This window comes from Triticum aestivum, chromosome 2B, assembly GCF_018294505.1.
Source record: "Triticum aestivum cultivar Chinese Spring chromosome 2B, IWGSC CS RefSeq v2.1, whole genome shotgun sequence".
Lineage (NCBI taxonomy): Eukaryota > Viridiplantae > Streptophyta > Magnoliopsida > Poales > Poaceae > Triticum > Triticum aestivum.
Window position 1 is genome coordinate 581,965,263 of NC_057798.1, and position 72,089 is coordinate 582,037,351.

General features: G+C 46.2%; 1 protein-coding gene across 4 annotated transcripts; it reads right to left on the reverse strand.

The window, feature by feature from the left end:
* Positions 1-8,287: 8,287 nt before the first annotated feature.
* Positions 8,288-17,143, reverse strand: LOC123046161 (uncharacterized). Of its 4 annotated transcripts, none has more exons than XR_006421987.1 (8): positions 16,396-17,138; positions 16,162-16,305; positions 15,921-16,064; positions 15,677-15,832; positions 12,318-12,549; positions 9,478-9,763; positions 9,273-9,355; positions 8,288-8,666 (listed from the first exon to the last, which is right to left on the reverse strand). XR_006421987.1 is itself a non-coding variant. In XM_044469456.1 (7 exons), exons 1-7 carry the CDS (start codon positions 17,071-17,073, stop codon positions 8,589-8,591), a joined length of 1,515 nt encoding a protein of 504 aa, XP_044325391.1. In that variant the 5' UTR covers positions 17,074-17,137; the 3' UTR covers positions 8,288-8,588. The 4 variants fall into 4 exon arrangements, 1 of the variants encoding a protein (XP_044325391.1); XR_006421988.1 differs by having other exon boundaries at positions 8,582-8,666; positions 9,452-9,763; XM_044469456.1 differs by lacking the exon at positions 9,478-9,763 and having other exon boundaries at positions 16,396-17,137.
* Positions 17,144-72,089: the final 54,946 nt, after the last annotated feature.

Genomic DNA, 72,089 nt, shown 5'->3' on the forward strand with positions numbered 1-72,089 from the left:
GAAAATCTACATTAGACGTTGGTCATGTATGAGCTGTTTTGGATGGGTGTTCAGAGTACAAAAGCCGATACTTACAGATATCAGCTTTGATGGATTATTGAAGTTGCCTTACAGATGTTGACCTTAAGTACATTAAATATCTTCAATGTGACTGATATAAGGGAACAGTGTTTCAATTTGTCAGAAGATAGGAAAGTCAATCTTTATGGCAATGATTTGCAAAAAGTGTTTGGCATCCCTTGTGAACAAACATAGATCAATGTAGATGATGATTAGACATGGGTCGGTTCTTTCGAGGATAATATCAGTATGATTGGAAATTATAGTCATAGTCTTGAATAAGTTGAGAATTTTTTGGGAATGGAGTTAACAATAAAATCGAGTCAAGCTAAAAAGACATTGTTAGAGGCAACACGTGTTATATTTATTACAAGACATTTGATAGCCCCATCATCAGAACCGTCTACACAACTGTTGACTATTGGTCAGCTCTTTATAGGAGTGAATACATAGCTTATTATAATTGGTGTGGGTGTGCAATGAACTTTCGTGTTGGTGCTATTAGCGACCCAAAGCAACAGATGAAGTCAAATAGTCATGTTATTTTTTTTCATGGTTGTCATTAGTTTTTGCAAGTAAGTTATCTTGTGATTCATAATATTTGAAATGACATATTGCTAGTATAAGTTTATCTTTGTGCCAATCGTTTTCATTGACAATCAAGTTCTTACTAGTCGGAGGACATATAATGAACTTCTAAGAATTACAAATTATGATAATCCGCAGAAAAAAGATATAATTTGTAGTTCACAAGAGACACCTAATAGTTTAACAAAAACGACACCCAAGCACCAAAACTGCACCATGTAGCGTCCGGTTCCCCCTATGTGTGTTAGCGCCACAACGAGCAAGTAGAGCGAGGGAACCGCTGCCATGGCAGCAAAGGGCCAGAACACTACCATGGCAGCGAGACCGGTCCAAGATGGCTACCTGACAAGGAGAATCTCCAGCAGGCCCAAGCGAATCGTCCAACCCAACAGAAGGTTCGTTGGGCCAGAGTGGGCCCACTGGCTGCATCGCCACTGGCTACTTATTCCACGGGTGTCGATTGACTCGGCATCCAGAAGGATCAGACAAAGGAACGGCGGCTCTACTCTCTCACCTACTTTCCCCTTTCATTTCTTCATTAGCAAGAACACCCATGGTGATGTATGAACTGAGTTGAATCCTTGTGAGTGTAATAGATCGATCCGATACCCTAACATCCTGGTATTAGAGACCACCACCACCACCTCCCTCCATAGCGGCACCCTGGAAACTCGTCAACGCTTCCACCCGCAGCAAGTCCTCCTCACCACCATGGATCCGGCACTCAAGGAGTACCTCGACAAGCTTCATCAGGACGCGAAGAGCGACTCCGCAAGCGTCCTCAAGCAGTTGCAGGCGCAGTCATCGCAGATCGAAGATCTCCTTCACTGGTAACCCGATCTAGAAGCCCGCTTCGCCAAGCTGGAGTCCAAGGTTGCCCTGGTACAGTCGACTCCTCCCCAGCCGGCTGCATCGCCTTCGTCGAGTGGAGCGACGACCCAAGTCCCTCCACCATCGTTGCTTTAAGCACGAGGACTGCTCAACGGGTCTAACAGCCACGGCGATGCCAATCTCACCGGAGGGGCCCCCGTTGGTGACCATTGAGTCACCGGCGGCACTCCCGGTCACGGATATGTCTCACCACCTGTCGCTCGCTCCGCCGGACCCCATATCATCATCCTTCCTCGCCAATTTGGGCCAGACCCCTTCCCCCATGAGTTTTCCTCTGTTCAACAGCGAGAACCCACAACTATGGAAAACGCTTTGTGAGCAGTATTTTCAGATGTTTGCCGTTCACGATACCTATCACGTTCATATGGCAATTCTGAATTTCTCCGGTCCTGCGGGCATCTGGCTCCAGTCAGTTCGGAAGAAACTAATCTGACTTGATTGGGAGTCATTCACGTCCTTGCTCTGCACCCTATTTGGACATGATAAACATTAGATGCTTATCCGTCAGTTTTATGCCATCAAGAAGCATACTACTGTCGTTGATTTTATTGAGCGATTTGAATCACTGATGAATCACCTCATTTCCTACTCTGAAAGTACTCACCTGTAAGGGAATATTTATCCCTAAGGTGTTTTGGTGATTGATGACAATGCTTTTGCGGACTAATCGTGTGCGTTGAGTTTTTCAGAGATTCATTCTTTGGCACGAGACGATTCCCTCCCCTCGGAGTGTTATTCAAGATGGTGTAGCTCTTTTGGTTCTATTTTGGTGGACTAGTTTCGTAGGAGTCACCGTATTATCAAGAGGGAGTCCGCTTTGGTAAGGCTAGGGTGGCATCAACACGTACACATCCTTGTCACACCCTTTGAGCCTTTCCGCTTCAATGGAGAGCTCGTTCCCCTTCACATGTGCATCATTTGGTCCCAGCGGTAGTACCGCAGACCACAGCGGTAGTACCACCCGAGTGCTACAAGCGGCAGTACCACTCCATAGTGGTAGTACCGCTTGAAGCCCTCCACCGTAGTACCGCTGCGGCTCCGTGCTCCTGCTGCCTCAACTCGAGGGCTCTTTTCTCGTGTCAGGTTTTGCGGCACTAGTTGCGGCAGTAGAGGCGGTAGTACCGCTCTTAAGCGGTAGTACCGCCCTTACCACCACGGTAGTACCGCTATGGGTCCAGGTCCTCCCTTTGATCCTCGCTCCCCTCTTCTGTGCGGCAGTACCGCGAGTTGGGATGGTAGTACCGCTGGCCACAGCGGTAGTACCGCCCACCCCTGTGGTAGTACCGCTCTCTGCGGGACTGCTTTGGGGGGTAACGGTTGGATTGTTCCCCCCACTATATAAGGGGGTCTTCTTCCCCAAATTGACCTACCTCTTCCCCCAAAAGCTCCATTGTTGCTCCAAGCTCCATTTTCGCCCGATCTCTCTCCCTAGCCAATCAAACTTGTTGATTTGCTCGGGATTGGTTGAGAAGGCCCCGATCTACACTTCCATCAAGAGAAATTTGATTCCCCCCACTAATACCTAGCGGATCTTGTTACTCTTGGGTGTTTGAGCACCCTAGACAGTTGAGGTCATCGAGGAGGCATAGTCCATTGTGGTGAAGCTTTGTGGTGTCGTTGGGAGCCTCCAATTAAGTTGTGGAGATTGCCCCAACCTTGTTTGTAAAGGGTCAGTCGCCGCCTTCAAGGGCACCAATAGTGGAATCACGGCATCTCGCATTGTGTGAGGGCGTGAGGAGAATACGGTGGCCCTAGTGGCTTCTTGGGGAGCATTGTGCCTCCACACCGCTCTAATGGAGACGTACTTCCCCTCAAAAGGAAGGAACTTTGGTAACACATCCTCGTCTCCATCGGCTCCACTCTTGGTTATCTCGTGCCTTTACTTGTGCAAGCTTTTTTGTGTTGTATCCCTTGCTTGCTTGTGTACTTGTTGTTGTTGCATCATATAGGTTGCTCACCTAGTTGCATATCTAGACAACCTACTTTGATGCAAAGTTTAATTTGGTAAAGAAAAGCTAAAAATTGTTAGTTGCCTATTCACCCCCCCCTCTAGTCAACTATATCGATCCTTTCATCACCCATATTTTTCCTGACCCGTTTTGTCGAGGGATTACGACCGGACATTTGTGCGGTAGTGCTTGTGCAGCGACCACCTGACCTGGACACGGCATGTTCGCTGGCCCTACTTCAGGAGGAAGTGGCCGACGGCGACCTGCCCTACAAGCGCTTCTCCAATGCCAACCAGGGGCCAAGCCACATTGCCAGGTTAACTCCACCCTCCTTCTTCAGTAGACCAGCAACTGGCTCTGAAGACAGGCACAGGACTGACGCAGCTCGGGCTATGTCTGAAGCAAGCAAAATCGCAGTGCTCCGTCAATTTTGCCGAGCAAAGGGCTCTCTTTCAAATGCGGCGAATGTTGGGGCAAGGACCACGTATGCCTACCAACGGTACAGATGCACATCGTGGACGAATTGCTCGCCATGTTCAGCCTGGATGATCCAACTAGTGACTCCCCACCCGACTCGCCTATTTCTAAAGAAGAGAACCTATGCACCCTCTCACGTCAGGCTGAAGACGGTTCATCAGATCCCGGTGTCCTGCAACTGCAAGCATGGATACAAGGGCATGAGATACTGCTGTTGGTGGACTCTGGCAGTTCAACATCATTTGTTGACAGCTCTCTAGCAGCCAAACTTACTGGAGCCACTCCCCTGCCGAGACCGTGCCGTGTGCGAGTTGCAGATGGAGCCACCATTCCATGCACTCGTTACATACCTGCATGTCAGTGGATCACACAAGGGCACAAGTTTCAAACAGATTTCTAAATTCTCAAGCTGGGATCGTATGATGCTATCCTTAGTATGGACAAGCTCCGCAAGCACAGCCCTATGAACATCAATTGGCTTGAACAATACCTGACAGTTACTACACCAGGAAGGCAACTAAAATTGACTGCAGTTTCTTCAGATCAAACTCAATGTTCAGTCATCTCAGCTCCGGAACTGCTCAAAGCTTGTAAGGAAGGCTCAATAGCTCATGTCCTCCTCCTGAACTCGCTGGATGGGAGCAGCAAAACTGACACACCAATTCCAACTGAAGTTCTTCGTTTTCTGGAGCACTTCACCGATGTTTTTGAAGACCAAAGATGCCTCCCTCCATGACGCGAATGTGATCATAGAATCCCTCTGATGGTGGGTGCACAACCAGTCAACTCGCGACTTTACAGATACAAGCCTGAACTCAAGACAGAAATCGAGCATCAGGTGCAAGAGTTGCTCGATGCCGGCGTCATTCAAAAGAGCTCCAGCCCGTTCTCATCCCCAGCACTCCTTGTCAAAAAGAAAGACGACACCTGGTGTCTCTGTGTTGATTATCGACGACTCAACTCCATGACAGTGGTCAGCAAGTACCCCATTCCCCTCATCGATGAACTGTTGGACGAACTTGCGGCCGCCAAGTGGTTCTCCAAACTGGACCTATGCGCGGGGTTTCATTAGATCAGAATGGCCAAGGGCGAAGAATACAAGACGTCCTTCCAAACCCATTCCAGCCACTGGGAGTACCGCGTCATGCCTTTTGGGGTCGCCGGAGGACCAGCCACATTCAACGGCGCCATAAACACTACTCTCCGCCCAGTAAACCGTGTTTGCGCCATCTCATTCTTCGATGATATTCTCATCTTCAGCAAAACTCTGAAAGAGCACATCCAGCACATCTCGCAAGTGCTACAGTTGTGCCAACCCCAGCAAGATTCAGACGATCGAGAACTGGCCAACACCCACTTGTACCAAGGAGTTACGTGGTTTCCTCGGGCTGGCAGGATACTACAAGAAGTTTGTTCAACATTTTGGGATCATTGCACGACCGCTCTTCACTCTGCTTAAGAAGAACCATCAGTTTGTGTGGACCAGTGATACACAGCAAGCCTTCGACGCTTTGAAGCAGAAGCTGATCACAGCCCCTCTACTGCAGTTGCCTGATTTCAAGAAAACGTTCACCATTGACACGGATGCTTGCGCCTACGGGGTGGGTGTAGTTCTCCAGCAAGAAGGCCACCCTATAGCCTACATGAGCAAACCTCTCGGTCCCAGGAACAGAGGGATGTCCACTTATGGAAAAGGAATGCATGGCAATTCTTATGGCTATTGAATAGTGGCGTCCCTACCTGCAGAATGAAGAGTTCATCATCCGCACAGATCAGCGCAGTCTGATCCACCTCGACGACCAACACCTATCCACCTCTGGCAACAAAAAGCTTTCACTAAGCTTCTTGGTCTATGTACAAAATTTGTTACCGCCCAGGCGCCACTAACACAGTTGCAGATGCCCTGTCACAGCGAGCACCAGATGCAACAGCAACAGCAATCTCAGTCTGCAAACCGGTGTGGCTGGATGACATTCTTGCAAGCTATGAAAACAACCCCCAAGTTCAGAAGATCATCAGCGACCTCACTCGACGACCGGACCCCAATCAACGTTTCTCCATGCGCGATGGTCTGCTATACTTAAGAGAAAGACTCTGGTTGGGTGGTTCCCCTGCTCTCCAACAACGCATGCTCCATGCCTTCCACGACAGCATGGTGGGCGACCACTCCGGCGTGCCAGTCACATATCGCCGCCTCCGCCATCTCTTCGCTTGGCCCAAGATGAAAGAGCACACCAAGAGGTATGTCCAGTCCTGCCCCACTTGTCAGCAGGCCAAACCAGAGCGTGTGTGCTACCCCGGCCTGCTCAAACCTCTCCTAATTCCAGACGGCGCGTGGAAGGTAGTCACCATGGATTTCATCGACGGGCTGCCATCCTCAGGCAAGTTCTACTGCATTCTTGTCGTGGTTGATAAGTTCACGCGCTACGCGCATTTCTTGGCCCTTAGTCGCCCCTTCACAGCAGCAAAAGTAGCTCATTCCTACCTGGAGAACGTCTACAAACTGCACGGACTCCCCGAAGCTATCGTCTCCGACAGAGACCCAATTTTCACCAGTAGTTTTTGGCGCAAGCTCTTCAAGACAATTGGCACTGAACTCAACATGAGCACACCGTACCATCCGCAAACTGACGGACAAACGAAGCGCTACAACCAGTGCTTGGAAATTTTCTTCGATGCTTCACCCATGCCAACCCCAACAAGTGGCATCAGTACTTGGCCCTTGCGGAGTTCCGGTACAACTCCAGCTTCCACTCTGCTCTTAACACTTCCCCCTTCGTCGCCCTCTACAGTCACGAGCCTCGCCATTGGGGAATTGAAGCTGCTTCAACAAGCAAGATCCCACAACTCAAAGACTGGCTCGAAGAGCGGAAGCACATGCAGCAGGTCATCCTAGAGCACCTCCACCGTGCTCGCAATATCATGAAGAACCAAGCGGACAAGAAGTGCACTGATCGCTCATTCCAAGTGGGCGGCTCCGTCTTCGTCAAGCTGCAACCATACATCCAGACAACGGTGGTATGCCGCTCCAACCACAAGCTCTCCTTCTGCTATTTCGGTCCCTACAAGATCGTCCGCGTCGTCAACACCGTTGCCTACGAGCTCGAGCTACCTTCCGGCCGCCAAGGTCCACCCCGTCTTCCACTTGTCACAACTCCGCCGGGCTCTCTCTCCCACCACCCAAGTCGAGACGGCGCTGCCAATTCCCACCGACGAGCCATTGAAGCCGGTGGAGATCATCAACACAAGATGGCGCCAAACCCCGCAAGGCAGGCGTGAACAACTGCTCGTGAGCTGGTCCGATCCATCGATCCTGGACGCCAAGGCCATGCGCGAACGCTACCCCATGCTGCCGGCTTGGGGACAAGCCGGCTCTCAAGAAGGAGGGGATGTCAGCGCCACGACGAGCAAGCAGAGCGAGGGAACCGCTGCCATGGCAGCAAAGGGCCAGAACGCTACCATGGTAGCGAGACCGGCCCAAGATGGCTACATGGCAAGGAGGATCTCCAGCAGGCCCAAGCGAATCGTCCAGCCCAACAGAAGGTTTGTCGGGCCAGAGTGGGCCCACTGACCGCATGGCCACTGGTTACTTATTCCACTGGCGTCGATTGACTCGGTATCCAGAAGGATCAGGCAAAGGAACGGCGGCTCTCCTCTCTCACCTACTTCCCCCTTTCCTTTCTTCCTTAGCAAGAACACCCATGGTGATGTATGAACTGAGTTGAATCCTTGTGAGTGTAATAGATCGATCCGATACCCTAACAGTGCGAGCCCAGCAGGAGGTGAAAGAGGAGGAGCCCGCGGCGACGGTGCGGCCGCTGCAGGAGGAGCAGGACCTCGTCGACCACGAGGTAAACAAACTAACCATACCACCATTCGTGCATTACGTGGCAAAATGGACATTTCCATGTTCATCTACTTCTGATACATTAAAATTACCAAAAATTTGGAAACCAGCTTCATGTAGCAGAATTTTCTAGCATGGTAGCAAGAAATGCTGGAGTATATACTAGTCATGCCATGTTGACTTTAAAAAAAATAGTGGGAGTGCCGGCCTGTACTGAGTTGAATTCTGCTGTTGTCACACCGCAGGGAGCTCCACTGTCGGAGTACACGCTTCGTCTGATCGGCTCTGATCTTGAGCACTACATCCGCAAGCTGCTCGACGACGGGGAGATTAAGTACAACATGAGGTACAGGGTGCTCAATTTCAGCATGGGCAAACCCCGCGTCAAATTCAACAGCAGCCAGATCCCAGATGTAAAATAGATACATACAACTATGCTAGCTGACGAGTTGTCGAGTTGTATCTACGCACTTGCTGTTCCATAAAAAAGAAGCATTACTAGAGCATTCCAAAGTCATGACCGCAGTTGCACATATACAAAACAATACATTGGCTGTCGACAGCATCTTGTCCATAAACCTTCCACCTGAAAGAGAGGCTGAGCAAACTAGGGTCTAAAGATAATTCATTTGGGGGGTCGTGAGTACCAAGATAGGCTACTAGTTTCTCTTAAAATCACTACAACGAGTTGTGCTGACAAATAACAATACCACGGGAAACCCCCTCAGTTTTGCTAGTTGAGAAAGGAGAGGTCTTCTGTAATTCTGTAGATAATCTCATTCCATGGAAGGAATAATCTTGTAAAGTTTGAAATCATCACTCCATGGCCTGAATTGGTCCTCATTCGTAATATTCTACAGAGGAAGAGAGTAAATTGTTAGGGAGTCGGATATTTCATAGGGAAGCCCATCTATATAAGAAGAAAAAGACGATGCCACATGCTGATAAAAATTAAGCAATATGAAGGAATCAGTTTTGTGTCTCCCCAAAGTTCTTCCTTCCAGCACATCGTTTCCTAATCCTCCTAAGTCCTCATTCACAATGTCGTGCCTTCCTGGCCATCCTAATCACGTAGTTATCCTCTTGTAAACTAGGTTTGTACCATAACTTTTCAAAATTAGCAACAAGAAAAACTCATACTGATGCACCATGGCTGCTAGTTCTTTGTAACTCCATGCCAGTAAGAACATATGGCAAACTAATGCTTCAAATAAACTCATTAACAATGATTTATACCATACCGGCATGATATTTAACAGGTTAATATTGTGCTGTCTCCGTTAAAAAATAACCTAAACACAAAATAAATAGATTGTTCTAACTGGGAGTAGGTAAAAGATATTACAATTCAGTTAACAACAGGTTGAGCCATTATTGTTAGAGGTTTCATACTATGCAGGCATGCAAAAAGGGTTATTACGAAAAAAAAATTCAAAGAAATGGGGTATGAATGAGGTTACCTCCATCCAGAAGAAAAATCCACGCAACAGAGCTAATTGATTGGGTTTGCTGGTGCTTTCTACACGTACTTGTTTCGCAAGATCTGGAGTTAAATATTAAACAACGGGTTAATTAATACTACAACATGTAATCCATCACGTTAGAGAACATAAGCAGTGTTTATTAAACAGCCACATACCACATTACTTCAAACCAGGTACGTACCAATATGATTTGCTACTACTTTCTCGTCTTAGGCTGGTCATAGTGGGGAGTAACTTAGACTAGTGTCATGCATATGACACTAGTGTAAGTTACTATCTCCATAGTGCAAAGTAACATAGTAGTAGTATCATAGATTGCTTCATTTATTATCTCATAGACTCATTTTGCAGCCTTATTGGGAAAGGCAACTTCTCAAGCAAAACAGCCATTTATTATACTGTAGCAACTATAATAAATATGTTGGGAATTTATCTTTGCACTCCCATCGTGTCGCAGACCTTTGGACCTGTGCTGAAAGTTAATTAAGTTACTCAATTGTTAAGTCTACACAGCGCATTCGTTATCAGTATATATTACTCCACAGCAAACTATTTCAGGCATTTGTTTGTTTTAGTGGGCCCTGGAAGAACTTGATTCATCATTAAAAAAGAAGAACCGAGTTGTCCGGTTAACATACGTAAAACTCAGCTAAAAACGTCATAACAGCCCACACACGAAACAGCGGCCCACCGACCTGGCCACCCACACGAAGCCACACACGGCACTGAGAAGAAAAACATTGTCGAGGTTGTCACCGAGTGCCATCTGTCATCACTCCTCCACGATCCATTTGTCACCACATTCCACGCATATCTTAGGCATAAACAAATACAGAGGACACTCAGCATTGGAATGCTAACATTACAGGATAACGGTTGGTGGCTTTGGTCCTGACACCTTCAGTGGCCACTGGTCAGCGGGGATTTCGGCGACTGCCCAAAGAAAATGGTCAGGAGGACACCTTCACTTCAGCAGACGGGGTTCTCCTCGCAGATCCAGCTTGCCCTATGGCGAGCACAGAAGCAACGGAATATGTGCACAATCTAGGGATAGAGGCCAGAAATCAGGCATCTTTTCTCAACCATCGTGTCTAAGGCAAAGTCATAGGTGTCTGCCAGGGCACCGGCAGCTGGACTTCTGATGATGTTACCGCCGACATAACAAAATTGTGTTGCTAAGCTGTGGCCTCTCTAAAGCTAGTACACAGACTTCTCTTCTATAAATTCATCGAGATGCAAGCTTTGCATTTTCTCAAAGAAGAAAATAAGCATTACATGACAATTTGTGTAATAAAATTATGAAAATGCCACAGCCCTTGTTGTTTTAAGGTCCTGCTAAACTAAGCTTACAGGGGTTTACATTGTATCATGGAAAGCGTATGTCCACCATAGATTCAAGAAACGTCAGCAAGCTATTCTGGGCATAGATTTAACAACCGTGTAAACCAATATATCACCGAAAAAACACAATATTTTGCAAGCTGTAAGGTTCAAAAGGAAATTGATAATTGCAATCCAAGACAACCACAAGTGTGTCATAAATAACAAGACAGACTGTTCAGTAAGCATGGAAAAACGATTCTGATCCTATGCAACGCATAAAGTTACTTCAACCAGGTGATTGAAATAATTGTCAGAAAATACTTCAACAAAGAAAGAGTGAATTGCAAAAAACCACCACATTTGGGGCATCGTTTGCAGAAAACCACTAGGTCACTAATCTTTTGCAAAACTCACCGCGGATTCGGTAAACATTTTACAAATAGCACTGATCAGGTGATTTGGCTCATTTGATCACTTTCTGACAAGTGGGACCAAGTTGTAAGGAGCTGACTTGGCAAAGTTTTGACAGACACACCCCTAAATTGTAAAAAGAAAAAGCAATCAGACCCTGGAGGTGCCGCCGCTGTTCCCCTGCCCGGTTAGCCGCCAGACGGCGCGCCGTTCCCCCCTGCCCAGATCCTCCGCCCTTCTGCCCCTCCGCCCCTCTGCTCCGAAATCGACGCCGACCTCCACCGCCCGCCCGCCCATCTGCTCCCTCCGGCACCTCCTCCTCCGTGCAGCCCGGCGCGGCCAGATTGAGGCGGCGGCCGCAAGGGGCCTGGACCTGGCCGGCCCGCTCCGCGACCTCCTCCCGCCGGTGGACTTCTGCTGCGCGTACAGCTCCACCCTCACCCACGCCCGCCCCGACGGCACCTCCATGGTCGAGTACATCCTCGGCGTCGCCGACCCCCTCCAGTGGCACTCCGAGGTAGGCTAGCTACACCCGGACAGCGTCCCTTCCTTTCTGCATCACGCTCTGCGCTGGATAAGCGGTACACCTCCAGCGCGCATTGGGTCACGACCGTGCTGCGGGTTCCTCGAGGACGAGTTCCACGGCGGGGAACCGGTGCTCGGGCGCGCGACGGTAGTTGACGGAAACGATCACGGCGGCCGGCTCATTGCAGAAGCGGCGGCACATCGCGTCCGGGGGCATGGATGCTGCAGAGAGTAGGAGACGGGAGAAGGAGGGGATGTGCGGCTCGGTCTACAGCAGGCGGCGAGCGCGGCGTGGTGGTGGAGATGAAAGGTGGCGGCGCGGTGGCTCGCTGGTGAGGCAGCATGCCGCCGGCTGAGCAGGCGGAGCGGAGCGGCCACGGAGGCGTCCTGCAGGCAGCGAACGGAGGGAGGGGTTGATTGCTTTTTCTTTTTAGATCTAAGGGTGTGTGTAAATGTTATGCCAAGTCAGCTCCTTACAATCTGGTCCCACTTGTTAGAAAGTGATCAAATGAGCCAAATCACCTCATCAGTGCTATTTGCAAAATGTTTACCGAATCCGCGGTGAGTTTTGCTGCAAAATGTTTACCGAATCCGCGGTGAGTTTTGCAAAAGATTAGTGACCTGGTGGTTTTCCGCAAACGATGCCCCAAATGTGGTGGTTTTTTGCAATTCACTCACAAAGAAAACAAGCAGGGAAATATTACGTAACACAAATCCAAAGAACCAAAAAAAAGTATGCACATAGTATGAAAGCAAGCATACCTGGGTGACAATCAAAATATGATTGCACCCTTTCATGTGTAGAGTCGTAGTACTTCACACCGCTGCGCGTCTGCCTTTTCTTTGTTGCCGGAAGGCGAATTGTAGCATTACCAAGCAGCATATCGTATTCTCCCTGGCTAAATGGTTTGCGGAGAACACGCATCAACCTTTCCTTGAATTCTGAATCTGGCCTCTCCATGATATGTTTAGGCCATACAAAACCATCTAATCCCTGTGAAACAATGAACTTATCACGATTCACGAGTATGTAGAATATGGGAAATATACTTCAAAAAAACTTTCATAATAAGAAAAAATCAAACAAACTATTTGAATGATCGGTTTAAACCTAAGGAAATTTAACTGGATCATATAGGCTTTCTGAGCAAACCTGACATGCATAATATTGTATGTGGATAATTTTCCTTTATTTCGTCAATCTTAATGTTAGTGTGCTCATCTTTGCCATTGTCAAAACTTCTTTCCTTTTTGCTATCCCCAAATTCACCTGGGCTAGGCCAACCCAGACTTGAGCTGAAGCCTAACATGAGTGAAATGTTGTTGGTATCTGGTGGTGGTATATGTCCAGATTTCCGTATTCAACGGATAACTGTCCTGTCTTTAATATGTACATCCGCTCACAAATAGATGAGTCGCCAAACATTGTGTCATAATGTATCCGAAGATAGGTAATCAGATCGTCAAACAAGAGTCTATCATCAGGATATGCAAGTTCATTTTTAATGCATTCTATGTGGTTTCATATCACCAGCAGGCCCCTCCATGTCTGCATGCCAAGAACCCATGTTATGACTGCATGTCAGAATGTTTTGCAGTTTCAAGATTATGAAACTAGCACATGCAATAGACTACCAGATAGTTTGGCTAGGTGATTGTAAAATTAGAGAACCAGCATATTCATGTAATATATCCGAAGAATTCCAGACAACAACAAAAAGCAAAATATTTTGAATAAAGCAATCTGTTTCTGTTCTCCCAAAGCAGACATTACTATAGAGTCTAATCATGATCATTTTAGGCAAACAGGGCATAAGTCGAGCAGATCTTCGAAGTTGTGGCTTTCTGTTCTCAAGCAGGAATTGCGTCAGACAGCAGGATCACATATTTATTCATTGCTTAAACTTTGAGAAAAGAAAAAGGAAACCACACACACAACTATGTTATAAAAATACAGATTGGTCAGAAACAGACATGTAACATGTTTTAGAAATCCATAAGAAATGCAACTCTTTCTAGATTGTGCGCTAGCTAAGATTCTTTGGCGTTCGATTCATATTGCCTTTAATATTGCTCCACCTACCTCCATCAACATGTTATTTGGAACGTAGCTTGATGGGGTGGACTCGGATATAGCGAGGCACATTCGTGTTGGAGTTTGTGCCTTATTATGGGCAGTCTGGAACTGCAGAAATGATTTGATTTTTAACAGAACAACGAACATTCACTTTTTGCAGGTTATCTTCAGGGCCACAGCATTGATCCGTATGTGGTCGCTACTCACTCCGACGGAGGCCAGGAGGCATTTGGCTACTGCGTCTACCCGATGGGAGATGGTAGCTCGGGTTATTTTCAACCGGTTTGGATGGCGGTCATGTAATAGGGTAAGCATGTAGTGCTCCTATTTTATTTGCCAGCCGGTTGTGGCTTTTTATTTAGGCTCTTATGAGCGTTTTGTGTTATTTCGTACTTCGAGACTTTGGAGACTTTGCTACTGGTTTCTTTTTAATAATATGAGCCGTATGCATCTTTCTGATGCAGAGGCTAGGGTAACACCCCTTTTCGAAAAAAATAAATAAGAAATGCAACTCTATATTTTGATTTGTCTCAAAATTTGATTTGCCGTATGCATTTGTGTAGTCAAAGTGTGCTGGAAGAAGCGAAGCACCATGAACTCAGTATGTTCACTTCGATACTAGAGCGATCCCCTGTTGGATCACTAAACAGCAAAAGGTGATGAAACCGAGCATCCAGTCTTCCTTGGACTTGGTTGCATGCTATTTTGCTCCATCCAAATTAACACAGATGTGCTTGCATGATATTTATTTGAGGCAGATCAAAGCATGGCATGGCATGGCTTATGCCAGTCCTCCTTCCCTAGGCCACTTGCTTGAGGTATAACAACCGGACGTAATTGCACCAAAGGCAGCAAACAAAAACATTATTGAACAGATCATTCATGCCGTTTTCTTTACTTTTTTTACATTAGGAGAGCGTTGTAATGTGTGTATACAATATGCAAGAGAAAAAAAAATACAAGTGGAGCCAAAGGAGACAAACAAAAATAATTAGATTCTAGTTAGCAAAATCTTATAGTTTAAATTTGAAATGCATCTCTCTTCCTTAGTACTACAATCATAAAAGATAAACCTTGACTCGACTACTAATTTCATAGTGGGCAGTGTCACATGTGTGATGAGACCTTCATATATTACTTTGTAGAATCATTTTTCATTGGACATGCATTAATATTTTGTTGGTTAAATCTAAGGTCAATATTTAGCACAAAATACAAAGGGGGCCAATAAACCAAGACAGAGGTAGTATGTTACTCCATTTGTCTCTCTTCTCCTTAATTACTTGTCACATCATCTTTTTTGCATATGTGGCAGGCATGTTACTACTACCTATGTTACTCCCACTATGTGAGACAATGTATGTGAACCACATAGGTGTCTATATTTTAGAAAATGTTAACCACCAGATTAATTGGTAATAGATATACTCCATGCTCCTAAATACTCCTTCCATTGGAAAATAATTCAGTTATTTCCAAAGGGAGGGGATATTACTCTACTCTGAAATAAGTGCGTTCTGAATGTTAAAGAGAGGTGTGCATTAAGTTAATCAGGAAGTGCCATGTATTGAAGGAACTAAACAAACAAACATAACTATGGTAACCCCCCCCCCCCCCCCCCCCCCCCCCCCCCCCCCCCGCACCCCGACCCCGACATTATACCACCTTAATTTTCTAAGCAGCTTGTCATTTCAATAAGCAAATAAGCCGACTGAACAGGCATTCTATGCAATGAATGACTCTCCATATTTAACAAGTATACAGCACATTCATTTATTTAGAACTAATGTGATGTAAAATGCAGCATTGTAGTTTTCAGATTTGCTATAGGAAGCATCAACATCAACATCAATTAGGCACATTGGTACAAGACATAATACTATTCTTGCATGTCAATAGCCTCTTATGTGGCATATCTGCCGACGAACACAAGTATAAACCACAGAAAATTCATTCCTCACTGCTGAAAACACATATTTGCTCGTTCTATATTAACCAACAGTGCGTGCCGGGGGCAAAAATAAAAGGCATGGGGAATTCTCACCGAATCAATGTGAGGCTCGGCATCATATCTTGAATTCCTTTCTCTGTTCACAGTATTCAGTGTTTCCACAGGCAGCTCCCCCGACGGCTTCTCTTCATCATCCTCCAACTTGATCTTCTTAGCACCATTTTTCACTCCTTTCTTCTCCTTCCGACCCTGTTCGCACAGGTGTGCCATGCGCTTACTCTGCTTTAGGCAGTAGGCAGTATTTAACTGGAGGGGAAATGGAGACGATTTTTTTTACCTGTTGCCAATGCGCAGGGGAATCGCGAACACGAGCCTTCAGCGGAGGCGTACCCGTGCTAATCACTGGCACCTTCTCGTCTCCCTCCTCCTCCTCCTTGATCTTCTCAGCACCATTTTCCCCTCCGTCCTTCTCTCCCTTACTCTGTTCCACCGTTCGCACAAGTGTAACATGAGCTTACTCTGCTTTAGGCACGCGGCAGCAGCATTTAACTGGAGAGGGGAAATGCAGACGATTTTACCTTCTGCCGATGCGCAGGGGAATCGCGCACACGATACTTGATCTTCTTAGCACGATTTTTAACTCCTCCACCTTGATCTTCTTTTCCCTCCTCCCGCTTGATCTTCTTACCACCATCTTCCCCTCTTTTCTTCTCCTTCCGACCCTGTTCGCACAGGCGTATGCAACATGCGCTTACTCTGCTTTAGGCAGGCGGCAGCATTTAACTGAAGGGGGAAAATGGAAACGACTTTACCTTTTGCCAATGCGGAGGGGAATCAAGCACACGAGCCTTCAGCGCAGGCCTGCCCACCTTCCTCTTCCCCTTCCCCTTCCTAACGCCGCCGCCGTTCTGCCCCGGAGCAGCACGGGCAGCCGCTTCCTCCCCATCCTTCTTCTCTGCATCAGCTTCCTGCCCGTAGCGCACAACCTCGCCCTGTATCTCGAGCACTAGCGTGTCACCGTCCTTGTGCGTGTGCCGCCATAGTTGACGGTAGCTCTCATCCATTTCCCCTGTTTCGTACCAAGGGATCTCCGCGGGGGGTTCCTTCTCCTCCACCAGGCGGTCGCCTCCTTCCGGGGCTGGGGAGGGGAGGGGGGCGGTTCGGGCTTCGCCATCCTCGGGCTGCTCGCACTTGATGGCGTGGGGAGGGGTGCCGGGACGGCCGCGGGCAGGGTGCTCGAGGGCGGAGGAATCGCCGCCGGAGTGGAGGTGCTGGAGGCGGCTGAGGTAGTCGGGGTCGACCTGATGGGTGCTGATTCCTTGGGCGGCGAGCTTGGCAGCGACGAAGTCGGCGGAGGAATCGCCGTCGGGGTGGAGGAGCTGGAGGCGGCTGAGGTAGTCGGGGTCGACCTGATGGGCGCTGATTCCTTGGGCGGCGAGCTTGGCGGCGACGAAGTGGGCGGCGGAAGCCGGAGCGCGTGGCCGCAGCATGGTTGGGGTTTTTGGGACTGGTTGGTACTCTAGCCTCTAGGCCGTGAATGCGAAGAGACGCCTAAGCTAGTGGGAACGCAGACGATTAATTGGAGGCACGCTCGTGACACAGTGGAGTACTCTGCGAAAGCGAAGAGACGCCACAGGGACAGCTGGACAGGGGAGGGAAACATGCCGCTTTGGGAAACCATCCAACGGCGCCTGATCGGTTGATGATCATTGATCAGTGGTGGAGTGCACACTTCTGTTGGGTTTGGAGCAACTCATAATTTTCCGAACGGACAGTGTTGAATCACAGTGGACTGAGACTTGGTTATGTCTACGTTGATGTTAAACATGTGAGAGCTTGGATGAAGATTCATGCGAAATTTTCTTTTTAGTATTTTCTTTTTTCTTTAATACATGTTATGTTAGACTAGCACATATGCCCGTGTCGTTGCGAGGGGAGAAAAAATGATATGCATTTAAAGTTAGCGAGAATTATATCTGCAAGCAAAACCCTTTGTGCGCGTGAAAAATGAAACATTTACCTACTTGGTTTCGCTAGCGTGAAGTAATCAATCCACTATTTTTCCATTCATTGATTGAGGTCATTTAAGAGTTTTGTTACGTCATTGTACGCGAGAGAAGGCCCATGAATAATTCAATCTACTTTTCCTTTTAATGGAGGAGCTTTTAAGGTATAAAGTTTCTCAATGTTGTACGAAACATGAATCATTTTTGATATTCTGAACAGGTTTTTGAAAATTATGTACACTTTCAGAAAAACGCGAACAACATTTGAAACAGGAAGATCTTTTAAAATTCACAAACATTTTTTGAAAACACCAACTATTTTATGAAAACATGGACATTATTTGAATTTGTAAACATTTTTTTAAAGGGAACATGTATTGAAAATTCATAGAATTTTTGAAAATGTTTATCTTTTATACCCGAATATTATTTTGAATTTTAAAATTACACTAAACCAATAATATTTATCAATTGGATAATTTTTAAAATTCCATTTTATTTTTAGAAATCTCGAACAATTTTGAAAAACAATAGTAAATAATTAAAAATGGGAAACTTCTTTCAAGTTTAGAATATTTGTCAAAATAGCAAAAACAAATTGTAATTCTGAATATTTTTTCAAAGTAAAACAAAGAAAATTGGGCCAACCCATTAATTGTTGTCTTGTACAAAGCTCTGGCTATTTGACAACAGGTTTGCAAGAAAAATAAGTGGGTCGGCTTCGCTGGGCCACAGCATGCAGCCCACGTACGAAAATCTGGAAAAATATCCTAGCAAACGATCGCATAAGAATTTAGTACCACCTCGGATAGAAAAAACAATCGGTGGTGACGGGATGAAAAAATTGACGAAACGCACCTTGATTTATTAGTAGGTATAGACTAGTCACAATGGATAGTAACTTAGGCTGGACATAGTGGGGGTAACAAATTACCATACCGTAAGCTCTTTCCACGGGATGGTGCTCTCGCGACCGCGTAGGTGGCGGCTGGGCGCGCGCCGCCGCCAGCCTGATCTCCGGCCTCGGGCCTCCCTTGCGGCCGCCGAGACCGGATCCGGACTCCCTGTGGCGTCCTCTCCCGCACCAGCCTCGGCGCCACCCCGTCTCCTCGTCAACACCGCAATGCCGCTCTCGCGAACCTCCGCCGCGGGGGCCGCTCCAGCGCCGTCTTCCACTGTTGCAACCGCCGTCCTCCAGCCGCCAACGTCGGTCCTTCGAGGGTTGGACTCTGCCGTGGTCTCCTCTGCTTCCTGAGTCCAGATGCTCGCGAGTCCTCTGCCATGTCGTTGCAGCTGCTGGGTCATCGGACCTCAGTTGCCGGTGATGTGGGTCACTACAATGTCAACTAGTGACCTTCTGTCAATGACCCTGGAAGAATTGGTCATAGATCTATGACCATTTCAGACCAATTGGTCAAAACTGTTCGGGGGGCTCCAAACCCTAAACTATAATGGCCATTTTGGTCAGAAAGGTCGTAATTTCCTTACATGAAATGGTCATAAAGCAGATAGCACTGGTCCTCTGCCTTATTTTTAGATGATCATGACCAATATAGATGGTCATAACCTTGTAAATTGTGGTCAGTTGCTATGACTAGGCGCCACCTCATCAGTTTTGCCTATGTGTCATGTCCATGTGGCAGTTTTTGCCCTAGGTTGTGAAGCAACCTATATTTCTGTCATTCCCAAAATTCCTAAAAAAATCTCATAAATTCTTTGGGTCATATCTTCGTCAAATATGTAAAAAACCTTCCTTGCCTAGTTCAAAAATAATTCAAAAATATTCATTTTCCTATTCTGTTCAAAAAAAACACTTTGTGAAGGAAGTACCACTTTGGCATGTCCAAATAGTATCCATTTTCTACAGTGCGTTCCTATGCCCAAATAACCATCCTCCACCAAATGCCAGCTCAATCCATTCATTATTTTGAGCCCAGCTTCGACATTCGTATTTATGTCCAGTGTGGTACTTTGCAAAGCAAGTACCACCTAGGCTCCTCATTTTGAGCTGAAAATTTGTGAAGACGGTCTTCTTAGTAAATGATTATCCTCAACCAAAACTCACGCCCATTAGCCATGTGCATTTCCCGTACCGCTAATCAAACATTTGGCTGCTTATTCATGTTTGAGCATCGATCGGTCTCCTCGTGAGAATCTTATGTTGTGATTTTCTTCCTAGCACCTACCTGGGGAGTGCCCAACCCACTAGACATGCCTAGGCCGCCCAAAACACATGGCAACGCCACGGTCATGCGGTGACCACACGGTGAATGCGAGTTTACGCGCTCTAGAGTTGGGGCCCTCGGCCACCGTCCAAACCTCGACGTATCGCCACCAAACCATGCATTTATGATTAAATAGGTACTTATGTAACTAGAAATGAAAATAGCAAACTATGATGCAGCTGCAGTTCAAATTTGACCCGCTTCCTACTGAATCGGCGGGAATTTGTCTTTTTTAGCAGAGGTGGATCAAAACTTTTGACACCCAACCATTTTCTCAATTGTGCATTAAATATGGCCTAGTATTTTAGAAAATTGATTTGGTCCAATTTTGCAATAAATATATGGTAGGTCCTTCACAAAAAAATCATTTCAGGCACTCGGAAAATGGAAAATGAATTTTCCGTGCAAAGAAAATGAAAACTCCCTTAGGCAACATTGTTTGGAATTCCAATATGCACCCTTGTGCACAATATGAGATCATTTGAACAAACTATGCCATGAATGTGGCCATAATATTGATCATTTGGCTTGAAAGCCATGAATCTTCACGCATGATAGTTCATTTTTTAGAACACTTTTTAAAAATAATTTCCGTATTACAAGTTTATTATTTTTTCTGGAAACTTGGTCACATATAATGACACAATGCGAACGTTTTTTCATTTTTTTGATTTTTTTTGAATTTTTTATGCCCGTTTCAAAATGCAGTCAAAACGGCGGGCTTGACCGTTCCTAGCTAGTGGTTGAATCTTGGAAAACTTTTGATGTTTCTCTAATTAAATAGATACTTATGTACCTAGAAATGATTTTTGGAAAAAATAAAGATCAAATTATGAGGCAGCTGCAGTTCAAATTTGACCCGCTTCCTACTAAATCGGCGGGAATTTGTCTTTTTCACGAGAGGTGGATCAAAACTTTTGACCCCCAACCATTTTTTCAATTGTTCATTAAATACGGCCTACTATTTTGGAAAATTTATTTGGTCCAATTTTGCAACAAATATATGGTACGTCCTTCACAAAAAAACTCATTTCAGGCACTCAAAAAATGGAAAATGAATTTTCCGTGCAAAGAAAATGAAAACTCCCTTAGGAAACATAGTTTGGAATTCCAAGATGCACCCTTGTGCACAATATGAGATCATTTGAACAAACTATGCCATGAATGCGGCCATAAGATTGATCATTTGGCTTGAAAGCCATGAATCTTCACACATGATAGCTCATTTTTTAGAACACTCTTTTAAAATAATTTCAGTATTACAAGTTTATTATTTTTCCTGGAAACTTGGTCACATATAATGACACAATGTGAAGGTTTTCCAAATTTTTGATTTTTTTTGAATTTTTTATGCCCGTTTCAAAATAGGGTCAAAACTGCGGGCATGACCGTTCCTAGCTAGTGGTTGAATCTTGGATTTTTTTGATGTTTGTGTTATTAAATAGATACTTATGTACTTGGAAATGATTTTTGGAAAAAATATAGAGCAAACTATGAGGCAGCTGCAGTTCAAATTTGACCTGTTTCCAACTGAATCGGCGGAAATTTGTCTTTTTCACCAGAGGTGGATAAAAACTTTTGACAATTAACCATTTGGTCAATTGTGCATTAAATATGTCCTAGTATTTTAGAAAATTGATTTGGTACAATTTTGCAACAAATATATTATAGGTCCTTCACAAAAAAACTCATTCTGGGCACTCGAAAAATGATTAAAAGTAGATAGAAAGATCCGAAATGCGTACAAATTGGTGCTCATCCATAAAATGTGGTCTAACTTGAGTGAAAATTTGTGTGATGCCCTTTTGCAAAATATTTTTGATAGCTGCTTCACAAAACACCCATAGATTTAGTACTTATAAACTATTTTAAACCATAAATTTTCTGAACCAATCAGGGCTCTTCTCACGGATCACCCCCCTTAGCCGATCTGAACCGTCCGTTCTAGCTGATCTAAACCGTTCACCTCTCTGCAACCCAATCCAAACCCTAAGCAGCCCGAGCCCGCCTCTCTCTCCCCCTCTCCGCCGCCTCTCTCTTTCCCCTTCCCCCCGATCCAGATCCAACCCCGTCCTCCGCCGCTGCCCCGTCCCCCGCCACAGCAACAACGTCATGGCCTGCTCCTCATGGTGGCCGCCCGGTGCTCTGCGCCGCGCAGAGCCCCATCTCGTAGCCGCCGTTGGCCGGCGCGCCCACCACGTCCCTGCTCCTCCGCCCCGATGCCAAATCTCGCAACCCTCTCTCCAACCCCCTCTCCCTCCCTCAGATCTCAATCTGCCGCCGCCCCTATCCCTACCCCCGTGTAGCCCAACCCAATCCGCCATCGTCCTCTACCCAGATCCCTCCCAGCTCCGGCCACCACTCCCCTCCCCTCCCCTCCCCTCATCGGAAGAGAAGACAAGAGAGGGTCGAGAGAGCAGACCAGGCGGTGTCTCCCAGATCCGCCAATGGCTTGGACCTGGAGCTCCATATCCATGGCGTTGGGTGTCTCCTAGATCCACCCAGTAGTTGGACCTGGAGCTCCATCTTCTCCATGGTTTTGGGTGGCTCCCAGATCCGCCCAGGGGTTGGACCTGTAGCACCATCTCCTCCATGGCGTTGGCTGCTGCATCCTCGCCGCCCGCCCGTCCTCTTCCGCTTTCGCTCGGCTACGCGCTTCTTCTCGCTCGGGACGCCGCTGCTCGTCAAGGTAATCTTCGATTTGATCTTCTGTCCTTGGCTTCCCTTGCCTCCCCTCCATGGGAAGGTAAACTGTTCCCTCATGCGCTTTGGCTTCATTGCTCACTCAGGTGCACGCATGAGCCACCATCGTCCATGTTGCTGGCCATGGCACAAGCAGCTCTGCCTGCGCATCTGGTTTGGTTTCTTAGACTAGGTATAATCCCATCCCCCTCTCCTCTGCCCTGCTGATAACCTCTGTTTTTAGACTGTTATACGCATGTCTGCTTCTTGTTGGTTGCAGTCAAAATCTGCTAGCTACCAACGGCCATATATATATATATATATATATATATATATAGCCTTCTCCATTGTAGAAACATTGTATGCTGCTATTATATCAAGTGGAGTGATGCGCACATACAAGCTCTCATTCTTGATTTGTATTTAGTTTGGTCAGACTTGTGGTTCCTGGACGGCCTTGGCTATCCTATCCATCTCAGCTTCATCAGTTAGGGGCAATCAATGTAGTAGTAGTGTAACGTTGATTTGCACCTTATCTTATCTGTGGGAAAAATGATCGAATCGAATTGCAGGAGCTATCTTAATTAGGTTCATTTGTTCAGATCATGTGTCAATCATATTAGTTGTGATGCCATTTTTATGTTCGTATTAGCTGCATCTTATTTGTGTTTCCCCAGTTTATGAATCATGTTTTCGTTTACGTGCCGTAAGAAGGCCGTATTTGGTAATCACCCAAAATGCCTCTCTTTTTAGCTGATGAATCGTCCTACATGCACAGTTTGCTTGATGTCCGTGTTTATCCAGATTCTAGAATGTTTGATTGCAACATTCTATTGAAGATAGAAGTATAGGACCAGCGTACATGATCTGGAACCTTTTGGTTTCGATCAGTTGCTGCTGCTGATTTAATGCCTATGCTCACGCTGCTGTTGATTAAATGCTTACGTTGTTGCTGCATCCTTATGCTACTGATTCAATGCTTAGAAATTGATTGAATTGAACATGTTGTATTCCTTCCTATTCTACTTGTATTTAATTTTTGGGTTTCTATTTGATTTTTTAGTTTTTTATATACGGTTCATCTTCAGTTTCTTCTATAACTTGCTTGGAGCTTAGAATACACAGCCCAACTAGTCTCATATACAACTAAGACCAATGATTCATGCTGAATTCTGTATATATATGTATGTGTTGGATTGGAGAACCACTCGAGGAGGGAGGGAGGAAGCACGGAAGGTCACCATGGACCTCTCCCAACTCCCATCCATCTTCCTGCCTGCAGCTGTAGGTAACCCCCTCCCTCTCCCTACCTTGTCAGACCTGAAGATGCAGTGTCTAAGATATTCAGTGAACGGTGTGGATTCAGACAACAACGCTTCAGTTAACTGTGTAGATCATGTACTATATTGTTAATCACCAGTTACTGTTTCCTTTCACTGCGTCGTCGTGCCGGTTACTACTACTGTTCCTACATAATCACAAGCGTGGATGGATGATTATCTTAGCTCAGATATTGCTAGATTACTTTCTTAGATTGCTTTTGTCACCACAAATCATCTTGTTAGATAGAATCCGCTACGATAGGGTGATGAATGAACGAACAAACAATAATAGGAACATGGGCACCAGGTTTTAGAGGGCTTGTGATTTTGTGGTTGCAGCAAGCCCGCCTTGTACGCCCGACGAGTTTATCCTGTGTATTTTGTCTTGCTAGACGAGTTATCCAGCAATACTAGTGCATAGTAAAAAATTATCATATATCCTGGCTGTAACCTGCTATTGTGCTTGTGACTTTGGCCCGCATGATTTTGTGGGGATTTGGTACCAGACTAGAGGTAGAGGCTGACGATTTCTTGCTGTTTCAGTCAAGTGCTTGATAGATAGCTGTCTCATATGCATTTTCTATTCCTAATGGTGCTTTTTCCTCATACTTACAGGATGCTGCGCTCACTACTTACATGTTTTCTGATGCCGCAACAAAGGACTATATGTGGTTTCTTCAGTGGGACTGTTGCTGTCGCTCCTCATGTTCAATAACATTTCAGCATTGGACCTGCTAGTCACCCAAGCCAAGCCTCGCATCGCTTCAACAAAGTGATACTTCTTCCAATCAACCCCTACTTCGGCTATGCTCTTTTTTCCATCTTCTCTTATTTAAGCTAAGAAAGATTCTGAGTTTGCATCCATCTCATTACACTAGCTAGCACAATATATTAGTTAAGGCAACTCTACTACATATCAATTTCCCCTACTGGATTGGTTCTATATTTTTAAAGTTGTTTCGTGGTGCATGAGCCCAACCTGAAGAAATATAGGCTTATGATGACTATTTTCCTTCTTAATTAATCATAGTTGTTGGCTTCGGTAGCTTGCTGAATATGCTTTAGTTATATATAGAAATGGCGTGCCTTCTATGCTTAAATGATTGTTTGGCTCTATATAATTGTTGACATGAATATCTTGACTTCCCAAATAAGTATAGGACTGTACCTATGCATACAGATTATCCTAACAAAACTGAAAATAAAAATTGAAGCATGAAATAAGCAATAAGTGGCTGATTTTTATTTGCATGTTAAGCGGAAAGTTGTAGCCAAGGCTTATATATTACGAAATATTGTCACACCTCTGAGCTTCTACTGTTGTTAGGGACATCGTAGTATGATCTTCATGATTTTTCGCTTGAAGATGTACTAATTCATTAGTCAAGCAGAGACCGAAGTCATCTTTTGCTACTGCTAGCTCTATGGATGTTTATTTACCTACAACTTCTGCCAGCTCTAACTTGGTTATATAGCAGTTCAATTCAGTCAATCTGTTGGAACTAGTTTGTCTATTACTTGTATCCAGATTTTATATCCTGCCCTATGCCATTGTCGACTTGCTTAGGTACATAATTTTTATGTCTTGCAATCTGGTATTGATGATTGTCAATGTATTATTTATACCTTTCTAGTGTACCTTGTATGTGACCCAGCTGATCTATATATCAATGCTCTGTTTCCAATAGATGTATGCTGATGCCTGATGGCTGATTCCTTAAAACTTCATTGTTGCAGTAGCATTTTTCCTTAGTGCATAGATGTATGAGCGATCACTTATGCTTCAAACCTTGCTCTCTTTCCCAGGAACCATCATGGTCTGCGTCACTACTGGGGCAGGAGAGGAAAGACTGTTGGTGTCTCCAGGAAGCGATAAACTGCTTCACAAAGATCCCCACATAGCTTCACTACTACTGTGTTGGTCCATTTCTAGAATCGTAAGGAGTGTTCTTATTTATACGATTACCTTGGATCAAGGAGAGGCTCAAGAAGATCAGGTATAAACTCCTCCCCCTCTTGTTTGTTTTTGCTTCATACTGTTTAGTGGTTGATACATTACTGTGCAAGTTCTATGGTATGTGAGTTCTTTCTATTGCTGCAAGCATTGACATAATATGTCATGTGCAGGGAGCTCCGCATCCGAGTTTCAGCCATCCTCTACAGCAAGGTGCTCTGGGCCAAAGGAGCAAGCAACGCTGCTAGTTCCTTGAGGCCAGATCGAGTAAGATGGCGCACCATCGCGTGTGGTGGCGTATTTTGCTTCCGAGAACATTACTGTTTACTTGAAGTGAGATGTACTCGTCTAGTGCCTGGAAAAAAAATGAAGGATGAAGTGTCATGTACTGCCTATGTTGTAGTGAGCTGTAGTAGGAGTGAAATGAAAATGTATCTGCTGTTGTACGTGCTATTTCCCTGTAATGTATTGTGTACATTTTACTTGAACATTAAATTCTCTTGAAAAATGTTCTTACTGGACCTGATAGTGGCCACGGCCCAAATATACTTGTACTATTAAGATGCCATGGCCCAAAATTGTTGGAAATATGCCCTAGAGGCAATAATAAAAGTATTATTATATTTCAATGTTCATGATAAATGTCTTTTATTCATGCTATAACTGTATTATCCGGAAATCGTAATACACGTGTGAATACTTAGACCACAATATGTCCCTGGTGAGCCTCTAGTTGACTAGCTCGTTGTGATCAACAGATAGTCATGGTTTCCTGACTATGGACATTGGATGTCGTTGATAACGGGATCACATCATTAGGAGAATGATGTGATGGACAAGACCCAATCCTAAGCATAGCATAAAAGATCGTGTAGTTCGTTTTGCTAGAGCTTTGCCAATGTCAAGTATCTCTTCCTTCGACCATGAGATCGTGTAACTCCCGGATACCGTAAGAGTGCCTTGGGTGTATCAAACGTCACAACGTAACTGGGTGACTATAAAGGTGCATTACATGTATCTCCGAAAGTAGCTGTTGGGTTGACACGGATCGAGACTGGGATTTGTCACTCCGTATGACGGAGAGGTATCTCTGGGCCCACTCGGTAATGCATCATCATAATGAGCTCAATGTGACCAAGGTGTTGGACACGGGATCATGCATTACGGTACGAGTAAAGTGACTTGCCGGTAACGAGACTGAACAAGGTATTGGGATACCGACGATCGAGTCTCGGGCAAGTAACGTACCGATTGACAAAGGGAATTGCATACAGGGTTTGATCGAATCCTCGACATAGTGGTTCATCCGATGACAACATCGAGGAGCATGTGGGAGCCATCATGGGTATCCAGATCCCTCTGTTGGTTATTGACCTGAGAGCGTCTCGGTCATGTCTGCATGTCTCCTAAACCCGTAGGGTCTACACACTTAAGGTTCGGTGACGCTAGGGTTATTAGGAAGACTAGTATGTGACTACCGAATGTTGTTCGGAGTCCCGGATGGGATCCTGGACGTCTCGAGGAGCTCCGGAAGGGTCCGGAGGTAAAGATTTATATATGGGAAGTTGTCAAACGGACACCGGGAAGTTTCGGGGTCATACCGGTATTGTACCGGGGCCACCGGAAGGGTTCCGGGGGTCCACCGGGAGGGGCCACCCCTCCCGGGGGGACACATGGGCTGCGTGGGGCAGGGAGCCAGCCCCTGGTGGGCTGGCCGCACCCCCTCCCTTGGGCCCATGCGCCTAGGGTTGAGGGGGGAACCCTAGAGGGGGCGCCCCCCTTGGCTTGGGGGGCAAGCCACCCTCTCCCCCTCTCCCCTTGGCCGCCGCACCCCCCCTAGATGGGTTCTAGGGGGCCGGCCCCCTTCTCCCTTCCCCCTATAAATAGAGGGGTGAGGGGAGGGCAGCCACACCACCCTCCAAGGCGCAGCCCTCCCCTCCCCAACACCTCTCCTCCTCCGTTGTGTGTTTGGCGAAGCCCTGTCGGAGTACTGCCTCTCCACCATCACCACGCCGTCGTGCTGCCGGTGGAGCTGTCTTCCTCAACCTCTCCTTCCCCCTTGCTGGATCAAGAAGGAGGAGACGTCTCCCGTCCCGTACGTGTGTTGAACGCGGAGGTGCTGTCCGTTCAGCGCTTGGTCATCGGTGATTCGAATCACGTCGAGTACGACTACATCATCACCTTGCAAGCTTCCGCACGCGATCTACAAGTGGTATGTAGATGCTAACTCTCTCCCTTGACTCGTTGCTTAGATGAACTCATAGATGGATCTTGGTGAAACCGTAGGAAAAATTTTAATTTTCTGCAACGTTCCCCAACAGTGGCATCATGAGCTAGGTCTATGCATAGTTCTCTTTGCACGAGTAGAACACAATTTTGTTGTGGGCGTGGATTTTGTCATCTTACTTGCCTCTACTAGTCTTTTCTTGCTCAACGGTATTGTGGGATGAAGCGGCCCGGACCAACCTTACACGTACGCTTATGTGAGACCGGTTCCACCGACTGACATGCACTAGTTGCATAAGGTGGCTGGCGGGTGTCTATCTCTCCCACTTTAGTTGGAGCGGAATCGATGAACAGGGCCCTTATGAAGGGTAAATAGAAGTTGACAAAATCACGTTGTGGTGATTCGTAGGTAAGAAAACGTTCTTGCTAGAACCCAATTGCAGCCACGTAAAAGATGCAACAACAATTAGAGGACGTCTAACTTGTTTTTGCAGCGATTGATCATGTGATGTGATATGGCCAGAAGTTGTGATGAATGATGAATTGTGATGTATGAGATCATGTTCTTTGTAATAGGATTCACGACTTGCATGTCGATGAGTATGACAACCGGCAGGAGCCATAGGAGTTGTCTTTATTTTTTGTATGACCTGCGTGTCATTGAATGACGCCATGTAAACTACTTTACTTTATTGCTAAACATTAGTCATAGAAGTAGAAGTAGTCGTTGGCGTGACAACTTCATGAAGACACGATGATGGAGATCATGGTGTCAAGCCGGTGACAAGATGATCATGGAGCCCCGAAGATGAAAGATCAATGGAGCTATATGATATTGGCCATATCATGTCACAACTATATAATTGCATGTGATGTTTATTATGTTTATGCATCTTGTTTACTTAGTACGACGGTAGTAAATAAGATGATCCCTTACAAAAAATTTCAAGAAGTGTTCTCCCCTAACTGTGCACCGTTGCTACAGTTCGTCGCTTCTAAGCACCACGTGATGATCGGGTGTGATGGATTCTTACGTTCACATACAACGGGTGTAAGACAATTTTACACAGCGAAAACACTTAGGGTTAACTTGACGAGCCTAGCATGTGCAGACATGGCCTCGGAACACGGAGACCGAAAGGTCGAACACGAATCGTATGGAAGATACGATCAACATGAGAATGTTCACCGATGATGACTAGTCCGTCTCACGTGATGATCGGACACGGGCTAGTCGACTCGGATCGTGTAACACTTAGATGACTAGAGGGATGTCTAATCTAAGTGGGAGTTCATAATTTGATTAGAACTTTATTATCATGAACTTAGTCTAAAACCTTTGCAAATATGTCTTGTAGATCAATGGCCAACGCTAATGTCAACATGAACTTCAACGCGTTCCTAGAGAAAACCAAGCTGAAAGATGATGGCAGCAACTATACGGACTGGGTCTGGAACCTGAGGATCATCCTCATAGCTGCCAGGAAACAATATGTCCTAGAAGGACCGCTAGGTGACGCTCCCGTCCCAGAGAACCAAGACATTATGAATGCTTGGCAGTCTCGTGCTGATGATTACTCCCTCGTTCAGTGCGGCATGCTTTACAGCTTAGAACCGGGGCTCCAAAAGCATTTTGAGCACCACGGAGCATATGAGATGTTCGAAGAGCTGAAACTAGTTTTTCAAGCTCATGCCCGGGTCGAGAGATATGATGTCTCCGACAAGTTCTACAGTTGTAAGATGGAGGAAAACAGTTCTGTCAGTGAGCACATCCTGAAGATGTCTGGGTTGCACAACCGTATGACCCAGCTGAACATTAACCTCCCTGATGAGGCGGTCATTGACAGAATCCTCCAGTCGCTCCCACCAAGCTACAAGAGCTTTGTGATGAACTACAACATGCAGGGGATGGAAAAGACCATTCCTGAAGTGTTCTCGATGCTGAAGTCAGCAGAGGCTGAAATCAAGAAAGAACATCAAGTGTTGATGGTCAATAAGACCACTAAGTTCAAGAAGGGCAAGGGTAAGAAGAACTTCAAGAAGGACGGCAAGGAGGTTGCCGCGCTTGGTAAGCCAGTTACCGGGAAGAAGTCAAAGAATGGACCTAAGCCTGAGACTGAGTGCTTTTATTGCAAGGGGAAGGGTCACTGGAAGCGGAACTGCCCCAAATACTTAGCGGATAAGAAGGCAGGCAACACCAAAGGTATATTTGATATACATGTAATTGATGTGTACCTTACCAGTACTCGTAGTAACTCCTGGGTATTTGATATCGGTGCCGTTGCTCATATTTGTAACTCACAGCAGGAGCTGCGGAATAAACGGAGACTGGCGAAGGACGAGGTGACGATGTGCGTCGGGAATGGTTCCAGAGTCGATGTGATCGCCGTCGGCACGCTGCCTCTACATTTACCTACGGGATTAGTTTTGAACCTTAATAATTGTTATTTAGTGCCAAGTTTGAGCATGAACATTGTATCTGGATCTCGTTTAATACGAGATGGCTACTCATTTAAGTCAGAGAATAATGGTTGTTCGATTTATATGAGAGATATGTTTTATGGTCATGCTCCGATGGTCAATGGTTTATTCTTAATGAATCTCGAGCGTAATATTACACATGTTCATAGTGTAGATGCCAAAAGATTTAAAGTTGATAACGATAGTCCCACATACTTGTGGCACTGCCGCCTTGGTCACATTGGTGTCAAGCGCATGAAGAAGCTCCATGCCGATGGACTTTTAGAGTCTCTTGATTATGAATCATTTGACACATGCGAACCATGCCTCTTGGGCAAAATGACCAAGACTCCGTTCTCCGGAACAATGGAGCGAGCAACCAACTTGTTGGAAATCATACATACCGATGTGTGCGGTCCAATGAGCGTTGAGGCTCGCGGAGGATATCATTATGTTCTCACTCTCACTGATGACTTGAGTAGATATGGGTATGTCTACTTAATGAAACACAAGTCTGAGACCTTTGAAAAGTTCAAGGAATTTCAGAATGAGGTAGAGAATCAACGTGACCGAAAGATAAAATTCTTACGATCAGATCGTGGAGGAGAATACTTAATTCACGAATTTGGTACACACTTAAGGAAATGTGGAATCGTTTCACAACTCACGCCGCCTGGAACACCTCAGCGAAACGGTGTGTCCGAACGTCGTAATCGCACTCTATTGGATATGGTGCGGTCTATGATGTCTCTTACCGATTTACCGCTATCATTTTGGGGATACGCTCTAGAGACAGCTACATTCACTTTAAATAGGGCACCGTCTAAATCCGTTGAGACGACACCGTATGAATTATGGTTTGGAAAGAAACCTAAGCTGTCGTTTCTAAAAGTTTGGGGATGCGATGCTTATGTCAAGAAACTTCAACCTGAAAAGCTCGAACCCAAGTCGGAAAAATGCGTATTCATAGGATACCTTAAGGAAACTGTCGGGTATACCTTCTACTTAAGATCCGAAGGCAAGATCTTTGTTGCCAAGAACGGATGCTTTCTGGAAAAAGAGTTTCTCTCGAAAGAAGTAAGTGGGAGGAAAGTAGAACTCGATGAAGTACTACCTCTTGAGCGGGAAAGTGGCGCAGCGCAGGAAACCGTTCCTGTGATGCCCACACCAACTGAAGAGGAAAACAATGATGATGATCAAGGTACTTCGGATCAAGTTACTACTGAACTTCGTAGGTCCACAAGGACACGTTCCGCACCAGAGTGGTACGGCAACCCTGTCCTGGAAATCATGTTGTTAGACAACAATGAACCTTCGAACTATGAAGAAGCGATGGCGGGCCCGGATTCCAACAAATGGCTTGAAGCCATGAAATCCGAGATAGAATCCATGTATGAAAACAAAGTATGGACTTTGACAGACTTGCCCGATGATCGGCGAGCGATAGAAAACAAATGGATTTTTAAGAAGAAGACGTACGCGGATGGAAATGTTACCATCTATAAGGCTCGACTTGTCGCTAAGGGTTATCGACAAGTTCAAGGGATTGACTACGACGAGACTTTCTCTCCCGTAGCGAAGCTGAAGTCCGTCCGAATCATGTTAGCAATTGCCGCATACTATGATTATGAGATATGGCAAATGGACGTCAAAACAGCATTCCTTAACGGGCATCTTAAGGAAGAACTGTATATGATACAGCCGGAAGGTTTTGTCGATCCTCGGAATGCTAACAAAGTATGCAAGCTCCAGCGATCCATTTATGGACTGGTGCAAGCATCTCGGAGTTGGAACATTCGCTTTGATGAGATGATCAAAGCGTTTGGGTTTATGCAGACTTATGGAGAAGCCTGCATTTACAAGAAAGTGAGTGGGAGCTCTATAGCATTTCTCATATTATATGTAGATGACATACTCTTGATGGGAAATAATATAGAATTTCTGGACAGCATTAAGGCCTACTTGAATAAGTGTTTTTCAATGAAGGACCTTGGAGAAGCTGCTTACATATTAGGCATCAAGATCTATAGAGATAGATCGAGACGCCTCATAGGTCTTTCACAAAGCACATACCTTGATAAGATTTTGAAGAGGTTCAAAATGGATCAGTCCAAGAAGGGGTTCTTGCCTGTGTTACAAGGTGTGAGATTGAGCTCGGCTCAGTGACCGACCACGGCAAAAGATAAAGAAGAGATGAGTGTCATCCCCTATGCTTCAGCCATAGGATCTATTATGTATGCCATGCTGTGTACCAGACCCGATGTAAACCTTGCTGTAAGTTTGGTAGCAAGATACCAAAGTAATCCCGGCAAGGAACACTGGACAGCGGTCAAGAATATCCTGAAGTACCTGAAAAGGACGAAGGACATGTTTCTCGTTTATGGAGGAGACGAAGAGCTCGTCGTAAAGGGTTACGTCGACGCTAGCTTCGACTCAGATCTGGATGACTCTAAGTCACAAACCGGATACGTGTATATGTTGAATGGTGGAGCAGTAAGCTGGTGCAGCTGCAAGCAGAGCATCGTGGCGCGATCTACATGTGAAGCGGAGTACATGGCAGCCTCGGAGGCAGCGCATGAAGCGATTTGGGTGAAGGAGTTCATCACCGACCTAGGAGTCATACCCAATGCGTCGGGGCCGATCAAACTCTTCTGTGACAACACTGGAGCTATTGCCCTCGCAAAGGAGCCCAGGTTTCACAAGAAGACCAGGCACATCAAGCGTCGTTTCAACTCCATCCGTGAAAATGTTCAAGATGGAGACATAGAGATTTGCAAAGTGCACACGGATCTGAATGTCGCAGATCCGCTGACTAAACCTCTCTCGCGTGCAAAACATGATCAACACCAGAACTCTATGGGTGTTCGATTCATCACAATGTAACTAGATTGGTGACTCTAGTGCAAGTGGGAGACTGTTGGAAATATGCCCTAGAGGCAATAATAAAAGTATTATTATATTTCAATGTTCATGATAAATGTCTTTTATTCATGCTATAACTGTATTATCCGGAAATCGTAATACACGTGTGAATACTTAGACCACAATATGTCCCTGGTGAGCCTCTAGTTGACTAGCTCGTTGTGATCAACAGATAGTCATGGTTTCCTGACTATGGACATTGGATGTCATTGATAACGGGATCACATCATTAGGAGAATGATGTGATGGACAAGACCCAATCCTAAGCATAGCATAAAAGATCGTGTAGTTCGTTTTGCTAGAGCTTTGCCAATGTCAAGTATCTCTTCCTTCGACCATGAGATCGTGTAACTCCCGGATACCGTAAGAGTGCCTTGGGTGTATCAAACGTCACAACGTAACTGGGTGACTATAAAGGTGCATTACATGTATCTCCGAAAGTAGCTGTTGGGTTGACACGGATCGAGACTGGGATTTGTCACTCCGTATGACGGAGAGGTATCTCTGGGCCCACTCGGTAATGCATCATCATAATGAGCTCAATGTGACCAAGGTGTTGGACACGGGATCATGCATTACGGTACGAGTAAAGTGACTTGCCGGTAACGAGACTGAACAAGGTATTGGGATACCGACGATCGAGTCTCGGGCAAGTAACGTACCGATTGACAAAGGGAATTGCATACAGGGTTTGATCGAATCCTCGACATAGTGGTTCATCCGATGACAACATCGAGGAGCATGTGGGAGCCATCATGGGTATCCAGATCCCGCTGTTGGTTATTGACCTGAGAGCGTCTCGGTCATGTCTGCATGTCTCCCGAACCCGTAGGGTCTACACACTTAAGGTTCGGTGATGCTAGGGTTATTAGGAAGACTAGTATGTGACTACCGAATGTTGTTCGGAGTCCCGGATGGGATCCTGGACGTCACGAGGAGCTCCGGAAGGGTCCGGAGGTAAAGATTTATATATGGGAAGTTGTCAAACGGACACCGGGAAGTTTCGGGGTCATACCGGTATTGTACCGGGGCCACCGGAAGGGTTCCGGGGGTCCACCGGGAGGGGCCACCCCTCCCGGGGGGACACATGGGCTGCGTGGGGCAGGGAGCCAGCCCCTGGTGGGCTGGCCGCACCCCCTCCCTTGGGCCCATGCGCCTAGGGTTGAGGGGGGAACCCTAGAGGGGGCGCCCCCCTTGGCTTGGGGGGCAAGCCACCCTCTCCCCCTCTCCCCTTGGCCGCCGCACCCCCCCTAGATGGGTTCTAGGGGGCCGGCCCCCTTCTCCCTTCCCCCTATAAATAGAGGGGTGAGGGGAGGGCAGCCGCACCACCCTCCAAGGCGCAGCCCTCCCCTCCCCAACACCTCTCCTCCTCCGTTGTGTGCTTGGCGAAGCCCTGTCGGAGTACTGCCTCTCCACCATCACCACGCCGTCGTGCTGCCGGTGGAGCTGTCTTCCTCAACCTCTCCTTCCCCCTTGCTGGATCAAGAAGGAGGAGACGTCTCCCGTCCCGTACGTGTGTTGAACGCGGAGGTGCTGTCCGTTCAGCGCTTGGTCATCGGTGATTCGAATCACGTCGAGTACGACTACATCATCACCTTGCAAGCTTCCGCACGCGATCTACAAGTGGTATGTATATGCTAACTCTCTCCCTTGACTCGTTGCTTAGATGAACTCATAGATGGATCTTGGTGAAACCGTAGGAAAAATTTTAATTTTCTGCAACGTTCCCCAACAAAAATAACCTGGGCTGAAAAACTATTCAGAATTATTATAAGCAGGCCTCGACTGAAATAGAAAATAGAAACAAAAAGGAAACAAATTATGTGGAAAGGTAAAGGCCCATTATAGAAAAGGCCCAAAAACATCAAGCAAAAAAATATCATAAAAGGCTGAATTAATGGGCTTGGCCCATGTAGAACACCGAATTGGACCGGGCTGAATCTTACCAACGACCAGTTCAATTGGTCTCAGTTTTGCCACGTCAGATTACCACGTCGGATCCGACGTGGCTGTCACGCCCAATATGCGACCCTATCCAAAAGGAACTCGAAGGTCCCACTAAGGATAGACCCGCATAGTGAAACGCTTTTGCAAGGTGGATATCATTACATCAACATTACATAATAGATGGGGATACATACATAAGGCATACAATGCCACACGAATACAACATCACAATACATTAGATCATCATCCGACTACGGATGGAACACAAACAGAAACTCAAACGACATCCACCCTGCTAGCCCAGGCTGCCGACCTGGAACCTATCCCCTGATCGAAGAAGAAGCAGAAGAAGAACTCCAACACAAGCAAACATCGCTCTCGCGTCATGATCATCGCATAACCTGTACCTGCAACTGTTGTTGTAGTAATCTGTGAGCCACGAGGACTCAGCAATCCCATTACCATGGGTATCAAGACTAGCAAAGCTTAAAGGCAAAGGAAGGGGTAAAGTGGTGAGGCTGCAGCAGCGACTAAGCATATATGGTGGCTAACATACGCAAATAAGAGCGAGAAGAGAGCAAGCGGAACGGTCGTGAAGCTAGCAATGATCAAGAAGTGATCCTGAACTCCTACTTATGTCAAACATAACCCAGAAACCGTGTTCACTTCCCGGACTCCGCCGAAAAGAGACCATCACGGCTACACACACGGTTGATGCGTTTTAATTCGGATCTGGTGTCAAGTTATCTACAACCAGACATTAACAAATTCCCATCTGCCAATAACTGTAGGCACGGCTTTCGAAACATTATACCCTGCAGGGGTGTCCCAACTTAGCCCATGACAAGCTCTCGCGATCAACAAAGGAATAGACCTTCTCCCAGGAAGACCCGATCAGACTCGGAATCCCGGTTTACAAGACATCTCGACAATGGTAAAACAAGACCAGCAAGACCGGCCGATGCGCCGACAATCCCGATAGGAGCTGCACATATCTCATTCTCATGGCAACACCGGATAAGCAAAGCGTACAGGAACCGACGTAACCCAAGTTGCCAAGGGATGGCCCCGCACGGTGCTCTAGTTTGGACCAACACTTAGACAAGCACTGGCCCGGGGGGGGGGGGCTGTAATAAAGATGACCCTCGAGAGAGCGACTCCCAAGGGAAAAGTAGGTGGTGGTGAGGCAAATGGTAAAACCAACATTTGGCCTTGCTGGAGGAGTTTTATTCAAAGCGAACTGTCAAGGGGGTCCCATAAATCACCCGACCGCGTAAGGAACGCAAAATCCGGGAACATAACACCGGTATGACGGAAACTAGGGTGGCAAGAGTGGAACAAAACACTAGGCAAAAGGCCGAGCCTTCCACCCTTTACCAAGTATATAGATGCATTAATAATATAAGAGATATTGTGATATCCCAACCAAAATCCTGTCCACCATGGAGAAATCTTCAACTTCACCTGCAACTAACAACGCTATAAGAGGGGCTGAGCAAAGCGGTAACATAGCCACACAATGGTTTGCTAGGAAGGGTGTCAAAGGTTAGGGGTTCATGGCAATTTGGGAGGCTTGATGAGCATAAGATAGGTAACGCAGCAAAGCAATAGAACGAAGCAACTAGCATAGCAATGATAGTAGTAAGATCCAGGGTAGCGGTCATCTTGCCTGAAATCCCGCAAGGAAGAAGAACGAGTCCATGAAGAAGACAAACGGATGAAGCTGAACCAAGCGTAGACAAACGAATCCTCACGATCGCAACGAAAACAGGAACTATCAAAAAGAAGCACACAACATAGTAAACACACCACACATGAACAATACATGATGCACAACAAGCATGATGCATGACAAAGCTACATGAGGCTACTCATGGCAAGAGATGATGCAAACAAGAGCAACACATCAAGGCAAGTTTAAATGAGGCCGGGAACAACATATAACAATTCCGGTAAGTCCTCATATGCATATTTCGAAGTTGGTCCAGATCTGAATAAACCTTATGTTCAAGTTGTTAAACAGCAAGTTAAGATGCACAAGGATGATCTACACGAGATTCTAGTCAAGTTACATATAAATTTCATTTAGTTCGGAGCTACGGCCTAGAAGATATGAGCAAAACAAGTTAAACATGGCATTGATGCAAAATGCACCCAAACATCAAGCAAACACCTCAAAACATGAATGCAACATGATAATATGAAACTACATGCAAAATCAAGCAAGTTTCATATAGAGCACACTCAAAACGGAGCAACGGTTCAACACATGCACTCTATACAAGTTTAAAGGACAAGCTGTCCAAAACAGCAACTAGGCATATTGCAAGCATCAAAACAACATGCTACAGCACCATAATATGAAAACAAAAGGCATGGACATGATGTACAGGTAAAGCACAACAAAACATGAACACTGAGCTATCTCCAGAAATCACTAGAACATGCTCAAACACACATGGTAAGATTGCAAGTAATAACAATTTCAGACTTTGCAGAAAATAACATCAGGTTGCAATGTTTAGAAAAATCAAACAACATGTTACAGGAACTTAACATGGAAACAAAGGCATGAAATGAATCTACTAAATGCATAGATCAAAAGTCCCTTACTAACCATAAGCCAAAAAGGATCAGAAAATATGATGGCACCCATGTAAACATAGCAAGTTATTATACAGGTTCATACATGGCAGAAACAGAATTATGAAGGCATGTAGATGAGCTTGTACCACTCACTACAGAGCAATACATGGCATGGCAAGGCACCCAACAGTAATAAGACATGTTTTTGAAGCTAAGCATGGCAATAGCAAGGTCATAGGGTGCATGGATCACTAGGAAAACACATGGAAACAACTGAACTTAATGTTAATAGGCTGGCAGCAACATTATGAAGCAACTTTAGAGCAAGATTACAACAAGCTACATCAACCTATAAATGCAACCAGGGGCATGGATGGATAGAGGATGACATGTAGATCAAAACATGTTTATAGAACATCTCCAGATTATGCATAGAATGATTAGTAGCAACATGTTTATATAGCATCAGGAAATAACAGATTCAGCCTAGCAAAACAGCAACAGCGAGTTCACTACTTAACAAGCTCGATTCACTCCCCACAAGTCATTGCATGAAAAGATAAGCATAGCATCATGAAGAAGACATGTTTGTGTAACAAACCAAGTCAAGAACAAATCCATAGCATGCAAGGATCAACTATAGCAACCTTGGCAAAATTGAATAACATGTAAACAATCTGTCAGGAAACATTTTGAAGCAAAAGTAGATCACTCAAATGACATGCTAGACTACTCCATAATTTCAAACAAGGGCATGAACGGATAGAAAACAACCACATGTTCAAAACATTTTTACTGAAGTATCTCAAAATATGCATGGATATCTCTGTAGCATCAAGTTTACATGGCATCAAAATAAGAGCAGAACAGGGACTAAAATCAGCAATATCACGATGCCTAGTTTGCATGCTTGTGCTAGTAACCACATTGATCACAAAAATACATAGTAAGCACCTCTGTAAAGAAGACATAGCATAGATCAAAACACATGTAGACATTAACCTCATAGGATGCACACATCAATCATGGCAAAAATGACAAAAGAGCTCGTTCTGTTAACAGACAGCAGAAAACATCATGAAGCACTCTTACAACGATGATTCAGGCATCTAGATGACCTCAAATGAATATGATGCAATGGAATGAAATGATGTACTCGTCGAGGCGAACAATTTGGTATGCTACACGCCCAAAACGGAGCCACGGGTGCGAAGATGTGATGTAATGAAGATGCAACAAATTTATCACAGAAAAAGACTTGGACGAAAAACGGGGGGGGGGGGGGGAAGGAGAAGTCAACCCTGCTGAATCTGGATCTAAGCCAGCTCGCGGTTCGAGGTTCGCCGGAGTCGGGGAAGCCGGAGAGGGAGCTCGGGGAGGAGCTGCCGGAGGGGACGAGGCCGGGGCGGCGCTGCTCCGGCCGGGGCGGCGCGCAGAGGAGGCGGGGCCGGGCGGCGACCGGAGGAGATCCAGCACGGCGGCGCGCGACGATGGATGAGGCGGCGGGCACGGAGGAGATCCGCGGCGGCGGGGCGGAGGAGCGCGGCGGCGCGGCGATGCGGGGCCGGCGACGGCGGCGGGGGCCGGCGACGGGGTCGGGCGCGGCTGCGCGGGCGAGCGGCGGCGGGGCGCGCGGGCCGGGCGGGCTTCCCGCGGGCCTGGCGGGCCGGCGGCGCGGGGGAGGCCGGAGTGCCACGTGGCAGGATCCGATTGGCTCGGGCGCGGCGGCGGACGTTGGCCGGCCCGATCCGGACGTGTCCGGTTGCGGAGAGGGGGGATTTTCTAGGGTTTGCCCGTGAATTTCGGAGGGGGAGGCATATATATAGGTAGAGGGAGCTAGGAGTGTCCAAATGAGGTGCGGTTTTCGCCCACACGATCGTGAGCGAACGACCGAGAGCATGGAGGGGAGTTAGATGGGTTTTGGGCCAGTGTGAAAGGGTGTTGGGCTGCAAAGGGAGAGGGGCTTTTACGGTTACCCGGTTAACTGTTGGAGTATCAAACGAACTCCAAATGGCACGAAACTTGACAGGCGGTCTACCGGTGCTATATCAAGGCTACTTGGCAAGCCTCGGTCCATTCCGAGAAAGTTTAACACCCACTCACGAAAAGAGAGAAGAGGGGGACGCCGGAGGGCATAGGAGTGCCGGATTGCAAAACGGACAACGGGGAAAATGCTCGGATGCATGAGACGAACATGCATGCAAAATGAAATGCACATGATGACATGATAAAATGCAACACACAAGCAAATGACATGGCAACGATGGCGAATAGCTGGCAGACACCTGGCGCATCGAATCCGGGATGTTACAGTGGCCTGGGCAGACAGCCAGTGACCAAAACAAAAGGTCATGGGTTCACCGACCTACTGTTTTGGTCATAAACGTCTGTGACCTTCTCACAGGGAAGGTCGTTAATTTCAGTTTACGACCGCCAGGTTTTGACCTTCTGTTTTTGGTCACAAAAAGGTCGCAAATAAAAAACAATGACCTTTCAGTGACCAATAGTCAAGGTCACAAGTTGACATATTTCTTGTAGTGGGTGCGGCCGTGGAGACTAGGTCAGGGCATCCTCTGCCTGCGCGTGTGGTGCCAGCGTCAAATGCTCTGGCTGCAGGCAGTGGCCCTACTACCGGCGCCATCCCTCGACCGCGGCCGGTGCCCCCAAGTTTCAGATTTAGAAAGGAAGCTCGGGGTGTTAAGGCCTCGCTGCGTTCCAAGACCGCGACAACAACTGCTTCAGCATCGCTGCCTGCCACCCCGACCTACTTGCCAGTGCTGCCACGGGCCTGCTGCTGTCGGTTCTTGTTTCCCCAGCCAATGGCGACAGCATGGACTGCGAAGAGGAGTTGCCCTCCCTGTATCCATCAGCTAACGCAGAGGGAATCATCGTTGGCATGGGGGATTTGCTGACCAGTGCGCGAAGATCTGTTTTGTGGGCCTCTACCGCTGACAATGACGATGAAGACAAAGACGAAGAGGAGCTGGCCCCACAGACGCTGCCGGCTGCAACCAAGGCCGTCGACTCCAGCAAGATGTGTCGGTGTTCTGGGAACGGGGGTCCCCAGACTTGCCTGCCTGCGGCCTGCGGCGTGGCTCAAAGGGGGGCACAGCATGGCCCATCTTCATTAACACGAGCTCAAGACCCTCGCGAGGGGCCAAGCCTCGCGGGGCGGATGACAAGAAGCTTCCTCAGGCGCGTCCTCATCAGGCTGGCTCGCGAGGAGGCGGAGAGATCAAGGCAGGGTACCTCACGAGGTGCCCGTGATGCAAGCCATGACGACCAAGGGTGCCAGGCAGGCGCCAGCCCGCGCAATGTCCTCCTTTCCTCTTTGGTGCAAAGGGAGTAAGCGCAGGCGAGAGCATCAAGCAAAGGCATCTATTTCGGTGCAACAAGACCAAGAACAGTCCAACGGCAGGAAGGAGGTCATCGTGGAGCCCAAGCCGGCGTCACCACCAGAGCCTTTGACAGGTGAGGACCAACTTTAGTCAGGATAAGTGTACCAGATGTTCCCCTTCAAAATGGCTGATTGTTGGCGCCCTTCCTGCTCAATATTTGGGAAGAGGCCCAGGGCCTTTGCCTATAAATAGGACTAGCCACCCACAGGGTAGAGGCATCTTGATAAGCATCTAGAGAGCAGCCAGAGAGAGAGAGAGAGAGAGAGAGAGGCGACTGAACTCCCCTTAGTAGTTCATCGCACCAGCCAAGAACAGACCCTCGCGAGGCTGTTCTTCCTTGTATTGTTCATCATCAACCCAAGAGGCAATCCACCACACCACACACTGGAGTAGGGTATTACACCACAATGGTGGCCTGAACCAATATAAACACTGTGTCTCTTGTGTTGGTCTTTTCATAGCTTAGATCCTAGCCTGGCGGTGGGGTGCGGGTAGGTAGTGGGTGAGATCTCCGCGCGCACCCCAGTGTTCGAACCTCAAGGGTCTGCCGGAACCCGAAATCCTACATTTGGCGCGCCAGGTAGGGGTGCGCCGAATCCACCTTCTGCCACTTCGCGTTCCGTCGCATCGTCATCACCATGTCTGGCGAACAAGCGGGCAACCCTGATCCCTGGGCGGCGTGGCCCGACCGCGCAGAGTCGCTCGCCTCGGGCGACCCCATGCCCCAGGCAGCTCGCGGTCCGCAGGGCGCTGCGGGCCGCGGGCGACACGGACAGGCTTCGACAGCTCTCACATCACGGCAGGCGCGGTCGGCAGCAAGGGCCTCCAACCACGCCGCGGCCACAACGCCGTACACCTGCCGGGAGCAGGCAAACTCAAGGGCCGCGCTCATGGTGGCCCGAGAGCTACTACAGTGTAGCCTGCTGGAAGGCAGCCGCGACGTGTTGCTTGAGCGGGTGGCAGAGCTCCTGGGCTTTGCCGCCTCGGGGGCTCACCCCTTCTGCACCCAGCTCCCATCTCAGGTCCAGGGCGGCCCGCGAGGGGGCTCCACGCGCGCCCGCGGGCTCCAAGGGTACTCCAACACCAGCGAGGCTGTCAGCACCGGGCCGGTGGCAGCGCTGCCTCCACCCCGGCCCGCGAAGGAGGACTCGACGCAACCCACAGCCCCAGTGGGCCGCCATGCTACCACCCCCAGGCAGGCGCGTCGAGCAGGGATGCATGGCACGCGGAGCACTATGGCGCGGCCTTCGGGATGACGGCTCCAGAAGAATATGTGCCCCACATGATGGACCAAGGGCACCCGGATGAGGGCGAACAAGGCTCGCTCCTCAGCCCGAGCTGGGGGGACGAGGCGCCAGAAGCTGAGCTCTTCCAGGAGCCCCGGGACGGCCCCACTGGCCACACTGGAAGCGACGATTATCGGGTACCGCTAATTCCTCAAGAGCAGGCATATGCTAATCGTGGATCGCAGGAGGTGCAGGTCACCGTAGCGAGCAGCTGCCCTGCTCCCGCAGTCTCCTACCCCTCAGGAGGAGGGCATCGGGGGCTACAGGAGAGGGGCCGAGATCCGGCATCACCACCGCGGTGTTCGGAGCAAGGCGTTCTCAGAAGGTAGGCCCTCCGCTGGGGAGGTGCCTCAGGGCCTGCCCCTGGCGGAGGACCCGTGGTCGTCGGGGGAACCGCTGGCGACCGCTCTACCCCATTGGCGGCATCCTGGTTTCCGGTCGTCGTTGATGGCACTAGAGTGTGGTGCAAGGCGGGGCCCTCGTCTGGCGATATGAAGCAAGGCCGGTACCTATGAAGAAGGCCCAGTGCCTGTGAAGCTCGCCGCCCTGTGACACTCTCACGTAATAATGAGTGGGGCTGTACACGCCCCAGAGTCTCAGGGGTGCCGGCGTCAGGCCTTGGGGCTCCCTCCCACGCCCAGTGGCAGCACTTAGCTCCGCACTGGTGAGAAGACGTCCAAGACTAGACTAGGTGCCGGACGCGGCCTTTTTCTGCTTTCATTGCCTTTCCCTTTGGTTGTCGCTTTCCCCTGCTGGATTTAAGTTGGATTCGAATTTGAGATTTGCGTGTGTTTGGGGAAGGGGTGCTTAGTCTCGTTCGAGCAATCTCTCGCGTTTCAGTTACCACCTCGCCTCAGCTACCTCCCCTCGCGAGCCCCTCGCGAGCCGGGTCGGGCCTAGCTCGCGTGCAGCCCAGACTGCCACCGCTGCATCCTCTTAGGAGGGTTTTTCTACAGATCCTACGGACTCGATCAGGAGATGCTCGATGCACCACAGCCTCCCACAAGCTATCTCAGGGCCCATACGGGACAAAGGTAAACTAGCCAACCAGCTTGTCGCTCAGCCAACCACTTGGCGTGGGTGTACGGGTGATGTAGCATCTACTAGTACGATGAACACAAGTTTTACATGAGGGGCTCCCCCTCCCAAAATGCTGTCACAACCATCAGGTCGAAACCTGAGTTCTATTCATGCAAGGTAAGGAAACAGGAGCGATGCGCGGTCAGTCGGATAAATCCCCCAATGCATCCTCAGGAGCACCGCCCGGACTGCTGCTGGCGTTGCTGGCCTCGCCATCGCTCTCTGCGGCGCCATCAGCAGCGTCAGGGCCGTTCACCACGCCACCCTCATCAGCATCCATGATCACGCCGTCGTTATCTGAAGCGAAGGCCCTGACAAGAGCGTCCACATTGTTTTCCACCCAGTGCGCCAGGTCGTCCCGGACGGCCTGGGGGACTGGGGCGATGGCGGCATCGAAGTCGAAGTGAGGATCCATGTTCCGGAGATGGCTGAAGACACGAGAGAAGGCACGTTCGAGGATGGCGCGGCTCCTCTCCTCCACCAACCTGTCGGCTCTGACTGACCGTGCCTCCAGCTGCGTCACCATGTCAGTGAAGAACTGAAGGTTGCCGGCATAGTTAATTGCGTGCAGCTCGCCAACGGCCGCCTCGCAGATGTTACCCAAGGCTATGTTGGCTCTCTCCCGGAGCATGGTGAGCATGGGGCCGTGCTCGTGCTCCAGGAGCCGCCGCTGGCGTATCTCGTCCGCATTCTGGCGCACGACGGCCTCAGCCTCGTCCACCCGTTGGCGAAGGAGGAGCACCTCGGCATGGGAGGTGGTTAACTCCCCCTGCGCCACCTCGAGGGTGGCCCGAAAAGCATCGGCCCGCCGTGTTGCTTCCTCCAGCTTGACCCTCAAGGCAGCGGTCCTACCTTTAGCCTCGGCCCGGATCAACCCTAGCCTATCCTCGAGCTCGCGCTCAAGGTTCAAGCGCGCCATCGCCACTTGACGTCCGACCACTTCCAAAACACGAGCTTCCCGCGCGGCAACATCATCCTCCGCCTGCGTCACCAAGCGCTCCCTTGTCTCCAGGCATTCATACTCGCGTGCGCGTTCGGCGGCTTTCAGCGTCAGCGCCTCCTCACGCTTCTGGAGCTCTGCCGGGTCGCCCGAAGCCACCTTCATCGACGCCAGGGCCGTCTCGTGCAGCTCCACTTGCTCCTCCAGTGAGTGGCACCGGGCCAGGAGTTCCCGTGCCCACTCATCCGCCACCTCTCGCCGCCTGTCAGCTTCACGAGCCCCCTCGACGGCTTGGGAACAGACCTCCCGAGAGGCTGCCAGCGACGCCTTGGCCTCCTCATTGTCAAGATCGCGCTGGTGGCGCGCAAGGGCGACAGTTCCCTCCAACTCGCGCCTCTCTGCAGCCAGGCGCAGTCCCTCGGCCTCCAGGCTTGCGTCTTCATCAGCAAGCTCTTCACCGAGCAGGCTCACCGCGTCTGCCGCCCTCCGAAGAAACCCTTGGCGAAGAGCGCGACGTTCTCGGGCGCGCTCGAGTACGTCTTCCACACCGTCATCCGCCCCAAGCGGGCACCGGGAGCCACGAATCAGCGCTCCCCCTCCGGGCAGGGGGCTGGGGGCTGGCACCCTCACGATGGCCGGGCACGCCTCGCCAGAAGCCCGGCCTGGAGCCAGTCCATCACCGAAAGAATGGTGCAGGGAACACCTCAACCAACCACGGTCCACGACCAGACAAGAAGCCCATGGCAAGCTGGCTATGCCACGAGAAGGCTCGCGAAGGAAGGTCGCGAGGCGCGCGGGGCCGCGGTGCGCCTCAGGGTGGTCCGCCTCTCCGACCGACCTCACCACAAGGGCTCTGCTGCTCGGAGCGCTCGAGGACGGTGGAGAGGGTGGTGACAAGGGGGATGGATCCTCAGTCATCTCCGTGAGCTCAGCGGGAAGGGCCCTGCGGAGCAAGAATCAGTAAAAGCAGCAGAAGGATGAGGAGCTAGAAAAGGAGGAGGCTTACTCATCGATGGCGAAGTACTTCATACGCTTCAGCAGGCGACAAGGATAGTCGTCACCCAGGGCCTCCCTTCTCTTCCGGAGGGCCTCAAAGTCCATGCGGAAGCGACCCAAGAGTTGAGCGCAGGGGTCAACCTGCGACGAGGAAGAAGCTTCAAGGCGACCCGCGTCAGGGGTGTCTGCCTGAGGCGCGCTGCCGGTCGCCTCATCAAGAAGAGTAGCTGGGGCCTCAGCCGCGGGCGGCTGCTCGCCACCCTTAGCCACAGCAGCACGAGCCTCAGGAGCTGCTCCCTCATGAGTGCCGCCCGGCGCTGACCCCCCGACGGGGGCCCTCTCGTCCCCCGGTGGCTCATGCCTCCCTGCTCTGCCACTTGAGGAAGAGTCGCCTTGGCCAACTGAAAGGGCGGCCACCACCACTGGATTCTCGCGAGGCCCCTGGAGGCCGGCGGGGCGCGGTCCCCATTTGTCAAAGACGGGCATCTGATTCACAAAGTCTCTCCTGCTCGAACAGAGATACAGCAAGGCCCCCCCTTGCTGGATGCTGCCAGGGTTGGGGTCCCCAGTCAGGACCAAGAGCACCTTCCTCAACGCTTCAGGCGTCAGGTCCTCTTCCTGGAGCCTCATACGATCCTCACGCCCGCTGAAGGCCCACATGCAGTGAGAGTGGCGCTGGAGAGGGGCAACACGGTGTAGCAGGAACTCCTTCACCACCTTGGGCACTGTCACGCCAAGCGACCTCAAGAATGCGAAGCGACGCCAGACGAAGATGAGTAGGGGACTCGTGAGCGTCTCCTAGCCCCAGCCTGAATTGGGGACAACAGGCGAAGTTGGCTTCGACAGCAGGGGCTGGGCACCCCTACGTCCACATACAGCCACCGCTCGCGGAACCCAGGCGAGGGCGGAGGAAGGCCAAAGTCAATCCCTGAGGCCGTTGTCTCAGGTGCAGCAATGAAGCTCACGCACCCCGAGCATTGGGCGGGGTCGACAAGGCGCAGAGAGAAGAAGTGATGCAGCAAGGCAACCGAAGGGAGGATGCCTACCATGGCCTGGCAAACGAAGGCGAAGACCGCAAGAAGAGTAATGGATTCAGGACCCAGATGCATCATGTGGATCTGATAGTGGGAGAGCACGACGTTGAAGAAATCGAAAAAGGGGGGAACCAGTCCCGCCCACAGGGCGTCAACGAAATACTGGACCTCGGTGACTATCCTATCGATGGAGAAGCGTGACGCGGGCCAGGCCGTCGTTCTCCCGCATTCATTGAAGATGGTGGCCAGGGCAGAGCTGACCTTACCCAAGCCCTCTCGATTGAGTATGATCGACCGATCCACGGCGGGGGCTGCCGACGACGGCGAGCGAGGCGGAGGCATGGGTCTCTTCCCTCTTCCCTTCTTCGTTGGAGCCATGGAAACGGAAGGGGGGGAGGAAAGGTTCAAGATTGGCTTGGAAGCGGAAGCTGGAGTTTGAGAGGAGGAAGGACAGAGGACGCTCGAGCAACGGAAAGGGGAGCGGCTGTGTACGACTACAAGTCCGCCTAGCCTGGCACCAAATAAGGAGGCGTGGGGGAACAGTGACGCCCACGTCCCATCAACCGCCATGCGGCGCTCAAGGCCGCAGGCTGTTAGGGCCCGCGGCGCTTCGCACTTGCCCTTTCGCCTCTCTGCTCGGCCAAGTCCGGGCGTGCCTTGGGCCCGGGGGCTACTGTCGGCATTCTGGGAATAGGGGTCCCCAGACTTGCCTGCCTGCGGCCTGCGGCGTGGCTCAAAGGGGGGCCCAGCACGGCCCATCTTCATCAACACGAGCTCAAGACCCTCGTGAGGGGCCAAGCCTCGCGGGGCGGACGACAAGAAGCTTCCTTAGGCGCGGCCTCATCCGGCTGGCTCGCGAGGAGGCGGAGAGATCAAGGCAGGGTACCTCACAAGGTGCCTGTGACGCAAGCCATGACGACCAAGGGCGCCAGGCAGGTGCCAGCCTGCGCAGTGTCCTCCTTTCCTCTTTGGTGCAAAGGGAGCAAGCGCAGGCGAGAGCATCAAGCAAAGGCATCCATTTCGGTGCAACAAGACCAAGACCAGTCCAACGGCAGGAAGGAGGTCATCATGGAGCCCAAGCCGGCATCACCACCAGAGCCTTTGGCAGGCGAGGACCAACTTTAGTCAGGATAAGTGTACCAGATGTTCCCCTTCAAAATGGCCGATTGTTGACGCCCTTCCCGCTCAATATTTGGGAAGAGGCCCAGGGCCTTTGCCTATAAATAGGACTAGCCACCCACAGGGTAGAGGCATCTTGATAAGAATCTAGAGAGCAACCAGAGAGAGATAGAGGCGACTGAACTCCCCTTAGTAGTTCATCGCACCAGCCAAGAATAGACCCTCGCGAGGCTGTTCTTCCTTGTATTGTTCATCATCAGCCCAAGAGGCAATCCACCACACCACACACTGGAGTAGGGTATTACACCACAATGGTGGCCTGAACCAGTATAAACACTGTGTCTCTTGTGTTGTTCTTTTCATAGCTTAGATCGTAGCCTGGCGGTGGGGTGCAGGTAGGTAGTGGGCGAGATCTCCGCGCGCACTCCAGTGTTCGAACCTCAAGGGTCCGTCGGAACCCGAAATCCGACAAGATGTGTGTAGGTCATGAGGTGGACATAGGTGGGGGTTGGCAGGAGGTGCTGCCGAGGCGCAGCCCGCATCAGCTGACATTGTCGCCGCCATCCACGACAATGGCTCCTCGTCCCATTCCTGCTTGGCTTCACGGTAGATGCTACAGATGCTTTGCTCATGGGCATCATGCGGCTCATTGCAGAGACCCATTGCGGTGCTCACGTTGTTTGGAGAATGGTCATCGTGTGCATGGATGTCGCAACCCCTGGCATCCTCTAAGCTCGCAGGCATGCCTTGCCACGCCGCTCGTGGCCAGCGTCAACACCATGCATGGTCCTACATCAGCTTTACGCAAGGGTCCAGCGAAATTCACGCCCCCCTCCAAGGTGCTTCACCATGGGTCCTGGGCGTCTATTGTATCTGCTACAACGGACTCGACGACCTCATCTGAAGTGGTGCTGCAGTCCGCTCTAGCCGATCAGATTGCGCTGCTGCAAGGCTGCCTGGTGCGGGTTGGGAGCTTTTTGGAGCGGGCGGACCTTGCTCTGAGTAGACTCTCCCTTGTGTCGGCTATGCTGCAGACTGCTATGACGTCACATCCTCCTATTGCGGTTGGTGTTTGCTCCGAGGAGGACACATATGCAAAGTTATATGGTTGTTTCTCCGCCCCGTGTTGGGGACATTTCGTCGCCGATGTTTGCCTCGCCCCTGTGTTATGTACCAGTCAAGATGAGTCCATCGCCATGCTCATGGCTCCGGTGCTGCAAATCAGGCCCGAGATTAGGGAGCTATGTCTGAGCTCTGCTTCGCTTTTGTCAGTGAAGCACATGAAGGTGGACTCACTAGTGATCTCGTGCGAGGGAGATGATTCATGTTTGTCATGTGAGCATCCAGAGGCGCCTTTTGAGTCCTTCGGGTCAGAGGCGTATGTGGTTGAGGATATTGATGTGGCTGGTGTGTGCGCTAATGGGAAGGCGTCTGCGGTTTCTTGATGGATGATGCTCAGTTTCTTATGTTGTCGATGTGGCTTTGATTGTCCTAGTCATTGTTGTTGGTGTTCTTGGTCAGGGTTCTGTTGAGTTGTGCAAGTGTGGTGAGGTACGATTGTTGTGTGTTAGGAGCATGTGACGGGTTGTTTGCGTGGTCATGGTGTTTTGTGCTTCCTGAGTAGCCTGTTTTGGGTTGTTTGTATCGGTTTTCTCCCGGTTTTCTGAAAATTAACTAAGCATTTCTCTTCTTCTTAATTAATCTATAAGGCAAATATTTTGCCTCCGTTTTGAAAAAAACATAGTGGGGGTAACATAACCGGTAACATGCACTTGGGACTAGCAAACATGCTTATGTGACACACAATTAAAGAAGAGAGAGGGTTAGAGTAACAAAGGTAGATATTGTATCATGTTAAATGCTATGCTACTTTTCTGTCATGCATGGCAATAAATATGGTCATCTATGATACTAGTTTATGATACTATGCACTTTTGAGGTAGTATCATATGCATGATACTAGTATATGATACTCCCCACTAAGAGTAGCCTTAGACTACTAACATGCATATGTTACTAGTCTATGTTACTACCTCTATAGTGGGGAGTAACATATGTGTGGTGTCATGCAACACTTCATTTATTAGGTTATAGACTCATCTTGTCTTGGTATGTGTGATGTTATAGTAATTAGCTATGTTACGACATGCCCCTCTTTCCTCATTAATTACTCATCACATCATCTATTTGCCTAGAGATGTGTGATGTTACCACCTATATTACTCCCACTGTGAGTAGTCTTACTTGACTGTGATTTGGTTAAGTCTCAGTCGGCTGAGACCTGCTGCACCCTTTTCAAAAAATCCAGCCTCCAATACGCATATGAACACATTTCATGAAATCTTGGAGGTTATCGATTATTCGCGAACCAAAACAGGTCATGTAATGAGATATTAGTCTCGGTCAAACGTAATATACGAAAGAAACAAGTAATGACAATACTATTTACATGATAATAATGGCCAAGTGATATATGGTCATCGTATATTTTGTCCATGCTTAGTACATTGATCAAGAATGCATGTATCTCCCATTAGAACTACAACCAAATAGACTGGTGAAGTCATGTTCATTATGATTCGACCACTAGCAATTTTATCAAAATAAGAATCCATTCACACGAGATCAAATTGTGTAGAATAGTACTACCAGAGTTATATTTCTATTTCAGAGTAGGTAAACCTCGACATATGTCGGGTCGGGTCGGGTTTCGGGTCAGGGTTTTTTTTCCTAGAGTTAACAGGGATTTCATTCTCAACGAATGACAAGTTCGTTCCTACGAAGCAGAGAAACATCTACATGTCCAGAGCGCAACCACACTGCGTCCAGCCTTCCATACGACTGAAAGCAGCAAGAGTATGACTAACAATTATGATTCCTACTTACATGAATAATAGAAACATCCCTTTTATCAAAGAGCCTCTTTACTTGCTTGTGACGGTGTTATACATGGGGGTGGCTCTCCGAAGGTATCTCAACAGAATACCTGCTAGAGGGCCCACAAGTTCTAGCAAAGAGGGGCGCCCGAAGAGGAGGATAAGCGCTTGGCAGCCAACCTAACTTCCAAGTTGTGGCAGTGGCTACCCTAGATCGCATTTCCCCCTTTGTAAAACCGCATTTCCCCCTCTGTAAAACCCTAGCCTCCACCGTGTATATAAGGGAGGCTAGGGGCCTCTCATTCCCATCTACTTTGGTAGAACCAACTCTCGGTAGGAATCTCATATGTGCCATTGTAACCCCTCGCACGAGGTAGCCCTCAACCATGAATAACAAACACGAGCATGATGTAGGGGATTACTCTTTAGAGGTACGAACCTGGGTAAATTCCCTGTGCGACCTCCTCTGTGAGACTTCTAGCTACGCTAAGACCCCTACCGAGAGATCCGGCAGTTTTTTGCACCGTTAATTGGCGCCCCAGGCACGGACCACGCCGGTTAGAGACCAATCTTAGATCAGATCTTCCCCAGCCTCCAGCAGGCTCCCATTGGGGCAGAGCCTCACCTTTGGCTCCCTCACCTTCATCGTCAATGGGGCGGGTTGGGTTAACATCAACCCACCGGCGCACCTTGTTTGCATGCTCTACATCGGCATCATGGACTTCATCATCAATGACAACAATCTCCGCATGTGTCTGCCACCGATCTAGTAGATCGCACTAGCAGATTCATCATCAACCATGGCATCTTCACCACCAACTTGCAGTCCGTCACACTCGCCCGGGACCCAGGAAGCCACATACTAGCAGGTCGTCACCGAGCGCCTGCATGACCAGATCAGCCAGGAGACCCATGGTTGGTCGGACGTGTCAGGCTATACGATAACCTCACTGTCGACCTTTGACTACGAGGACGATGGGACACAGACAACCCTGGCACTCCCCAACTGGCCGTTAGGGCCTGAGCGTTGCGACGACCTCACATCTCTCGACCACCCTGCCTCAACCTCACAAATCGTCGCAATAGTTTGCAGCAACTGCTTCATAACGCACACACTGGAGGACTGCATCATCCACGATTCCGCTTCCCATGACGTCACTAACACGATCTACGTCATCTCATTCTTAGACAGCGAGAGCAACGAGTACGGGGTGATCGTTGTCATCGACGATGGCTATAGTGGGCTGCCCACCATTCTGGAAGCCCCGAGCTCAAGCTCCTGGAGCGGGTCGAAGCAGTTCGAGGAGACTGGAGATACCCAACTAAACTCCTAGGAGGCCTCTTAGTCCGAGGTCCCACAAATAGTGTCACTATAGCAAGTCACGAGGGAAGAACCAGTAGGCATGGTCGGCGGCATGATAGCTAGATACCGCCCGCAACGATCACATCAACAACAAGCACTGGGCTAGTAGCCCTGCACCTTCCAATCTCCAGGCTACAGGCCACCATGACGCATGCACCCACTATGCCCATCGTCACCACACAATAGCAGGGCGGCATGGCTGCTCCAGAGTTCACTCCTTCAGGGTTCCCAACACCCATAGCAGCCGACTTAAACTTCACAAATGTGATGTCTGCTAGAACTACGTTGGTATTTCCCCAAAGAGGAAGGGATGATGCAGCACAACAACGTTAGGTATTTCACTCAGTGATGAGACCAAGGTTATTGAACCAGTAGGAGAACCAGGCAACACAACGTAAACAGCTCCTGCATACAAATAACAAATACTCGCAACCCAATTTGTTAAAGGGGTTGTCAATCCCTTTCGGGTGACGGCGCCAGAAATTGGCGAGGAGACGGGATAAAGTTGTAATAGATAGGATAAATGGAGCACAAATAAAATAAAGTGCAGCAAGGTATTTTTGTATTTTTGGTTTAATAGAACTGAAAATAAAAAAATAAAGTAGATCATGGTGGCAAATATATTAAAGAAGAGACCCGGGGGCCGTAGGTTTAATTAGTGGCTTCTCTCGAGAAAAATAGCAAACGGTGGGAAAACAATTACTGTTGGGCAATTGATAGAACCTCAAATAATCTTGACGATATCCAGGCAATGATCATTATATAGGCATCATGTCCAAGATTAGTAGACCGACTCCTGCCTACATCTAGTACTATTACTCCACCCATCGACCGCTATCCAACATGCATCTAGTGTATTGAGTTCATGGAAAAACGGAGTAATGCAATAAGAACAATGACATGATGTAGACAAGATCTATTTATGTGGAAATAGACCCCATCTTGTTATCCTTAATAGCAACGATACATACGTGCCGTTTCCCCTTCTGTCACTGGGATCAAGCACCGTAAGATCGATCCCATCACAAAGCACATCTCTCATTGCAAGATAAATAGATCAAGTTGGCCAAACAAAGCCCAAATATCTGAGAAGAAATACAAGGCTATAATCAATCATGCATATAAGAGATCAAAGAAGACTCAAATAACTTGCATGGATAAAAACATAGATCTAATCATAAATTCAAAGTCCATCGGATCCCAATTAACACAACACAAAAGGACTTACATCATATGGATCTCCAAGAGACCATTGTATTGAGAATCAAGAGAGAGAGAGGAAGCCATCCAGCTACTAACTACGGACCCATAGGTCTATAAAGAACTACTCACGCATCATTGGAGAGGCACCAATGGACATGATGAATTCCTTCGGATGGTGTCTAGATTGGATCTGGTGTTTTTGGAACTTTGCGACAACTGGAATTGATTTTCGTCGACTCCCCTAGGGTTTATGGAATATTGGGGTATTTATAGAGCAAAGAGGCGGTGCGGGAGGCCACCGAGGTGAACACAACCCACCTGGGCGTGCCTGGACCCCCAGGCGCACCCTGGTGGGTTGTGCTCCCCTCGGAGCACCCCTCAGGTACTTTCTTGGCCCATGCGGTGTCTTCTGGTCCGGAAAAAATCTAGAAAAAGATTCGCTGCCTTTGGACTCCGTTTGGTATTGATTTCCTGTGAAGTAAAAAAACAACCAGAAAACAACAACTGGCACTGGGCACTATGTCTATAGGTTAGTACCAAAAAATGATATAAAATGATTGTAAAACATCCAAGAATGATAATATAACCGCATGGAACAATAAAAAATTATAGATACGTTGGAGATGTATCAGCATCCCCAAGCTTAATTCCTACTCGTCCTCGAGTAGGTAAATGATAAAAACAGTATTTTTGATGTGGAATGCTGGCTAACATGTTCATCACATAATCTTTTCTTTATAGCATGGACATTTGGACTTTTGTATGGTTCAAAGCAATAGTCTAGTTATGACATGAAGATTTTAATACTCAAGCATATCAACAAGCGACCATTCAAAATATCAACACTAAAGCAAGTTATCCCTAGCCCATTATGCTCAATTATTGATCCATTCATGAAACACACTCGAATATTAGCTACACCCAATGCTCAAATACGATCATAGTGCCCCTTAGTTGGTGCTTTATAAGAGAAGATGGAGACTCAAATTCAAAATAAAAATTGTATAAAGTAAAAGAAAGGTCCTTTGAGAGGGAAGTAGGGATTTGTAGAGGTGCCAGAGCTCAAGGAAAAACCGAGAGATAGAAACATTTTGGGAGGCATACTTTTCCCACCAACGAAAACAACTTAGAGCTCCCAACAATTTCCATGCTAGATATATCATAGGCGGTTCCCAAGCAGAAAATAAAGTTTATACCTTTTTCACCATACTTTCACTTACCATGGCTAAACGTATCCATGGGTGCCCTCCATACCAACACTTTCCAAGGAATTTATTATTTGACAACATAAAGTAAATTCATTTTTCATTTCGGGACTGGGCATCCCTAATACCATTGTCGTACTCTCGTGTAATGACAAGTGAATAAACACTCATCATGAGAATAACACATCTAGCATGGAAACACACCGGCCACCCCTCACCGCCTCGCGAGCGGTACGAGCACACAAAAGAGAAATTTATTTTGAAGATTAGATATGGCACATGCAAATTTGCTTAGAATGGTACGGAAATACCACATATAGGTAGGTATAGTGGACTCATATGGCAAAACTAGTTTAAAGGATTTTGGATGGACAAGTAGTGATCATAATTAGTGCAAAATGAAGTCTAACAAAAAGATTGAGAAGCGCCCAACTAAGAAACAAAAAATCTCGTACCCAAGCATTAAGCATAAGTAACACCGAATAATGCACCACAAGCAAGATGTAATTTCATTACATAAGTATTGACTTTCATGCTTGCATAGGGAATCACAAACCTTAACACCAATATTCTTACTAAATCATAATTACTCATCAACATGACTTACGTATCACATCGTCATATCTCAAAACCATTACTAAGAACCAAGTTTATTTTGTCCAATGATCTTCATGAAAGTTTTTATTATATCCTCCTTAGATATCTATCACTTTGGGACTATTTTCATATATTGCTTTTAGTAAGCTCAAACAAATTTAAATGAAGAACATGAGCATAATATTTCTTTCTCTCAAAATAATCTAAGTGAAGCAAGAGAGAATTTCAAAAAAAAATTACTAACTCCCAAATAAATCTAAGTGAAGCATGAGAGCATTTCTTCCAAAAATAACTAAGCACATCGTGCTCAAAAAGATATAAGTGAAGCACTAGAGCAATTCCAAGGCTCTAAAAATTTAAGTGAAGCATAGGAGCAAGCATAGCATAATTTTTTGGCTCTCTCAAAAAGGTGTGTCCATCAAGGATTCAAGACTTAAAACACAAAGCAAAATAAGCAAAGGCTCATATCACACAAGACGCTCCAAGAGAAACTCATAATATGTGACGAATAAAAATATAGTTCCAAGTAAAATACCGATGGTTGTTAGAAGAAAGAGGGGATGCCACTCGGGGGCATCCCCAAGCTTAGTTGCTTGCTACTTCTTTAATATTATCTTGGGGTGCCTTGGACATCCCCAAGCTTAGCCTTTTGCTAATCCTTATTCCTTTACCCAAAACTTGAAAACTTCAATCACACAAAACTCAACAAAACCTTCGTGAGATCCGTTAGTATAAGAAAACAAACCACTACTATAAGTATTGTTGCAAACCCATTCATATTTTATTTTTGCATTATATATAGTCTATTACAACTTTTCTATGGCAAAAACTCTTCAAAGAAAACCATAGAATTATCAAAACAAGCACACAACGCAAAGAAAACAGAATATGTCAAAAATAGAACAGTCTGTAGCAATCTGACTAGTTCGAATACTTCTATAACTTCAAATATTCTGAAAAATTAGGAAAATGTGAGAAATTTGTTTATTAATCTTCTAAAGAAAGAATCAACTCAAAATCACTTTTCTGGTAAAAACGAAAAATAATTGCGTGAGCGCAAAAGTTTCTGTTTTGCAGCAAGATCAAATCAACTCTCACCCAAATCATCCCAAAGGCCTTGCTTGGCACAAACGCTAATTTAAACCACAAAACACATCTAATTAGAGGCATAATTGGGTATTTTATTGAAAACAGCAAGAAAAATAAAAAACAAAAAGATACAAGTTGGGTTGCCTCCCAATGAGCGCTATCGTTTTACGCCCCTAGCTAGGCATAACACGTAGGATCTAAGTTTTGTCATCTTTAGTTCTAGATCCATAAGATGACCTCATGATTGATTCATATGGTGGCATAATTCTTTTTCTAGGGTAGTGTTTCATACCCTCCCTGAGTGGAAATTGAAATTTAATATTGCCTTCTTTCATATCAATCACGACACCAATAGTACGTAAAAACGGTCTACCAAGTATAATTGGACAAGACGGATTACAATCAATATCAAGAACAATAAAATCTATGGGCGCATAATTCCTATTTGAACGAATAAGAACATCATTAATTCTTCCCATAGGCTTTTTAATAGTTGAATCCGCTAAGTGCAAATTTAAAGAGCATTCTTCAATATCGGTAAGACCAAGCACATCACATAAAGATTTCAGAATTGTAGGAAACACTAGCACCCATGTCACATAAAGCAAAACACTCATAGTATTTAATCTTCACTTTGATGGTAGGTTCCCATTCATCATGTAATTTTCTAGGAATTGAAACTTCCAATTCCAACTTTTCTTCAAAAGCTTTCATCATGGCATCAACGATATGTTTAGTAAAATCTTTATTTAAGCACGGGGTGAATTTATCATTGATTGCAACAAAGAAATACAATCAACCAAGGAGAAACTATCATAATTGAAGTCTTTGCAATCCAAAATAATGGGCACGTCACTAGTTAAAGTCTTGACCTCTTCAAACCCACTTTTATCAAAAAAATTAACAAGATTTTCACTCTTCGAATTATAGGGACGCCTTCTAACTAAAGTTGAATCTTCTCCGGTCCCTTTTTCATCAATCTTAATTTTACTAAACAAAGAATAATATAAGAAACACCAATCATTTTAAGATCTTCAAAACTTTTATGAAAGCAATCACTAGAAAATGCTTTTTCTAAAAATTCTCTTTTAGCTCTAAGCATAGCGGTTCTTTTCTTAATTTCATCCATAGATACATAAAGAGATTTAATTGATTCTTCAACTTTAGGCACAAAATTTTTCATCTTGAGACTTTCTACATCATGAGAAATTCTATTAATACTTCTAGACATAACATCAACTTTATTCAGCTTTTCTTCTATCGTAGAATTGAAAACTTTTTGAGTATTGATAAATTCTTTAATATTATTCTCAAGATCAGAGGTGTTTATATTATTATTATTATTATTATTATAAGAAGGATTACCATAGGAATTACCATAAGTATTAGAGGAATTACTAGGAAAAGGCCTAGGATTAAAATTATCTCTATAGGCATTGTTATTGAAATTATTTCGCGAGATAAAATTCACATCTATGGCATCACTATTTTTCTCAATCAAAGTAGACAAAGGCACATCATTAAAATCAATACGGCCACTTTTATTAGAAACCAACTTCGTAAGAGCATCAACTTTTTCACTCAAAGAATTTATTTCTTCTACCGAATTGACTTTCTTACTAGTAGGCATTCTTTTGGTATGCCATTGTGAGTAATTTGCCATAATATTGTCTAGCAATTTAGTAACTTCACCCAAAGTAATTTCCATAAAAGTACCCCCTGTGGCGGAATCTAAAAGATTATGAGAAACAAAATTCAACCCCGCATAAATTTTTTTGTATGATCATCCAAAGATTTAACCCATGAGTTGGGCAATTCCTTAGCATCAATTTCATCCTTTCCCAAGATTGTGCAACATGCTCATGTTCAAGTGGCTTGAAATTCATGATCTGGGTTCTAAGGGAAATGATTTTTGCGGGCAGAGAATACTTAGTAATAAAAGCATCCTTGCACTTGTTCCAAGAATCGATACTATTGCGAGGCAAAGAAGAAAACCAAATTTTTTGCGCGGTCTCGCAAAGAAAACAGAAATAATTTCAACTTCACAACATCATTGTCCACATCTTTTTTCTTTTGCACATCGCATAATTCTATGAATGTATTAAGATGGGATGTGACATCCTCATTAGGAGTACCAGCAAATTGATATTTCATAACAAGATTCAGCAAAAACAATATTAATATCACAAGACTACGCACTAGTGGAGGGAGGAGCAATCGGAGTGCTAATAAAATCATTTTTATTGGTATTTGAGAAATAACACAACTTGGTGTTCTCTTGACTCATGGTGATTGCACAACAAGATTGCACTCAAAACAGATCTGACGAGAAAACGGCGAACAAAAAGAGGGCGAATAAAACGACAAATTTTTGTGAAGTGGGGGATAGGAAAGCGAGAGGAAAATGGCAAATAATGAAAATTGCAAGGAGATGAGATTTCTGATTAGAAACCTGGTTGATGATGATGATCCTCCCCGGCAATGGCGCTAGAAATTCCTTTTGATATATACTAGAACTACGTCATTATTTCCCCAAAGAGGAAGGGATGATGTAGCACAGCAACAATAGGTATATCCCTCAGTGATGAGACCAAGGTTATCGAACTAGTAGGAGAACCACACAACACAATGTAAACAACCCCTGCACACAAATAACAAATACTCGCAACCCAACGTGTTAAAGGGGTTGTCAATCCCTTTCGGGCAACGACGCTTGAAATTGGCGAGGAGACGGGATAAAGTTGTAATAGATAGGATAAATGGAGTGCAAATAAAATAAAGTTCAGCAAGGTATTTTTGTATTTTTGGTTTAATAGAACTGAAAATAAAAGCAAATAGAATAGATCGCGAAGGCAAATATATTAAAGAAGAGACCCGAGGGCCGTAGGATTCACTTGTGGCTTCTCTCGAGAAAAATAGCAATCGGTGGGAAAACAGTTACTGTTGGGCATGATAGAACTTAAAATAATCATGACGATACCCAGGCAATGATCATTATATAGGCATCATGTCCATGATTACTAGACCGACTCCTGCCTGCATCTACTACTATTACTCCACACATCGACCGCTATCCAGCATGCATCTAGTGTATTAAGTTCATGGAAAAATGGAGTAATGCAATAAGAACGATGACATGATGTAGACAAGATCTATTTATGTAGAAATGGACCCCATCTTGTTAATTATCCTTAATAGCAACAATACATACGTGTCGTTTCCCCTTCTGTCACTAGGATCAAGCACACCGTAAGATCGAATCCATCACAAAGCACCTCTTCCCATTCCAAGATAAATAGATCAAGTTGCCAAACAAAATCCAAATATTGGAGAAGGAATACAAGGCTATAATCAATCATGCATATAAGAGATCAAAGAAGACTCAAATAACTTTCATGGATAGAAACATAGATCTGATCATAAACTCAAAGTTCATCGGATCCCAACAAACACACCGCAAAAAGACTTACATCATATGGATCTCCAAGAGACCATTGTATTGAGAATCAAGAGAGAGAGAGAGAGGAAGCCATCTAGCTACTAACTACGGACCTGTAGGTCTACAAAGAACTACTCATGCATCATGGGAGAGGCACCAATGGACATGATGATCCCCTCCATGATGGTGTCTAGATTGGATCTGATGTTTCTGGAACTTGCGGTGGCTAGAATTGATTTTCGTCGACTCCCCTAGGGTTTCTGGAATATTGGGGTATTTATAGAGCAAAGAGGCGGTGCGGGAGGCCACCGAGGCGGGCACAACCCACCTGGGCGTGGCTGGGCCCCCAGGCGCGCCCTGGTGGGTTGTGCTCCCCTCGGAGCACCCCCTCAGGTACTTTTCTTTGCCCATACGGTGTCTTCTGGTCCAGAAAAAATCCACAAAAAGTTCCACTGTGTTTGGACTCCGTTTGGTATTGATTTCCTGCAATGTAAAAAACATGCAGAAAATAGCAACTGGCACTGGGCACTATGTCAATAGGTTAGTACCAAAAAGTGATATAAAATGATTGTAAAACATCCAAGAATGATAATATAACAGCATGGAACAATAAAAAATTATAGATACGTTGGAGACGTATCAAAATGTCATAGAGAAACTATCGGCCATCACCACACATGGCATGAACTACCTTTCCACGCCTATCCCAGGCAGCGATCCAGTGTCCCAGGCATTGGAGGTCGTTCACATGTCATAGGTTAACATGCAGCAGCAGCTACCACAACACACTATAGAGGTTGTCGTGAACGAAGCACAATGGTAGGAGATGATACCACATGAGTGGCTAAGGTGAGCTCACCGCCGCCCGCGGGGTCTCCTCAACGACCTCGGAGCCTGTGAACAGGAGATGGGCATATGTTTCAACGAACCAACAAAAGCTGCACCGGCACCAGTATACGGGCTCCAGGCATTGCGACATCGGTAGACAAACTACAAGCTACTCCAAGAGATCCTAAACTCCTGTATGACCTGATGCAAGTCCTCCACAGGATAGTGGAGCTCTAGGACAACGTCGAGCGCTCAGGGGTCTAGCTTGCTAGCACTAACAACATCCTTTCAATATCCAACCAACCGACACGTAACCCAAGGCAGGGATCAGTGCAACATTCAGAGGCCGTGACAGAAGCAGATGCTGGAAAGCTCCACCAACCTATCTCAGTCATGACAGTGCAAGAACGAGCAACCCTACTGATAACCCACAAGTATAAAGGATCACGATAGTCTTCGAGGGTAGTATTTCACCCAAGTTTATTGATTTAACACAAGGGGAGCCGACGAATATTTACTAGCTTAGTAGTTGAGTTTTAAATTCAACAACACCTGGGAAGTAAATATCTGCAGTAAAGTATTCAGTAGCATAGTAGTATGATAGTTTTGATAGTAGCAGTAAAAGTAGAAGTAGTAACAGGAACAATAATAGAAGCAATTTTGTAGTGATTGTAACAACATTAGCAACTGTAGTAACTTAGCAACGATCAATACGAGAAAAGCATAGGCATTGGATCAACAATGGATATTTGTGTTGGATGACATTCATCATATAACAGTCACAACCTAGAGTGATACACAATAGCTCCAGTTCATCAATGTAATGTAGGCATGCATTACATATATAGCCATACGTGCTTATAGTAAGAACTTGCATGACATCTTTTTTCCTACCCTCCCGTGTCAGCGGGGTCCATAAGCAAATCTATGGGATATTAAGGTATCCTTTTAATAGAGAATCGGAACAAAGCATTAGCATTTAGTGAATACATGAACTCCTCATACTACGGTCATCACCGAAGTGAATCCCAATTATTTGTCGCATATAGGTCCGCGGATCATAACACATAATAGGTGCATAAAACTTGCAAGATAGGATCCAAAACACACTTATATTCATGAAAACATAAATGGTTCAGATCTTAAATCATGGCACTCGGGCCCTAGTGACAAGCATTAAGCATAGCAAAAGCCATAGCAACATCAATCTCAGAACATAGTGGATACTAGGGATCAAGCCCTAACACATTCACTTAGTTACATGACAAATCTCATCCAACTCCATCACCATCCAGCAAGCCTACGAAGGAATTACTCACTCCCGGTAGTGAGCATCATGGAATTTTTGATGAAGAAGGGTTGATGATGATGACGATGATGAATCCCCCTCTTCGGAGCCCCGAAAGGACTGCAGATCAGCCCTCCCTATGAAGAACGAGAGGTGGCAGCGGCTTCTTATCGCAAAACATGATGACACATTCTCTTTGTGTTTTTTCTCCGCGAGATGGTACTTATGGAGTTGGAGTTAGGGCTAACAGAGGTCTATGGGACCCATGAGCTCAAAGGGTGCGCCCTAGGGGGGTGCCCCTGAGCTCGTGGCTCCCTGGTGGCCCCCCTCTGGTAGATCTCTTCGCCAATAATTTTTCATATATTTAGAAATATTCTCCATAAATTTTCAGCCAAATCTTAGAACTTTTATTTCTGCACAAAAATAACACCATGGTGGTTCTGCTGAAACATCATTAGTCCGGGTTAGTTTCATTCAAATCATGCAAATTAGAGTCCAAAACAAGAGCAAAAGTACTTGGAAATGTAGATACGTTTGGGATGTATCACCTACCACAAAGAGTTACGACCGCAATAGGCCATATAGCTCACTATCCCAACCTTCAAACCAGGGCAACAAAGGCACTACAAGCAGAACCAAGGAACCACGTCGCCGTGCTTCACCTCTCTCACGTCAAGCATTGCGCCTCCGTGCTTCGGTCATGCAGTGATTACACACCCATTCTTTTAGCCATTTGTCATCCACGACATCGAGAAGTACTTAGTGACTACCTCACGACCACTGTGATGGCCAATGGAGACATCGACAATGCACTGCGGCACATACCTCTGTGTCATACGGGAGATGGATGCTCCTGGTTGAGCGGTCTCCTACCAAACTCCATCCACACCTGGGCCGACTTAAAACATTCTTTCCTCAATAACTTTGAGGGCACATACCAATGCCCAGGGTGCGGATATGACCTACACAACATCGATCATACAAGGCGACACCAAGCCTATCCGTGACTTTGTCAATGGCTCAAGAAGAGAAACACTCTAATCAATGTTTCCAACAAACTACCATCAAGGCATTCATCAATGGCACACATGACACCTTCTTCCACCACAGGCTCGATAAAATAGGGGGGAGGACAAGATAACATCAATTGTAGCCCTCATGAAGATAGCCAACGACTATGCCACCGGCGAGGAGAGTGCAAGGGTAGTCTGAGTCCCATGTGAGGCCTAAAAATCAGGGAGTCCACGGGTGGTGGCAGCTCCAAAGGCCGCAATGCCAAGAGAAAATAGGTCCACAAAAGGAAAGAAGAGGAGGACTCCAGATTGGTCGTAGAAGCAAGCGAAGCAGAAGAAGCCGATGCCAAGAGAAGCAAAGGTGGGGCTGCAAGTCCATGCGACCTTCCTGCACGTATGAGGAAATAATGAGCGGCCATGCCTATACCCCAGTTATGGAACCCATAAGGTGGCACACTCCACACACTATACCACGATCCACTATAGCTCACTGACTCTATGTTGGTAAAGCTTTTCCTAATCCTTCAAATAGTGTGTCAGTGAAACTCTTAACAAACTATCTGTTAGCAAGTCTATGAATCATAAATGGACTGAGGGTCAACAAATCTATTCACGATTAGTGTGTTGATAAAACTATTCATTGAGGCAGACGGTGTGTCAGTAAGTAGATGAATCAGTTACACACTATATGTTGGAAAATGTTTGAGATGAACCATATGACTATAAGTGAAAATGATGGCACCAATACAAAAGAGTAAAATGCACTTTGGGTCACTAAACTTGTTCCTCATGGTCACTTTGATCTTTGTATTCAAATATTGACTGATTACTTTAATTGTACTTGATTGAAGGGCCTCATTTTGTCACTGGCTATGTTTTTCATTCGTATTTTATAAGTATTTTGCACTTGTGGCGCTTTTTGACTAGTCCATTTGTCCACGTAGGATATAGGTGCTAGTTTGGCATCTACATGAGGATTTTTCTGCAAAACTGCCACATTACTTCAGCCCATCTTCTCTTCGACTCGTTCCCAAATTCCCCAATCTCCACCGCTGCAACAAACCCTAGCTCTCTCACTCTCTCACTCTGCATTCTCCGCCCTTCGTCGTGCCCTCCGCCATCGGTTGTCACCATTGGATGATGTTTCTTTTGCACCATGTATTCGAGTTGTTCCTACTCTGCTCAGTGCCACCACGCCCCTTTGATCCCCCAGATTGGCTATCCGAACTGTTGGCGGACAGTGAAGGGCTACATCTCTGGCACCGATGACCACGACGACTGGGTGTTCTACAGATGCAACAACCATTGTGTAAGTGCTCTTTTCCCTTACATTTATGTAGAGATGGCTCCTCAAATGCATTTTTTCTCATTCCTTTATTTCACATTTGATAGTGTAGTTCCAAATTTTGGCATTGGGAGCATGAGTAAGTGGCTTATCTTGTGGATCATAACATTCTGAGAGGAAATGTTATCGTTGATGCTATTGTTTGGAGTGAGGACAGGAGGGAGGAGCTGGAGCATGGACACGAAGGTACTACTGTAGAACAATGGGCAAGAGGACCAATTTGCAGAGTTTGGGATGCGCAATAATAATGCAGGACTGTTAGAGCTTGGGGCACAGCTACTGTTGTTTCTGAAGATTGTAGCAGTTGTAGGTGTTATCCTTTGTGAGTTCTTATTCTGCTAATTTTGAAATAATGTAGTGAGGTTAAGTTGTTGAAGTTATGCAAGGCATCTGCTTTTTTGTAATAATTATGTAGTTGGAACATGCTTATGTACTTGGATCATACTTATGTACCTTGATAATGTGCTATGCTTAAAATAATGTGTTATGTACTTGGATCAATTATTTCTGTCAATGTGCACCTGATGACTTGTTCTCCATGTTTTTGACTTCATGTGAAGTACGTTGGATAAAAGATTTCATATTTTTACAGTATCAATAATGAACTTGAAGCACATCATAATCTTGTAGCACTAGAAGCATAGATAATAATGGCATTCATTGTCATAACTTGAACAACAGGGAAAAAAGATCAGAAAAGAACCATTGCAACATAAAAGAGTGTAAGCATTAGCTTGTGAACATCATGTTGTGCATAAGATTCTACATACTCCATCATAGCCAACACAAACATCAAGTACATATGGTTCTGTAAGCCAAAGAACATCATGATGGTATCGCACATCATACTACCTCCATCACACATCTACCACAAAATCTCAATCCATAGAAACATCTCATGTAGCACTTAAACAAGCACAATCACCTAAAAACATCAAACATGGAGCTTCTTTGTGTTTCCTTAGCTGCTTGCACTGACATTGCTGTTTGACTTTGTGTTGATTTCTTGTTCACACCTATTGTTTGTATAGTATCACTGACCATAACTCCTGAGCTGGATGCAAATGTTGGTTCAACAGCTTGTTGAGCTCTCTTTGATGCAACAATGAGTAACTTTCTCTCTGCATTTAGTCTTGCTCTCTCCTAGGCAGCTAGTTCTTGTGCTACTTTCCTTGCAGCAGTTGCAACCTCCTTTTTCTCTGCATTTTGCTTGGCTTTTCTCTTAGCAGCACAAGCCCTATCTGTCTCAGCTACAGTCTTTCTTGTTTTAGCCTAAACTTTCTTGTTCAACTCTCTCTCCTGCCCTTTTTTCCTTCATCTCTTTGACAAGAAACCTCCTTGCTTCTACCTCTTTTGCCTTCTTCTTGGCAAGCTCTTCTTTCCTCCTTGCACTCGCTTCAAGCTTTTTAAGCTTTGCTTGATGCCTAGCTTCCATCACCGCTCTCTATCTTTAGCTTCTAAGTTCTCCACATCTTCATGGCCCTTAACTGTTCGGCTAGTTGTCCTTGCATTATAGAGCTCGAGCGTGCCTGGATTGATCCACCTTGGTCTTGAGTTAGCCTGGCCCGAGCAACAACTAGAAATGTGGACCCTGTGATTGGAATATGTGTCATATGCCTTGTAGTTGGCCATTGGAATTCAAAATAATCCAGTTAATCATTGAGTCAACTGTAGTACATTACAATATAGCCAATTATAGTCCACTTAGTCATTGAATCAATTACTATTGAAGCATTGCATCCACTAGCCTGTTTACTCTAGTTGATGGACTCATAATAGGTTCATTATGACCATTTTGAGGTTGTTCTACATGTTGATCTGTAGCTGAACCTCCAGCTTGTTCTGCATGTTCATGTTGAGCTTGCTCTACATGTTCATCTGTAGTTGTACCATTTCCTTGTTCTTCTTGTTGATCTTGAGCTTGTTCCGCATCTTCATGTTGAGCTTGCTCTGCATTTTGTTTTCTAGTTGTACCATTTTGAGCTTGCTCTAATTTCACTTGGGCATTTTGTGGTACCATCCCATGCTTCAAATATTTGCAGCCATTTATGTCGTGGCCAGGCTCACCACAGCAGTTGTAATGCATAATTACCCCATGCCTCGACATCTTCTTGCCACCATTTCTGTCATCAGCTTCATAAGGAGATTTCCTTCAACTCTTGCAAGGCCTACCAACTTGTTTCAGATATAGAGGTAGCTCTAGTGAGGGCCCATTCATCTTCTCCCATTCTTTGATATCGCTTGTAGGATATATGATGTATTTGTAGGCCTTCCTAAACATGGAAAGTGAGTAACAATCATTGACCATTGTGTCAGCATCTATCATATCATCTCTACAGTAAGCCAGTACATGAGAGAAAGGCACCCCACTTAGATCCCATCTATTACATGACCGTGAGTGGCAGATAGTGTCAGCAATATAATATGTACCCCGGTCATGGACTTGGAATACACCATCACCTACTCCGCCAACATAACATAAAGTTGCACACTCATTGTTAGTCTGCACCCTCTTCTTTATCTTTGGGCAGATCTTGCCTGGCATGTAGGCAACTTCTTTCTTCTTAGAGTAGTGCATGCTCATGACCTGAGCCTTATACCTCTCAAACATTGAAAGAATAGGTAGTTCTATTGAATCCAAGATGTATTTGTCAAAGCAGAGTATGATGAACAACAATATTTAGACAATAGAGTCAATAGCTAATGAAGGATGAAGAACAATATTTAGACAACATGGTATGACACTTACTTGTTAAAAACCTCACAAATGTTATTGAGAAGAATGTCACATTTAGTTAAGTGATACATCCATTTTGCATCATGTTTTCCTACTGTTATTTATAGTGTTTTTATCATTATGATGCAATTCTAATGCCTTTTCTCTCTTAATATGCAAGACTTATATGAAGAGGGAGATTGCCGACAGCTAGAATTCAGGACCCAAAAGAGGCACAACAGAGATAGCTATTCTCTGGAGCTCCAAATGACCCAAAATTTCACAAGTATTTTTATTAAATAAAAAAATACTGGAATGAAGAACAATCAGAGGGGCCCATCAGTTTCCCAAAAGACAACAGGGTGCGCCCAACCTCCTAGGGCATGTCCTGATGTCTTTGTGGGGCCCAAGATGCCCTTCGGTGCCCTCCTTATGCTCTACGAAGCCATTTTCCTTTAGAAAAAATAAGAGAAGAATTTCGGGATGAAATATAGCTATCTCAACGAGAAACCTAATCAGGAGCACTTTTGCTCTTCGGCGGAGCGTTCTGCCGGGGATAGTTCCCTCGAGGAGGGGGAAATCGAAGCCATCGACATCACCAATGATCCTCTTATCATGGGGGAACCAATATTAATCAACATCTTCACAAGCACCATTTCATATCAAACCCTATTTCATCTCTTGTATTCAATCTTTGTCTCAAAACCTCATATTGGTGCCTGTGGATTGCTAATAGTGTTGATTGCATCTTGTAGTTGATGCTAGTTGGTTTAATTGGTGGAAGATTATATGTACAGATCCTTAATCATATATAATACTCCTCTGATCATGACCATGACCATGCTTCATGAGTAGTTCCGTTTGTTCTTGAGGATACGGGAGAAGTCATGTTAATAGTAATCATCTGAAGTTGGTATTCGTTTGATATTTTGATGGTATGTATGTCCTTCTTCCTCTAGTGGTGTTGTGTGGACATCGCCAACATGACACTTCACCATGTTTGGGCCTAGGGGAATGCATTGGGAAGTTGTAACTGGATGATGGGTTGTGAGAGTGACAAAACTTAAACCCTAGTTTATGCACTACTCCGTAAGGGGCTGATTTGGATCCACATGTTTCATGCTATGGTTAAATTTATCTTAATTCTTTGTTTGTAGTCACGGATGTTTGTGAGAGGGCGTAATCATAAGTGGGTTGCTTGTTCAAGTAAGAAAACCCCCTAGCACCAGTCCACCCACATATCAAATTATCAAAGTAGTAATCATGAATCAACTAAACATGATGAAAGTGACTTGACGAGAATTCCCATGTGTCCTCGAGAATGCTTTGCTTCATATAAGAGAAACTTCCAGCTTGTCCTTTGCTACAAAAAGGATTGGGGCACCTTGCTGCACCTTTGCTACTATTGTTACTTGTTACTTGTTACGAATTATCTTACTATCAAACTATCTATTACTAATATTTACAACACCTACAGAGAATACCTTGCTAAAAACCGTTTGTCAATTCCTTTTGTTCCTCGTTGGGTTAGACACTCTTACTTATGTAAAGGACTACGATTGATCCCCTATACTTGTGGGTCATCAAGACTCTTTTCTAGAGCCGCTGTCGGGGAGTGAAGCGCCTTTGGTAAGTGGTATTCGGCAAGGAAACATTTATATTACGTGCTGAAATTTATCTTTGCTTGTCACTATGGAAAGCAATCCTTTGAGGGGCTTGTTCGGGGTATCTTCACCTCGATCAAAAGTAGTAAGAGCTGCTCCTCAACCTACTGAACCTACTGAAAATATTTATTATGAGATTCCCTCAGGCACTTTGGAAAAACTGCTAGCTAATCCTTATGGAGGAGATGGAATAATACATCCTGATATGCACATGAACTATATAGATGAAATTTGTGGATTGTTTAAGCTTGCAGGTTCATCCAAGGATGGGTTTAAGAAGAAGGTATACCCTTTATCTTTTTTTTGGGGGGGGGGGCTTTCGCTTCGTACAGGCTATTGCATGACACCGGAAAATGGGATTGGAACTGGTTGAAGTTGGCTTCGTACAAGCTATTGGTTCATCATGATCTGAATTATATATATTTGGCCTTGTGAAGGAGAAAGTATCAATCAAGCTTGGTGGAGGCTAAAATATACAATGCACGCATGCCTCAATCATGACCTCTCAAGAGAAATGATTATATAAAACTTTTATCCTCGGCTTTCTCATAATGATAGAACAATGTTTGATTTTTCTTCCGCTGGTTCTTTCTCAAAGAAGACTATTTAATTCAAGTGGGATCTTAATGAAAGAATTATGTGCAATTTCTAAGATTGGGAAATCGATAAAGGTAACGAGTGAGGTATAAATCTTGAATTTGATTGCGTTAAGTCTTTTATAGAAACTGATGTTTTCCATAAGCTTAGTGCAAAATATGGACTTGACTCTCAGATGGTAGCTACATTTTGTGAATCATGTACTTCTCATGTTGATCTCCCTAAGGAAAAATACTTTAAATTTCATCAAACTATTGAAGAAATTTTTGAGGAACCGATCATTGCTAGAACTGAAACAATTTCTTATACTATTGATCCCGTTGTTCCTACAACTTATATTGAGAAACCTCCTTTCCCTATTCAGATTAAGGAACATCTTGAAGCTACTATTGTGGTTTGTAAGAGTAATGTTAAACACCTAAACCTTATGAACAAATTAATGTGGAACCGTATATTGCAATGGTTAAAGATCTCTTGGTTGATAACATTGATGAACATGTCATTTATTTCTGCAAGGAAGCTACTAGAGTTGCCAAACAGGTTAATGCTAAACAAGATAAATTGGATAATAATAAGCCATTTGTCTATGTGCCTGTTGTTTTTATTAAGATTGGAACACTGCTATCATGGCTTGTGTGATATGGGTGCTAGTATACGTGCTATTCCATTTTCATTATATCAAGAAGTTATGCAGGCTATTGCACCCGTTGTGATAGAAGATATTGATGTTACTATTAAGCTTGCAAACAGAGATACTATTTCACCACTTGGGATTGTTAGACGTGTTGAAGTCTTGTGTGGTAAGATGAAATATCTTCTACGTCTTGAGCTTGCGTTGATTTTCCTTGAAGAGGAAAGGGTGATGCAGCAATAGTAGCGTAAGTATTTCCCTCAGTTTTTGAGAACCAAGGTATCAATCCAGTAGGAGGCTCCTCAAAAGTCCCACGCACCTACACAAATAAACAAAGAACTCACAACCAATGCAATAAAGGGGTTGTCAATCCCTTCACGGCCACTTGCGAAAGTGAGATCTGATATAGATAGTATGATAAGATAAATATTTTTTTGGTATTTTATAATACAGATTGGAAAAGTAAAGATGCAAATAAATTAGATTGAAAGCTTATATGATAAAAGATAGACCCGGGGGCCATAGGTTTCACTAGTGGCTTCTCTCAAGATAGCATAAGTATTACGGTGGGTGAACAAGTTACTGTCGAGCAATTGATAGAAAAGCGAATAAGTATGAGATTATCTAGGCATGATCATGTATATAGGCATCACGTCCGTGACAAGTAGACCCACTCGTGCCTGCATCTACTACTATTACTCCACACATCGACCGCTATCCAGCATGCATCTAGAGTATTAAGTTCATAAAGAACAGAGGAACGCATTAAGAAATATGACATGATGTAGAGGGATAAACTCATGCAATATGATATAAACCCCATCTTTTTAGCCTCGATGGCAACAATACAATACGTGCCTTGCTGCCCCTACTGGCACTGGGAAAGGACACCGCAAGATTGAACCCAAAGCTAAGCACTTCTCCCATTGCAAGAAAGATCAACCTAGTAGGCCAAACCAAACTGATAATTCATAGAGACTTGCAAAGATAACTTAATCACACATAAAAGAATTCAGAGGAGATTCAAATATTTCTCATAGATAAACTTGATCATAAACCCACAATTCATCGGATCTCGACAAACACACCGCAAAAAGAGTTACATCGAATAGATCTCCAAGAAGATCGATGAGAACATGGTATTGAGATCCAAAAAGAGAGAAGAAGCCATCTAGCTAATAACTATGGACCCGAAGGTCTATGGCAAACTACTCACAAGTCATCGGGGGGGGGGGGGGGCTATGGTGTTGATGTAGAAGCCCTCCGTGGTCGATTCCCCCTCCAGCGGAGCACCGGCGAAGGCTCCAAGATGGGATCTCACAAATACAAAAGGTTACAGCGGTGGAAATAGTTTTTCGTGGGCTCCCCTGATGTTTTCGGGGTACGTGGGTATATATAGGAGGAAGAAGTAGGTTGGTGGCCGCCCGAGGGTCCCACGAGATAGGGGGCGCGCCCTGTAGGGGTGGGTGCGCCCTCCACCCTCGTGGGCGCCTCGACTGCTTCTTGACTTGCACTCCAAGTCCTTGGATCACGTTTGTTCCAAAAATCACGCTCCCAAAGGTTTCATTCCGTTTGGACTCCGTTTGATATTCCTTTTCTTCGAAACACTGAAATAGGCAAAAAAAACAGCAATACGGGTTGGGCCTCCGGTTAGTAGGTTAGTCCCAAAAATGATATAAATGTGTAAAGTAAAGCCCATAAACATCCAAAACGGGTAATATAATAGCATGGAACAATGAAAAATTATAGATACGTTGGAGACGTATCAAGCATCGCCAAGCTTAATTCCTGCTCGTCCTCGAGTAGGTAAATGATAAAAACAGAATTTTTGATGTGGAATGCTACCTTGCATAATTCTCAATGTAATTTTCTTTATTGTGGCATGATTGTTCAGATCCAAATGATTTAAGATAAAAGCTTATAAAACATAAAAATAATAACACTTCGAAGCATACTAACAAATAATCATGTCCTATCAAAATAGCATAGCCAAAGAAAGCTTATCCCTACAAAATCATATAGATAGGCCATGCTTCATTTTCATTACACAAAATACTCCCATCATGCACAACCCCAGTTTCAGCCAAGCAATTGGTTCATACTTTTTAACGCGCTTCAGCTTTTTCAACTCTTACGCAATACATGAGCGCAAGCCATGGACATAGCACTATGGTGGTATACGGTGGTGGTTGTGAGGACAAAAAGGGAGAAGATAGTCTCACATCAACTAGGCATATCAACGGGCTATGGAGATGCCCATTAATAGATATCAATGTGAGTGAGTAGGGATTGCCATGCAACGGATGCACTAGAGCTATAAATGTATGAAAGCTCAACAAAAGAAACTAAGTGGGTGTGCATCCAACTTGCTTGCTCACGAAGACCTAGGGCATTTTGAGGAAGCCCATCATTGGAATATACAAGCCAAGTTCTATAATGAAAAATTCCCACTTAGTATATGAAAGTGAC

Excerpts from the sequence above, each read along its gene's own strand:
- LOC123046161 (XM_044469456.1), bottom strand. The coding sequence starts at position 17,073 with ATGCTGCGGCCACGCGCTCCGGCTTCCGCCGCCCACTTCGTCGCCGCC. Across the intron at positions 16,306-16,395 it reads CCCCTCCGCATTGGCAAAAG|GGTCGGAAGGAGAAGAAAAG; the intron begins GTAAAGTCGTTT and ends CTGTGCGAACAG. Across the intron at positions 16,065-16,161 it reads CCCCTGCGCATCGGCAGAAG|AGTAAGGGAGAGAAGGACGG; the intron begins GTAAAATCGTCT and ends ACGGTGGAACAG.